The sequence below is a fragment of the Pinus tabuliformis genome, chromosome 7 (assembly GCF_031772625.1).
Source record: "Pinus tabuliformis cultivar Carrire ecotype Pingquan chromosome 7, CPIR1, whole genome shotgun sequence".
Taxonomy (NCBI): Eukaryota; Viridiplantae; Streptophyta; class Pinopsida; order Pinales; family Pinaceae; genus Pinus; species Pinus tabuliformis.
The window spans coordinates 1559805400-1559877488 of NC_142293.1; the positions used below are offsets into that span (position 1 = coordinate 1559805400).

General features: G+C 34.4%; 1 protein-coding gene and 4 pseudogenes across 1 annotated transcript; 2 read left to right on the top strand and 3 right to left on the bottom strand.

Annotated features, from left to right (window-relative positions):
- Window positions 1-14721: 14721 nt before the first annotated feature.
- Window positions 14722-17213, top strand: LOC149253965 (glucan endo-1,3-beta-glucosidase 14 pseudogene; annotated as a pseudogene).
- Window positions 17214-25389: 8176 nt separating this feature from the next.
- LOC149253966 (13-hydroxylupanine O-tigloyltransferase pseudogene) lies at window positions 25390-25812 on the bottom strand (annotated as a pseudogene).
- Window positions 25813-25835: 23 nt separating this feature from the next.
- LOC149253967 (uncharacterized) lies at window positions 25836-31815 on the top strand. Its single transcript, XM_089454643.1, has 5 exons — window positions 25836-25944; window positions 30327-30375; window positions 30778-30919; window positions 31010-31090; window positions 31186-31815. The coding sequence occupies exons 1-5, from the start codon at window positions 25836-25838 to the stop codon at window positions 31813-31815; spliced, it is 1011 nt and encodes a 336-aa protein (XP_089310769.1).
- A 2909-nt stretch (window positions 31816-34724) lies between these two features.
- LOC149253968 (13-hydroxylupanine O-tigloyltransferase pseudogene) lies at window positions 34725-35096 on the bottom strand (annotated as a pseudogene).
- Window positions 35097-47298: 12202 nt separating this feature from the next.
- LOC149253969 (benzyl alcohol O-benzoyltransferase pseudogene) lies at window positions 47299-48373 on the bottom strand (annotated as a pseudogene).
- Window positions 48374-72089: the final 23716 nt, after the last annotated feature.

Here is a 72089-nt window from a genome sequence, read left to right on the forward strand (position 1 = left end):
ATATAACATATGTTGATTTTTTTTTGTTATATATATATGAAATATTTATTCAACATGCATAACATTAGTATTGAGATATTTTTATTTATTATTGATACTAAAATATTTTTTTGTTATTAATATGATTTTTAAATATCACATATCAATTGAAGACAAAATGTATTAAGTTATTTAATTTTGAGTTTGGGTGTCCCAAAGTTTTTCACGGGCCCAATTTATTTATGCATTCAAAGCATTTTAAATGACAAGAAATCACAATGTTGCTTGAAATTAAAACTACAAGTTTAAATATGCAAAGTTTGAGTGAGGGCATTGAATTTATGTATGCATTCAAAACACAGTTTAATCAACAAGAAATCACAATCTCTCGAGAAATTGTGTGACTGAATTCTAACTAAAAAGGTCATTTCTTCTATATTAATGTATCAACTCTATATTAAATAGTAAAGAAATTACACATCTCTTTCTACTAAAAAAACCAGACTTAAAAAAGTTGTGGTGAAAATGTCAATTGTTCAAAATTTTTTGGGCAAAATTCCAGCAATTCCTAAGTGATTTTGATGACTTAAATGTCTTTAGATAAGTGTGTCACTCATCCGGTAATTCACATTACATAGTGAAAATAAGTGTGAATGACAAATACATGCGATCCGTGATAGATTTGAGGATCGCATAGATTTGAGGGAGTTGAGAGGTCACCCTCTCTTCACAGTGATCGGCACCTATCTCATTTCGGACTGTACTAATAACTTCTTGTTACTGTAAGTATGACTTTTAATGCTTCAGCATTGTACTAGATGGTTGGTCCGACTCTATTGTGCTGTCAAATATTACAGTGGAGAAGACTATGCAAGTATCAAAAAATTTATGTACAGAAACTGTTTTAAAAATAAATAATTCAACGTATGCTTCCTTTTAGTTTATCAGTTCGTTGATTCCTTACTGTGTGTTGCAGAAGGACTCCACATTCATTCATATAACTCAGTGACAATTGAATTGAACGAACCACACAATTATTTAATAACCCTATTTATGAAATTTCAGTATTTATAATCGTTGAAGTATTCTCTTGTAACCCACTGACTTTATAATTGAAAGGACAACACAGTTAGCTAGTGATCATTATGAAGTATCATTGTCTCTGTAAATATCCATGGATTTACTCCATTGTCAATGGATTTACTCCATATGGATAGAAAACTGTGATATCCACCTCTATTCAAAAGGATTCTTTATTGTCAAATTCGACACAATCAATGACAAGGAATATGCATTGAACGAGGGACCATGGTTCTGGGGTAATGCTGGCCTTTTTATGACATCTTGGTTTCCATAATTTGACCCAAACACCATGGTGGTTTCCAAAATGCTCGTGTGGGTAAAGTTATACAACCTACCTCTGCACTTTTGGCACATCAAAGTATTAGCAGGCATTAGCAACGCTTTGGGGAAATTCTTAAAAGTAGACAGTGAATGCCTTTGCAAGGATATCTATACCTTTTCTAGGATCTGTGTGGAGGTTGATCTCAGTCAAGGATTACTAGACCACATCCTCTTACTCCACAACGAAAAGCAATGGGCCCAGCCACTTTATTATGAAAACACTGCCTTTAGATGTCGCATTTGTCATCAAACTGGTCATCTACAAAGTGCGTGCCCACAAAACAAAAAAGACAGGAAAAGAAGACAACCACCAAAGCCGAAAGGATGGCAGTTTTCAGCCACATCGGCAGATGACATAGAAGAGGAAGAAAACACAGAAACTACCACAAACAACATTTTCCAAGAAGCAAAATATCCAGGAAATAATCCAAAACCCAACGAAAAAAGCACCCTACACAGCGCACAGAATGATGAAAATAAGATTTTCTCTGCATTAGTTCCAAAGACAACCAATCCACTGCAGCAAAGTGAGCAACTCATCCCAGGGAAAGAAATTGGTGGCAGCAAGCGAGCACACTCTACAGAAAGCTCAAATTCTGAAAAAGAAACCCCAGCTGCCACAAATGAAGCACAAATGTCTATTGTAATAGCCATGCCCAACAATGAAGGTTGGCAGAAAGTGGAAAAAAAGAAAGGTAGGAAAGCATAGATAGCCATTAAATTATTATTTTTAGATCCTGTTACATCAGGACAATTTTTGATAAAGCATATGTTGGTTCACCATCTACAACATGTAATTTTGCTCAATATGAATAAAATTACGATTTTTCCATTGGAAAAAAAACTTCTATTATATTCTATTTTATTGATAAATTCAATTTTGACAATTTAAGATCCAAATCTTTTGAAAATCATTTGAAGCTTCATATAATTGTTTTTAAGGTCAAAACTTTGTTATTGTCTTGTTATTTGAACTCATAATGATATATATATTAGTAAAAAGATTAAATATTAAGAAATTTTTAATTAAAAGACTAAATATAATTTTTTAATGTGTAAGTAAGAAATTTAAAAATAAAAATTCGAAATGAAATGTAAAAATACTAAACAAAATAACTAAGATATATATATATATATATATATATATATATATATATATATATATATATATATATATATATATATATATATATATATATATATATATATAGTACAACCATATAAATTAAATTGTTCTCGAGTGATATTTGACATCACATGTACATTCTCTTCCTCACCTGATGAAGAGAGAATGACTAAGGATTGGATAAGCATGTGGAGTTTCCTTAAAGATATAACATCCAAGAAAGGAAAAGTAATTATCCACTTAACACACAATGCATATCATCTTTCACACACACACAAAAAAACCAACCTCAACTCTTCAAAACGTTCTCCTATAAGTATTTTTCTAGAGTGATTAAAGTAGTAATTACATAGAGAGTAATAGGGAGCTAAGAATTTATGTTCATATGTTATAGATTTGGTCTTGCTCATAGAATTTTCCTCCTTAACTCAATCTACCACTATCTTCATTGAATGAGAAATATTTTTTCACTTTGATCATCCTTCTAGATGAAAAGCGAACTTCCTCGAATTATTTCACCATTTACCAAGTACAAAAAACATAGGACATACCCATGGAAATAACCTAAGGAAAATTCCACTAGTTGGCAGTAACACACATTTTACTCATAAAACCTACAGTATAACGTTGGTAATAGCTTAGAGAAGTGTGTTATAACGCTTTGTCTTCCACTATTCACCTATGTTACCTCATATAAATATGCCTTCTTCAACCATATTTACGGCTCAACTTCACGTATAAGCTAAGACATAATAACAACCATCTAAAAACAATTAGACATTATAATAACCAACCAAAAACATAAATAAAACCTATTACAATACATAAAACTCTTATGCAAAACATACCCTAAATAACATCAATATAAAAACTACAATGCCAACCCATATACATGGCTTGCTCTAAAACCTCCTTAAATAATATCCTCACAATCCACATGCTTTTATGATAACCAACTAAAAACATAAATAAAACCATTACCATACATAAAACTCTTATACAAAACATACCCTAGATAACATCAATATAAAAACTACAATGCTAACCCATATACATTGGTTACTCTAAAACCTCCTTAAATAATATCCTCAGCAACCCACTAAAAGAGTGTGTATATGCATATGGCGGGTGATAGATGGTAAGTGTTATACGTAGATTTTCTTATATTTTTTTGGGTGGTGTTCTTTCAATCTGACGTCATTCATCTTTACAATCGTCATTCTAACTCTATGACGCTTATAAAATAGATAAATGTGTTTATTTTGGAAGAAATTTCACAATTTTAATTTGATTTTCAATAATTATTGGATAGATAATAAGAATTTAATTTTTATAAAATATTTTAAAATATTTTTAGTAATATATACAAATTAAAGATTAAGATTCATTTCTGAAGTAGTTATGTTTTTTCTCCTTCTAATTAAATTCATTAATTGAAAAAAATGTATGGTTTTTTGAGCATGTGGCCTTGATAAGTCATTATATTGACCCATAGTATTTTAACAAAGCCTATGTTTTGTCCATAATAAAGTGGGGCTAAATCTTTGTGGTTAATAAATTGTTACATTTTTTTTAGGTAAATATGTTTAATTTATATATTAATTCTTTTTATCAATATAATAAAGTTATAATAATTTAGTTAACTTTTATTATTATTATTATTATTTAATTTAGCAACTTGAGACGTATGATGAAATAAGTGTTTTGAAGTTTATTATGAAGTTTATTATGAATAGAATCTACTTATGGACGTTTACCAAGTGTTTAAATATATGGTTGTGCTAATTAACTTCTATTTTATTGATAAATTCAATTTTGACAATTTAAGATCCAAAATCTTTTGAAAATCATTTGAAGTTTCACAAAATTGTTTTTAATGTCAAAACTTTGTTAACAAATTTCACAATCTCTTTAAAGTGTCAAAAGCTTTGAGAGCTTTCCAAATGAAAAATCCCCTCAATAGGAGTTTGTCTTTTGAAAATCATTTGAAGCTTCACATAATTGTTTTTAAGGTCAAAACTTTGTTAACAAATTTCACAATCTCTTTAAAGTGTCAAAAGCATTGAGAGCTTTCCAAATGAAAAATCCCCTCAATAGGAGTTTGTCTAAGTTAACCTATATCGTTGACCATTGTGATAATAAATAGATGTCAAGTCAACTGACAATACTCACAATGTGCAACTATTGACATGTTGACCACCATGATACTAAATAAAATGTATGTCTACTAACATTATTGAAAATGTAGAGTTACTTACATGTGAAATTTCAAGAATATTTTAGAAGATCCAAAGCTCTAACATTAATTGAGGGTTGAAACATGTAAAAACTTTAAGCTTAACCTTAAATGATTGCAATGTCATGATAAATATTGAGTTAAATTGGACTAAACACTAGTCTCCTAGGAAATGAACTTTGATGCATAAGAAGGAAGTAGAAGATCATGCTAATGTAATGTAACAATCATTTAGAATACACATTGCCCATGGAAACTCCATAATAGATGCATTTTATTTGTATTTTCACTTGCACAAGAGTAGAGCATGTGTCTCTCCTCCAACCTTACACATTTTAAAGTACACTTTATGTTTGTGTTCATCAATGCAATTTTTGTTCAAACATCAAAACACACACACATAGATCAACTGGATGTATTTTGGGTGGTTGGCAAAAATGATGTTGTCCTCCAGTCTTCAACATCTTACATGTGACATAGTGGGCTCATAATGAGTAATATTGTCTTGTTGTTTAATATAGAATATAAAGATATTTCTTCATTATTATATATATATATATATATATATATAGATATAAGTAAAAAGATAAAGATGTTGTCCTCCACGTCTTCAACATCTTACATGTGACATAGTGGACTCATAATGAGTAATATTGTCTTGTTGTTTAATATAGAATATAAGGATATTTCTTCCTCATATATATATATATATATATATATATATATATATATATATATATATATATATATTAATAAAAATATTAAATATTAAGTTTTAATTTTCACCTATTAAAATTGGAAAATTAAATATTAAGAAATTTTTAATTAAAAGACTAAATATTATTTTTTAACGTGTAAGTAAGAAATTTAAAAATAAAAATTGGAAATGAAATATAAAAATACTAAACAAAATAATTAAGATAATTTAAGTTATGGAAATATTTTTTTTCTTTTATATATTTTATTATAACTAGCACAGTGTGGAGTGATATTTGACATCACATGTACATTCTCTTCCTCATGAGATGAAGAGAGAATGACGGAGGATTGGATAAGCATATGCAATTTCCTTGAGGATATAACATCCAAGAAAGGAAAGGTAGTGACACTCTTTGAGAATGGGATAGGAAACCAAGAGAAGAGTGATTGAAGAGGAATGATATTCTTTAAGGACACAGGTATGGAGATCCAAGATAAAAATAGTCCTAAAAGGAGGACCGATATTCTTTGAGGACTCATTTATGGAGATCCAAGATAAGAATAGTCCTAAAAGGACATCCCTTGTGGACATCCAGATGGGGTATGTACCTTAGAGAGGTAGTGCGGTATCACACGTAACCTCTCCTATATATATGCATTTTTTTTTCTTATAACTAGCACACTCATATAAATTAAATCGCTAGTAAATGTCAATATGCATCAAAACACTAACATTCACATTTCCAAGAAAAAAATAATCATAAATTATTATTATTATTATTATTATTATTATTATTAAATAATATATTAGTTAAACATATATACAGTTAAAAAATAAACAGGTAAAAACATTATTAACCATGGATATTCACCCCATTTTATCATGGAGATTTGTTGACCTATAATGATTGATAATTAAATTAAAATTCTAGAATACTATTTCAAAATAGACATGCCTATGGGTGTAAAAAATTATTGTTATGTGAATACAATAACAACATCATCATTATTTTGGATAATTAATTAAAATTTTGGAAGTCTATTCCAAAATAAGCATGCCTATTGGTGTAAAAATTTATTGTCATGTGAATACATCATCATCATCATTATAGTATCAATGTGTTATTTCACATTTTGAGCAATGTATATAAAAATACATAAAGTGATAGGAAGGACTTACCACCCACAAAATCAAACCATGCCTTAAAGGTTTTTTTTTCATAAATTGATCAGTAAGTTTCTATTAATATGGGAGCAAAAAATTTTACATTGCAACCACTTTCTATTAATATGGGAGAAGAAAAATTTACATTGTAACCACTTCCTGAGTGCTTTCCAAAACATTCATCTAAGTAGACATGCTGTGAACCGTGGAAAAAAAAAAGGATAGAAGATTGAAAGGCTAGCATTGATGCCTATACAGTCTTGTTATTAGAAACTTAAACAAGTTTGTTACTGTAAACTAAAAAAACATGCAAAAGTAAATTATCTACCACATACATATATATGTCAAAAGAAAAAAATATGACTACATCCCCAAAGTAACCAACCTCTTTTTTCCCTTTAATAGACCAGCATACCAATTTCTTGGTGGACTTTTTATTCTAGGATTATGACTGTCAATGTGGCTGTAGAGTTATCCTGAGTAGAGGCTTCAACTAGAGAATTGATGACAACAGGCCCTTCCAAATGCTCGTTCAACTCAGTGTCTAAGACGAAGACGACATAACGTTCTATGTGAGACAACTGAACAACTATATCATCCAATTTGTATCTAATATCTCTTAGAATACACTTTATATTCTCTTTATTTAAGGAGACGGGTCAACCTCGACAAGACAATAACCAAGCATTTCATTGACACTTTGAAAAAGGAAGGTTGAGAGATTACCCTAATACCCAATGAGCACACAACAACGATGAAGCTAGCGCATCACCAAACTTCAATTCTATAGGTAAAGAGAACATAACAAATACCTCTGTTGGAACATTACTTGACAACTTCAGTGAGGGCCTAGTAGAAAATACCTTTGTATCTGCGTGTAACATGAGAATTTTTCCAACATACAAAGAGCTTTGCCATGACCCAAAACCTCCACCACCCTGAGACCAAAGCCATGCAGATATAAGGCATCTAAGACGTGAGTGTATGAGCGTGTGGAATAAGGAGAGGCACTGATACTCGTTACATTGCTAGCCAGGTGTATAGTATGAAACCCTAGGATTTCCTTGCAAGACGAAGAACCATAATTTTCTCATAAATGAGCATACCTCAGTTGTTAGAAGAGAGTGTAGACACATCCAATCTGCCATGAGAGAAGCAACCCGTCTCCAAACTGGAGAAAGGGATTGTATAGTCGGGCATTTCACCACACACAGGGATTAACAATCCCATATGCGTGCATTTAAGTTGCTTCAACTTACACATTTGCAAACATTGATGATATATGAAACCCTGCCATGCTAGTGTCTTCCTCCTCGAGGTGTAAGGTGCATCACTACCACCGGGGGCCACCACCTTGGTGACCACCCAAATTTTGTGCATGCCCATTATGACGAGGTTGCCAGGAAAATACCTTCAGGGGGTCTTCATACCAGAGAACAACATTTTGCGTTTGAATTCCAAATGTCTCATGGTGATCTGAAATCACTTGTGAATGATCTCAGTTAATTAATGAAGGCATTACAGACTTATGTGTTGGGGTGTGCCTATGTTATTTTATGCAACAGATCGATAAGATTGTGAAATACACAGACACTGAAGCAGTAAGAGAAACACAATAAGCAAACACATAAACACAACAAGTTTAATAAGGAATTCACCCAATCCTCCTGGGCTACGTCTCCTAGTCTAGCCTTTAGTGGTGGCCTTTCTATTATGTCTTGAAAATCAAAGTTTTTACAACAGTGAGCTCAAATTGAGTCTCACTCAACAGATGACGATCAGTAGGACTGTACTTGGATTCCCCAAGTCTCTAGAGTACATAGACTCTCTTTACTGAATCTCGACCTCAACTAGTCACAGTGGTCTGAGTCCAATCTGAGACTCAAATCCTGACAGGTTTACTCATAGGAGTTCGCTTGAACCTCTCAAGCCTTCTCTAGAGTTCACAGACTCTCGCACTCTCTCTGTCTCTATCTGGCTTGATGTTGCTTTTGCTCTACAGGTCAGCTCAGCTTTTATCTATTCTCTGCAATTCACTTCTCTCTCTTGGCCTCTCGGTTTTCTACTTCCTCTCCCCTTTCTGCTCTCTGTCTGTTCGTGGCTTAAAGCAAATTTTCTTCCTGACTATTCGCTTCCGCTTCCTGGCTCTCTGGATCTCCTACCTCTGTCCACTGGAATTCCCCTTCTCTCCATCATCATCAATGTAATGCTTCACAGAGAGGTGGCCACCTGTTTCCTCACGAACTGAGTGTCAATTCTCTTTGAACAGTCATTATTTCCATTTCTCCAAGATTGCCCGTGAAACTGATTCCTCTGCCAACTCATCGGTCATGCCAGATCTCAAATCTTATCCACCTCAGCATATTTCCCTGTCGAATCCAATCATCCATCGGATTGTTTCTCCGTCATTGATCTGGGGCCTCCAGATCCTACGGTCTTCATCCATATCGGGCGGATAAGTAGCATGACTTTTACCTGTCCGATGTGTGCAGTTTTCTCTCTCATCTGCTGGACGTGTGTCACCCGTTGTATGGCATCGGGAGGGACTCGGTCAAACCTGCTTATTGCTTGAAGTCCTTCCGATATCCTATCGATTTTAGCGTGGGACCCGCCTTCTGATGGAATTGGTGATTTTCGTACGGTTTTATGCTTTCCTCGTGAGCGAGTGCTTGGGGGCTTTCCTTCACTGAGGGGGACGCCCTGTGATACACGATTAGCACTAATCACGTATCAGAAACTGCCTCTGTTTTTGGATTTGACCTCCCGTTTGTCAATTTGCACTAGCGCACGGTTACCATGGGCCAACGGTCTGCGCGCTTTGACCAAGGGTCCTCGTTGCTCCATGCTGATCACAAATTGCCATTGTTCAGAGGTTATTTCTAATAAGCTCGACATCCTTAAGACTTTGAAACTTCGGTATGAGTTTTACAGAGTTCAGGAAACTTTAAGAGTGTTTTAAGGATCCAATTCGGATCACGGCCTTCTCACTAAAAAAGCTTTTGGACCACCAAAAGTTGGTTTTCAAGCATCGACTAAGTGAGGGTATAGTTGTCTCACTTTCCAATCTTGATTTTTACAGAGTTCATGAAACTTTAAGAGTGTTTTAAGGATCCAATTCAGATCACGACCTTCCCACTGAAAAAGCTTTTGGACCACCAAAAGTTGGTTTTCAAGCATCGACTAAGTGAGGGTATAGTTGTCTCACTTGTCCGATCTCTATCCATTTTGCACTGCTTGGATTTGAACCCTTGTGTCCAATCCTGAGGTACTCAACATCTCCCCTGCGCGTCATCCTCACCTTCCTATCCAGAACTATGTCTTCCTGCAATTCATTAAGATATTCAAGTAACAGATCATCAATAGAAGGAAATTGAATTTTCTCTTCGGGATCTTCAATTAATGAAGGTTCAAATAGTCTCAAGTTGTTTGCATTAATGACTGAGTAGATGTGCATGTAAGCTAGTAAATCAAGGTGAAAAGCATTCTCACCAATTTTCTCAAGTATCTTGAAAGGTCCATACCTTATTGGCTTTAACTTTTTACCTTCACCTTGCATTATGTCCTTGTTGATATACAGCCAGACTTGATCACCAACTTGGAAACTATGCTCCATCTGATGCTTGTCATGCCTTGCCTTGTACTTGGCTTGGCTCTTTTTCAATTGTTCCTGTACTGCCTGGTGAATCTCTTGGATTTGTTCAATGAACTTGGTTGCCTTGTCCACATCACTATGTCCATAAACTGCTATGTCTTTACCAAAGACAAAATCCAAGGTATACCTTGGTGTGAAACCAAAACAGGTCTCAAAAGGAGATCTCTGTGTAGAATAATGTTTAGCTCGGTTGTAATCATGCTGCACATAACATAAATGTTCATCCCAAAGTTTGGGATGCTTTCTGCAATAGCCTTTGAGCAACTGGATCACTGTCCTATTGACCACTTATGTTTGGCCATCTGTTTGGGGATGAAAAGCTGTAATCTTCTTCAGTCTGGTGTCCATCAATTCCCACAAACTCGACCAAAATTTCCCAACAAATCGGGTATCTCGATCAGATATAATGGAAGTGGGTATTCCAAAATGAACCCATACATGCTGAAAGAACAACTTTGCAGTTTTTTCATCCATAATATGTTTGTTACAAGGTTTCAAAATACACATTTTTTTGAGCCTATCCACAACAACATATAAATAGTCATGACCTTTTCTGGATTTAGGCAGTCCTCCAACAAATTCCATGGAAACACTTTCCCAAGGATGAGAATGAACTGATAGTGGAGTGTACAGGCCTAGTTTTCTATTGTTGGGCTTGCTTTTAGCACACATGGTACACTCTCTCACATATCTAGAAACTGTCTCACTCATTTTTGGCCAATAACAAAATCTTTACAACCGTGAAACTGTTTTACTTGCACCAAAGTGACCTGATATTAGAGAAGTGTGTGCTTCTCGAATTATCTTTACTCTTTCAGTTTGTGGAATGCATAACTTTCCCAAATGATACAAGAGTCGGTCCTTAACATGATAATCCAATTCTTCTATTCATTTGCCTTGACTTAAAGTTGCATATACATCTTTAAAATCTATATCTTGAGCATACTGTTCAATGTAGCTCGCATGCAGTACTGAGTTATGCTTAAGTATAGTGGATGCATTTATAATTGGTCTAGATAACGTATCTGCAACTTTATTGTGTATGCCCCTTTTATATCTGTTGGTATTTAAAGACAAAAGAAATGTCTTACGCGAAGCAAATTGTATGGTGGCTATATATGTACTAGCCACCACATGCATGGGTAATATGAAGTATTAGTTTTTAACATGCATGCTTTGTGTAAGGTTTTCTAGGATAGAAGGTTTCTCTCAAGGATAAATTTTGTTGCATGTCGAGTAATGATTACCATGTTTCTTTACCAGGCATCTACGTTAAGAATGGATACCATATGAAGCTTGCACCTAGATGCTTGGATGTGATTCTTTATGGATTGAGTAGGTGTGGGTGCAATAGGGTTGATCTATCCTAGTGTGCAATTTGCAATGTGCATGTGAAATCATTTTTCTAATATGCATATGTCTTGAAGTGTAAGGGAGCAATGTAGGGTAGTTATACACCTAGGAGTAAGGGTAAAGGGAAATGCTTGGGTTTGCTCTGGTAGAGGAATGTTTATAGATTCATTGAATTTTGATTGCCTTTTTACTTGTATAGTGGAGAAGGCCTTGTAGAAATATGATGTAGAATTGCAAATGCTCAAGAAATTTTATCTAAAATCAAGAGACCCAATCCTACTCTACTAATTTTTGGAATTCAATTCACAATTTAGAATAACAATCACACACATGCAATATGAAATAACACACATGCACAATATTTTTCCAAAGGAAAACAACTTGTAAAAACCACTTATGCCTACTTGCATTAATCAGATGAATAGAGATGTATTACAAGTGAATAATCTCTCTCTGCTAAATGAGAAGCTCTGACCCAAACTTAGTCAAATTATGCCTCAACTTCAACCCCTATTTCCTTGTGCAATTCATGAGGAATTAGGCCCCTATTATTTAGGATTTTTCCTCCAATTTAGTGCATAATTCCCAAGGTTGATAATTTGGTTGCATGCAACACTTGTACACTCAAGACTAGTCTACAATTGATGTTACACTGCCTTGGAATCTCCACTAGAGCTCCGGAACTCGAATTCTTTGCATGCACTAGCTATTTTGGGCTGAGTGACACTGTTGTCTGACTACACAACTGACCTTCCACTAGTTCTATCAACTTTGAGAATTAGCTTAACTGAAAACAACTTGAAATAACTGACCATATCTTCATTAATATAACAATTTTTCATTTCTTTGTGAGTAAATAGAAATAAAAGAAAACACTTCCTTGTAAGTAAATAGAAATGCAAGAATCACAACACCAATATATCCTCTGCTTATCCTTTTTCACATTAGAAATTCGAATCGATTAACCACTCATGTGAATACGCTCACAGGTACCGTTAATCCAAATAATGACTTCAAAGTAAGTGGGTTTGCTTTTGTCTTTGTTTTCAATGCTAGAAAATAAGAAACTCTAAGTTCCTGTCCTCTTCTCTTAATTTCATCAATTGTTTCATTACTTGATAATTATCGATAGTTTTCATTTACAGCGACACATTTTTGGAGTGGTTATCACGTAACCCTACTCAAGTTCCTCAGAAGTCCCTATCAAAATGCAGATGAGAAGAAGAGAAAGGATTATTTGAAGGATGGTATGAATTCAATTCAGCTTCCCACTTATTTATATGCTTGGTTTGTTGAAGTCACGTTCAATGATTTTTGTAATATTGATTCGTTCTCTTATTTAATGGATTTGTAGCTTTACTGCTTTGTGGTGTTGTAGGTTGTGCGAGAAATGTTGTTGATGGCAAGGATTATGTTTCTCCTGGCCTAAAATGAATGGGATTCTATGGATGTACAATATTTAATAAATTAATCATATTCTATGGTTACTGTAATATATGATTTTACTTGATATTGGAGAGAGATATGTGTTTTCATATTCATTATAATTTTTTTAGGAGTTTACCATTGAAAAAGTTTTATGTATATAACTTGGTTTTAAAATAATATATTAATGTATGAATTTTGTATGGTTTCTTCTATTTGATTCTCAATATGAGTTTTGTCTAGTTTCAAGTTAATTTACTTTACCGATCATACGTTTTGTTATGTGTCTTATACGTTACACGTATTTTGGGAAAAATCTTCTATGAGTTCACAGCTAACTCTGATATTTAGTTTTGATTTCCCTTGAGATGAAATATAAGTCTAACCTTAAATCTTGATTGTTAGGTGTCTCCATGGACTATTTAATTTTACTCTCATTTAAGTTTTCAAACAAATAATTCTCAGTGTTATGTAGGTTCATGTTCATGTATACACGTCTTATTAAAAATTTATGCTCTATGAACCTTCTAGAATTAATTCTCAGTGTTATGTAGGTTCATGTTCATTTATACACATCTTATTAAAAATTTATGCTCTATGAACCTTCTAGTGTTTAGGGGCTTAGCTTCTTCCGGATCTTTTTTATATTGAGAATTTATTTACACTCTGAATTATTTCTATTACTTAATGTTCCTTAAAAACAAAAGTTAATTTCATTTGGATGAATGAGATTTGAACTTGGACGTTGGACCTTTATTTGAATTAGTTAATTTCATTTGGATGAATGAGATTTAAACTTGGAATTTTCTCTGAATTAGTTAATTTCATTTGGATAAATGAGATTTGAACTTGGACCTTTCTCTCATAATTATTAACGTAATTTTTTATTATTAAATGGTGTTGTTAGTGAAACAACAATTGTGTTCAGTGGGTTATATTTGATTGAAATTTACTTATTTATTTTTCAAAAAAATCGATTTTGGAAATGTTTGAATTATTTTTTAATGATCAAAATAAATTCAACACCATCAAAAATTCTTAAAAAACTAAAATTCTAAAATTTAACAATTATAACCTAATTTCCAAAAACTAAACGAGGCCAAGAGCTTTCAAGAACTAAACGAGGCCCAGCGCGTCGCTCATGGTGTGAATCAAACGAAGGGCGAAAATGAACCCTCCGCATCTCAACCGCGTTACATAATTTCGATTGGAATATGAATTGAGTTCATCAAAGCATGAGTGAATTAACCTGAATGAGAAGGAGGGGAGAATTGGTAATAGTTTCTGAGCCCGGCACATCATGCAGCAGATCAGCCAAGTAGGGGAGGGCAGGTGCAGGTCTCTGAATTCCTCCATGGAAACATCGGCATCAGCTTCTACAAACAACACGCCTTCGCTGGTGCAGTTCACGAGGAGCTTATCGAAGGGCGCTTCTCTCAATCTTCACCAAAACCTTCACCAGCGCTTCTCTGATAACTTTGGCGGTATCGTTATTTTTTTCGACGGATTGAAGCGATAGAATTGGACGACGGGAATATGAAATCTGAAAGACAGTTGATCATCTATATTGGAAAGGTATAGCAACCCTTTGGTGGTAGGTAGGGAAGGAACGACGAGGACAGATGGCTTTCTGGTGACCTTCATGTTTAGAGCAACCATGAAAACAAAGGTATCGAGAATCAATGAAAAACTATGACGCAAGCACGCAATCGAAGATCAGCAGAGCAGGATGTAGTGCGTTGCAGACTTGTTTCGAGATGGGGAAGACGACGAAGCGAGCGTTTGGTGAGATATATATAAATTGAAGCCTTTTCTCAGGTGATGTGACCAGTACAACGTGGTCTCATATGTTTATTATTTTGGAACAGGGTTTTTAAAATTGTAATTTAATTATTAATAATTTTATTGATAGGATTGTTTTTAATTTTAGAATAGAGTTTTTAAAATTTCAATTTAAATATTAATATTTATTAAGTAGGGATTTTATTTTTATTAAAGGTTTTAGAATATTTGTAATAATATGGGGTGGATTAGACAATATCTTGGTCTCCGATTTAAAAGCAAATTTCAGAAAAAGAAGTTGGTATGGTGTAATGTACAAATATATCAAGAATGGATCATTCTAAGCCAATAAGGGTAGTAGTCTAAAGGTGCATTGAAGGTATCACAATTGTATCTTTGTTCAAGATGGATTGTTAGAGACTGCATTCATATAAAACTCTACTAGTTGTTGCCTATATTTCGATTTTTTTGATTTCAACAGGTAATAAATCGATCTAAGAACTTCATTATCCATTGAATATATATACAGACTCTGTCTTTTGAAGCATCAATGGCTGCATGTTGTGTTAATGTGGGTTTTTGAAATTTGAAGGGTTCCTGCATCCATTAAGGCCAAAAATTGGGTTAATGTGGGTTATGGTTGTATGTTTTTTGGTATTTCACATTGCAGGGGAAAATGAGTCGGAGGAATCGTCACAACCAAACAATGGAATTGGTGTAAACTATGGAACAAAAAGGAATAAATTTCCATCACCGAAGCAGGTAGCCAAGATGCTCGGAAACATCATTGTCAATAGAGTCAAGATCTACAACTCATATTCCTCTATACTGTAAGCATTTTCCAACATAGGCATTGCAATTGTTGTGGGTCTTGAGAATGAGAAAGTCCATAGGATAAGTGAAAGTCCAACTACAAGCTAAGCTTGGGTGGCTTAGAGGATTTCTCCTTATTACCCTTCAACCTTAATATTTATGATAACTGTAGGGAATGAGGCCCTTACAAATAGTTATGGGTCATTAGACTCTGAACTAGTGCTTGCAATACAAAACATTCATTCTAGTTTGGTTTCTTTACGCTTGGATGACGATATTAAGGTATCTACTCCACACCATATGGCTATCCTTTAAAGTTCCTTTCCTCCTTCGGCCTCCACATTTGCTACTAGTTTGCTACCAATTATGAATCCTCCCCTCCAATTCTTGGATGATATAGGTGTTCTATTCATGTTGAATTCATATCCTTATTTTGCAAACAAAGACAATCCCAAAGAAGTTTCAATGGACTATGTGATGTTTGGGTAGTCTTTAGGGGTTTCAGATCCAAAAGAGTTCACCTATAACAATATGCTAGATGAGCAAATTCATTCCATTTAATCTATTATGGTTGCTTTGGTTCACAATGACACTATCCCTATAACTGTCTCTGAGACTGGTTGGCCTTCCAAAGGAGACCCAGATGATATAGGATTGAATCCTAAGGATGGTAGAAATTATAACACGAGAGTCATCAAACATGTTACTTCCAATGAAGGAACTCCAATGAGGCCTATAGAGTCATAGATACCTTTATTTTTGCACTTTTTAATGAAAACCATAAACTAGGGCCAACCATTGAGAGGAACTTTGGGCTGCTAAACCCGGATGGTTCAAAATTATATGATGTAGATTTGAGTTGTGGTTGGTGTGCATCTCCTCCTCCACCATATTTTCCTCCTGCAAGCCCACCACCTATAATGATTTATTTATTCTCAAGACCACCAAAAGGTTCAAGGGGAGGCCTTGGCATTGTTTTTTATTGCATTGCCAAACCAAGTTCTGATCCATCTGTTCTTCAAGAGTCTTTTGATTTTTCTTGTGGGATGGGTAGTGAAAATTGTGCTTCAATTCGTCAAGGTGGACCTTACTATAATCCAAATATTGTTCATGCCTGTGCTTCATATACAATGAATACTTACTATCAGATTCACAGTAGAAACTACTAGAATTGTGATTTCAAAGGCACCAGTATGGTCACATTTCGGGATCCAAGTAGGGATTATTCCACTCATTTTATCTTCTAGGGAATGTCTTCCTTTAATTTTTCCTTTTTTTTGGCTACTTGAAAAGTATGATGCATTATTTGTTTTTGTGCCTCATACTTAATATGATTCCATACATTAAATTTCCATATATTGGGAATTGGACATGGAAGTATTCTTCTATATTCCAATTTATGCACTATAATCACCCTCATAATGTATAATTCAAATTTTTAAACCAAAATCGCCATGAAGATACCAGTGTGCAGGTCACTAAAATTTTCAATATAAACTATTAAAATGAGGGTCTGACTAGTTAAATCATGTGTTGTTTTGGTTCAGGCTATGGATCTTGTCACTATCCTCAAGAATGAGCATCCAATAAAATTGGCAAGGTGCTTTCAGTAACTCAATCTCATCCATTCCTCTTGGATATCAAAGATTGTAAAAGCCAATCCTTTTTCTAGAACATTGGACTGATTGTAATACTCATTATCTGAATCAATTGCTCGTTGTGATGGTGTACTTACAAATGATTTTGGAACCCTGAGGAATTTTAGCAGGTTATCCAAAATGTGATTTAAACTTAATCGTCACATGTACTAATAGAACCATTGGGAGCTTATTCAACATATTTATTTATAGTACCACTTCCTAGATATGAAATTCAGACAACTTATTCTGCTTCTCTAGTGAAGCTTTGTGTTTATGTTTTTCATGCGCTATAGGCTAAGCACAGGCTATCGAAACCCAGTGGATTGGATAATTTTGTATTGTTTTGAACGTATGGAGTAGAATGCTTATATTCAGTGAGGAATGAGAAGGAAATTTTGATGTGGTGTCAACTTTGTATATTTTAGAGGATACATAAATTGATATATATGTGATGTCTGTAATTGCAAGATATATTTATTGTACTGGCTAATGTTTGACACATTCTCCAAATGGGTAGTACTGCCTATATAGAATTGTAACCTTAATACAAATTAGGAATTCCATTTTTCTGGGAAACTAACTATTTAGTTTCACTTGTTAAACATGGCTTATAATTGAACTTCTTGTGTATTATCCATGTTTTTTATCAAATGAGTGGATTTACCCTGAAAGAGTGCTTGAATTATTCATTGTATTTGTTTGTGGAGATTCTCTTTTATGTAAATTCCAAATGGTTAGTTAAATTTGTTATCAATTTAAACCATCCAATAAAAGTTATTTCATACTAACATGACTTGACTAATATGAAGATATTGAATCAAAACTAGGTTTTTGTGATATGACTTAATTGATATGAATCCAATTCAATGATGGGTGACTTGTTGTGTTGATGAAATCTATTAGGGATGTCAAATTTAATGGGCCATTGTTGAATCACTGAACAAAACATTATTTCATCAACTTTCTAACTAATGCACAATGATGTAATAATCTGCTTCTTCAATGGGTGGTGGCTTCAAAAATCTTGCTTTGAGTTTTCAATTTGGTTCCTTTGTTGGGGTTTTTCTCTTCAATTTAAGAAGACCATAGTGGAAATTTTTAGGGAACCTATGGGTTTTATGCCATTCCCTTACATCCACAAGAACATATGTTTTAGTTATGCTTTATGTGTTCTACATGCGATTTTGGTTATGAGGTATGCTACCCATGATATTGTAATGAAATTGGTTCATGTCATTGATTGACAAAGATCGTTGTAACATTCAACAAAGTTTTAGGGATAGATGACTAGAATTGGACACGACAAATCTTTATATGTATCTAAATTGGGTCATAGTAAAGCATTAATTATATGTTATTATGGAGTTGCTAACTTCCACTTTTTGGTTCATCTTTATTCCTCATGGATGCAAAAGGTACATCCCAAAAATGTTCTAACTACCTGTAAGCTACTGGTAGGGCAACAATGGATTTGTTTTTTTAACTTTACAAAGTGTTCAAACTATATTTGATCATAAATAATGATTGATACTAAGATGGAGTATGGAATGTGATATTTGCATGTATCATGTGAATGTTAAGCTACTATCTATTTTGGTACTGGTATAAGACATTAGGATTTTGTTTTGTATCGGATGGGCATTTGTACATATCATGTGAATGATTGTAACATATTATCAATATTAAGGCAGAGTAATAATCATGATTGAATTATTTTTTCCTTGTTGGGCAAAGGCATTTGTACTATTTAGCAAGATACATGCTAATATTGATAGCTTATTCTATAGCATCACATATATACAAATGTTGGGATTTATTTACTGAATAATCTTTTGAATAGGAATTTTGATGTACGTAGCAGCCATGAACATTGAAAAGTCTAAGTATGGTTGTGGGTGGCCTGTGATCAGAAAGTGAGGTAGCGAAACATTCATATGGAAAAGCATAAGTACAATAGTATGGATCAACAAAGACATCATATAGTGCAACATATAGTTTCAACGCAAAGGCAATAAGTGCACAATAGTCAAATAACTAGATAACTATTTTATGAAAAGGATTGTTCATCACATAGAAGACATGTGTGCTCTATTTTTTCCATTTGTTTTCACCGTATCTCTTCAATTTTTCATTGTGCATTAGTCTGCATTTATCTCTACACCTAGTTTTTCTTGAGTTGGGAAAAAAAATTGTTGAGGGTTACCTTGGAAATATTGTCTAGAATGCAGTCATTACTATGCCTCTCTATTTTAGTGATGCTTAGTGCTAAGCAACGAAATATGTTGGTAAAATTACAAGATTGGATGTAATTAGCAATAAGCCTACTCTAACAATCCTTTCTTATGGCATGAATGAGAAGGAGGGCCTAGTTGCTGTGTTTAATCTTAGTGGGGGTACTTTCGATGTAACAATGCTTGAAATATCCAATGGTGTATTCGAGGCATGTTCCTTCCCTTGAGATGTTAGGTTATTTTACATTGATTATTTATTTCTTCTCCTTCTCTACTTTTTCACACAAATTATTGTAACCTTGTTAGCTTTTTTTTGCAAGTCAAGGCCACAAATGGTGATACTTTTTTGGCGAGTGAGGATTTTGATAATGCTCTCCTTGAGTAATTAGTTGTTGAGTTCAAAAAGACAAAAAATTACTTATTCTAGGATAAGATAGCCTTACAAAGGCTTCAAGAGGCTGCATAGAAACCGAAGGTGGAGTTGTCATATTCTTCTTAGATAGATTAATCTACCATTTATCATGGAAGATGCATCTAGTATAGAGAATTTGAATGTTACATTAACTCATTTGAAGTTTGAAATCTTAGCAAATCACTAAATCGAGAGAACAAGAATCCCTTCCAAGAGTTGTAAAAAAAAAGCAGGGATTACGACATTGGAATTGGATGAAGTTATTCTTATGGGAGGAATGTACCGGGTGCCAAGGGTTCAAGAGATTGTTGTTCAGATTTTTGGAAATATGCCAAGTAAATGTGTTAATCCAGATGAGGCTATAACAACGGGTGCTACCATCCAAAGTGGAATTTGCAGGCTAATGTAAGGGAACTTCTTATACTGGATGTGACTCCACTTTCTCTTAGATTAGAAACACGACGGGGTTTTCGCAAGGTTAATAAGTAGAAATATAACAATCCCAATGAATAAGAGTCATATATTATCAACTGATGCAGATGGTCAAACTCAGTAGATAGACCATGATGTTACAAGAATTAAAGCCATTCAAGGAGGAGAGTCTTCATCCTTGGGAGGAGGCCCCAAACCTTTAGTTGTGGGCTTAGTATCAGCTATCCATAATTGTCATGTGTGGGTTCATCATGATGGACAGAGAAATAGTAGGAAATTTGTGGAAGTGAGAGACCACTTTAGGGCTCTTGTTGCGGGTCAATGCCTTTGCTTCTCTTGACACTCTCTTACAACTTGACTTCCTTATGTTAATGTTGTTGCTTGAAGGTTGAGAGTGTGTAGTGTGCTAGAGAATATCCTTGAGGCGACACTTTGTTTATTGTGCATTATCTAGTAGTCCATTAACTCATGTAAGTGGATTATTTCCATCCTCCCCTCCACATTTTTGCTTGGATATGCAAACTCAAATGTGCACAAATGAGAGACCCTTCTTGTTAAGTACATAAACAATATGCTAAAATCACTTGATACACATGTTTGTTGTGTTCCAAAGATATAAGATACCAATTCTGATCTAATGTTGTGTTGTGTGAAAATATATGGCCCAGGGGAGAGAATCTCCCAACACGGAAATATTTTAGGGAATATTAGATGAGAGGATGGAGGGGCTAACCTTAAAATGAGCATATTTTCAAAACTAAAACAAGTGCTTCAAGGTTTCATTCTTGCAACATAGTGGGCATTTAAGGTGTAGAATTAGTAGGTGTTCAAGCTCATGTTATTCTTCTCGAATTTATTCCTTACGGTGTTTCATTTGTAACATCTGGTGCAATTGTTAGTAATAATATATTTGATTTTAATGTCATGTCCAGAGACCAAATTGGTGTATGAGAGTCCCTTGTTTGTGGGACAAGGGATGACCCTCCCTTAATTGCTAAAGTCTTTGAAGGCATACATACTCTACCCCCCTCTGGTTGTGACCTCTTACTAGGAAACACATGCTCTTAACCATTAGGCCACTCAAGTTGTATAATAATAAAGCTATAATTTAATTAGTTTTATGATTTTTTAATTTTAGCAATGTGAGATGTGTCATGTAATAAGTTTTTTGTTACCTATTATAGATTAATGTCTATGGGAATTTACCAACAGCTTAATTTATATGGTTGTGTCAAGTGGAAGGACTTAACCTCCAAGGAATATTCTAGAATATTAATAACAATATACACAAATCAAATCTTGAGATTTATCTCCAAAATAATTATGTGTTATTTTTTTCCCTTTTAATTAAATTGATTAATTAAAAAATGACATATAAACAAGTGAGTTATGGGTTTTTTGGGGCATTAGTATTAATAAGCCATGGTATTAGCCCATGGCATTGTAACAAATCCTATTTAAAATTTAAGAATCTCCATTGCAAACATCAACAACGGAGGAGGTAACTCTAGATATTGCTCTTGAGCAAAAATCATCTTCGACTAGTCTCTATTCTTTTTGTTAGTTGTATTTTTTTCTATCTTGTTATTTTCTATTGATGAAATGTGTTTGGATTATAGACTATAAATTGTTACAGTATTATTTTCTACCTTGAGTTTTATATCTCTTAAATAATTTATTAATAATAATCTAATTTTAATTTTAAATTAAAAGAAAAAGATTTGATTTTTCATATGGTAAGCCCCTTGTTACTATGTATATTTTATATACAGTTTAAAATACAAAATAAAAATTAATAATAATGTAGTAGTATTAATTGATTTTTTTTAAATAAAAATACTATAAATTTATTTTGTTTCCCTAATTTAAATTATCTTAATTATTTTCTTCAATATTTTAATATTTAATTTCCATTTTTTGTATTTAAATTTCTCACCTACCATTCAGGTTAAGGAAAAATAATTTTTAATATTTTAATTTTCTATTTTTCATTCCCTTAAAACCAAAAAATAATATTTAGTTTTTCTAGTTATATATATATATATATATATATATATATATATATATATATATATATATATATATATATATATATATATATATATTATTTTTTATTTTTTTTATATAAGGAATTTAGGACTTTTAGGAGAATATTGAGTATCACAACAAAGACAAAAGCTAAAAAGAGAATAATAAAATTTATCCCAACTACCCAAAATATATCCAATTCAAATGTTGAATGGAGTATGACAACTAAGATAAAATCTAGGAAGAGAATAATAACATTTATCCCAACTACCCAAAATACATCTAATTCCAATGTTGAATGGAAAAACGATCTACCCATAGCATCATAACATTCCACTAGTAGGGAGATCGTTTTTTTCCATCCAACATTGGGGCTTGCCCTTGCCTAGGCTTAGACTAAAATAAAAAGATAATATTTAGTCTTTATAGTAATATTAAACACACACGCATATATATTCTTTGTGAAGACATATTTTTATAATTTATATGAGGAATTTAGGACTTCAAAGAAACTATTGAATATGACAAGAAAGTTAAAAGTTGGGGAGAGAATAACAACATATCATAGCATCATAGCATCCCACAAGTAGAGAGATCACTCTTCCATCCAACATTGGGGCTAACACCTAGTTCGAATATATGTGTGTGTGTGTGTGTGTGTGTGTGTGAGAGAGAGAGAGAGAGAGAGAGAGAAAGAGAGATGAAGTGTTTATTTCATTCACATATTTAATGTTGCATAAATTATCATACGTATAAAGAACACGAACATAAGATGTACTTTGAAAAAAATCGAAAAAATCCAAGTTGGGGGAGAGGCATATGATCTACTCTTTTCACACATGTATAAGTGAAAAAATAAAGAAAACGTTGCCACTATGGAGTTTCCATGGATAATGTATGTTTTAAATGGTTGTTACATTAAGATGATCTTCTACTTCCTTCTTATTCTTCAAAGTTGTTTCCTATAAACATAGTATTTAACCCAATTTAACTCAATTTTTAACATGATATGATAATAATTTAGGGTTAAGCTAAAAGTTTTTACATGTCTTAATACCTAATCAATGTGAAGGTTTTAATCTCTTTAATACCTTTTTAAACTTCTACATGTGAGTAACTCCACATTCTCAGTGATGCTAGTTAGCATGGCATCTACTTAGTATCAGGGTAGTCAAGGTGTGACTAGCTCCACATTGTAAGTAATGAAAATTGACCTAACATCTATTTAATATCACTTTGGTCAACAATATAAATTAACTTTCTCAAAAAACTCCTATTAAGATGATTTTTTAATTGGAAAGCTCTTAGTGTATTATGAACTTTGTTGACAAATTTTTGACTAAAAAACAATCATTTAAAGCTTTAAATGAGTTTCAAAACGTTTTGGACCCCAAAACATCAAAATTAAATTTAATAACAATACAATTTAGTATCTCTGATTGTTTTCCCAAAAAAAAAAACAATTAAATTATAATTGACTCAAAATCTATATTTAAATATTTTGATTTTATAAAAAATAATTTATTTTTTCTAAAAACCATGAATTATAATTAAAATCTATGTATTCATTTAAATATATTTGTTAATTTTTTAGAAAATAAAAGAGGATTTTGTTTTGTATTGGATAGGCGTGAAAGATTGTAACAGATTATCAATATTAAGACATAGTAATAATCCTGATTGAATTATTTTTTCCGTGTTGGGCAAAGGCATTTGTACTATTTAACGAGTTACATGCTAATCTTGATAGCTTATTCTAGAGCATCACATATATACAAATGTTTGCATTTGTACTATTTAACGAGATACATGCTAATTTTGATATATACAAATATTGAGATTTATTACATGCTAATTTTGATAGCTTATTCTATAGCATCACATATATACAAATGTTGGGATTTATTTACCGAATAATCTTTGGATAAGAATTTTGACGTACGTAAAAAGTCTAAGTATGGTTGTGGGTGGCCTGTGATCGGAAAGTGAAGTAGCGAAACGTTGATATGGAAAAGCATAAGTACTATAGTATGGATCAACACGAACATCATATAGCGCAACATACAGTTTCAACGCAAAGGCAATAAGTACACAATAATCAAATAACTAGATAAGTATTTTATGAAAAGGATGGTTCATCACATAGAGACACTTATGGAAAAGCATAAGTACAATAGTATGGATCAACACGAACATCATATAGTGCAGGATACAGTTTCAATGCCTAGTCAAATAATCATATAACTATTTTAGGAAAAGGATTGTTCATCACATAGAAGACACGTATGGATCAACACAAACATCATATAGTGCACCATACAGTTTCAATGCAAAGGCAATAAGTGCACAATAGTCAAATAACTAAAATAACTATTTTAGAAAAAAGATTGTTCATCACATAGAAGACACGTGTGCTCTAATTTTTTCCAAAACACGTGCTCTAATTTTTTCCATTTGTTTTCACTGTAGCTCTTCAATTTTGCATTGTGCATTAGTCTACATTCATCCCTACACGTAGTCTACATTCATTGTCTAGAATGTAATCATTACTATGCCTTTCTATTTTAGTGATTCTTAGTGCTAAGCAACGAAATATCTTGGTAAAATTATAAGATTGGATGTAAAAAGAATTAGCAATAAGCTTATTCTAACAACCCTTTCTCATGGCATGAATGAGGAGGGCCTAGTTGTTGTGTTGAATCCTAGTGGGAGTACTTTCGATGTACCCATGCTTGAAATATCCAATGGTGTATTCGAGGCATGTTCCTTCTCTTGAGATGTTAGGTTATTTTACATTCATTATTTATTTCTTCTCATTCTCTACTTTATCACGCAAAAAACTTTATCATGCAAAAATTATTGTAACCTTGTTAGCTTTTTATTATAGGTAAAGGCCACAAATGGTGATAATTTTTTGGGGTGAGGATTTTGATTTTGTTGAGTTCAAAAAAAATATCATACGATAAGCTAGCCTTACAACCTTGTTAGCTACAACCTTGTTAACCTTGTTAGCTACAACCTTGTTAGCTTTTTATTATAGGTAAAGGCCACGTCATGCAGCAGATCATCCAAGCAGGGGAAAGGTGGGTGCAGGGCTCCGAATTCCTCCATGGAAACGTCGGCATCAGCTTCCACAAACAGCACGCCTTCGCTGGTGCAGTCCACGAGGAGCTTACCGAAGGGCGCTTCTCTCAATCTTCCGGCAAAAGGATAGTAAAACACCAAAACCTTCGCCAGCGCCTCTCTGATAACTTTGGCGGGATCCTCACCTTTTTTCGACGGATCGAACCGATAGAATTGAAGGACGGGAATATGAAATCTGAGAGACGGTTGATCATCTAGATTGGAAAGGAATAGCAACCCTTTGGGAGTAGGCAGGAGAGGAGCGACAAGGATAGCCGGCTTTCTGGTGATTTTCATTTGCAGAGGTGCCATGAAAACAAAGAGGTGGAGAATCAATGAAAGGCTATGAAGCGAGCACGCAATCGAAGATGAGCAGAGCAGGATGCAGTGCGTTGCAGAGGCGAAGATCTTTCGAGATGGAGGAGACGCCGAAGCCTGCGTTTGGTGAGATATATATAAATTGAAGCCGGCCTTTCTCAAGTGATGTGACCAGTATAACGAATACCATCAGCAATGAAAGATTAACCATGAAAGGCCACTTCATATTGGATTTTTAAATTTTAAATTTAATTATTAATAAGTATGTTGAATAAGTTGGTTTAATAAGTTGGTTTACTTTTACAATAGCTTTTTAAAATTTAAAGTGAGTGGTATGGATTTAATTCCTATTATATATGTCAAATTTCTTACCAAATTTTCTAAAATATTAATATATATGTGAAATTTTCTATAGAACATTGAGGAAATGTAGTCCTGATGGATAACCCCGAATATAACAAGTCAAAGAATGAAAGAAATAACACACTTATCTAGCTGTCATCACGAAATATTAGTATTTCTTTAAATGTTTTGAAATTCTTTAACGTACAACCCATCATCATAAATCTGATAGCTTTGATTTTATGTTTATCGAGACGTACCAGCGAACATCATAAATCTTCATCATAAATCCTACCGCTTTCATTTTTAAAAGAATTAACAAATATATTATATTTAAATGAATCCATCGATTTCAATTATAATTCATAAATAATTTTCTATAAAATCAAAATATTTAAATTTGGATTTTGAGTAAATTGTGATATAATTTTTTATTTATTTTAAAACATTTTGACGTTAAATATGGTTCTTAAATTTGATTTTGATGTTTTGGGGTCCAATTTTTTTTTTTAATTTATTTAAAGTTAGTTAACAAAATTCATAATACATTAAGAGAGTTTTTAACTAAAAATTATTTTAATAAAAATTTGTATGAAAAAGTTAACTTATATTATTGACCAAAAGTGATACTAAATAAATATTAGGTCAATTCTCATTATTCACAATATAGAGCTAAGAATCGATATAGACTCTCAAGCAAATTTTCATGTACTAAGAACCGATCTTGTCTTTTACCAATGTGATTAACACCCGCTGTGCAAGGTAAGAGTTAGAGTAAGATGTCTAATATCCAATAAATGATTGGACTCAGAGCATTGACAAAGATGGTCAATGAAGGGATCTGCCCATAAAACTACATTCATCTCAAGATAAAACTAGTACCATAGTGAGAGTGATCCATACGCTTCTGGAATGTATATTTTTCATGAAGGAAATGTAGTCCTGATGGATAACAATGGAAAGAAATGACATACTTATCTAGTGGGGAAATGTAGACTTATGGATGACCCCGAATATAACAAGTCAAATAATGACACTCGTTGAAGGACTTTAATCGAAAGAAATAACACACTTATCTAGCTGTGACTAGAAATGGTGATATTTTTTTGGGGGTGAGGATTTTGATAATGCTCTGCTCTAGTATTTACTTGTTGAGTTCAAAAAGACAAAAAAAGACTTATACTAAAATAAGCTAGCCTTACAAAGGCTTCAAGAGGCTGTAGAGAAACCGAAGGTGGAGTTGTCATCTTACTAAAATAAGCTAGCCTTATTGTTAAGTACATCGGCAGTATGCTAAAAAACACTTGATATACATATCTTTGTTATGTTCCAAAGATATAAGATACTAATTCTAATCTAGTACTATGTTGTGCAAGAATCCATGGCTCGAGGAAGAGAATCTCCCAATACTTAAATCTTTGAGGGAATATTAGATGAGAGCAAGGAAGGGCTAACCTTAAAATGAGCATATTCTCAAAACTAGAACAAGTGCTTCAATGTTTCATTCTTGCCACATAGTAGGCATTTAAGGTATAGAATCAGTAGACGTTCAAGATTTTGTTATTCTTCTCTAATTTATGCCTTACAGTGTTTCCTTTCCAACATCTGGTGCAATTGCTAGAAATAATATATTTGATTTTAAGGTCTCAAACATAGGCCAAATTGGTGTATGAGAGCCCCTTGTTTCTGGGACAAGGGACCCACCTCCCTTAACTGCTAAAGTCTACAAAGGAATACATAATATACCCCCCTCTGAATGTGACCTCTTACCAGGAAATGCATGCTCTTAACCATTAGGCCAGTCAAGTTGTATAATAATAAAGTTATAATTTAATTAGTTTATGAGATGTGTCATGTAATAAGTTTTTTGTTACCTATTATGGATTAATTTCTATGAGAATCTACCAACCATTTAATTTATATGGTTGCGTTAAGTGGAAGGATTTAACCTCCAAGGAATATTCTAGAATATTTATAACAATATACACAAATCAAATCTTAAGATTTATCTCCAAAATAGTTTTGTGTTATTTTTTTCCCTTTTAATTAAATTGATTAATTAAAAAAGGGCATATAAACAAGTGAGTTATGATTTTTTTGGGCATGTGGTACTAATAAGCCATGGTATTATCCCATAATATTGTAACAAAACCTATTTACAGGTTAAGAATCTCCATTGCAAACATCAACAACAAAGGAGGTAACTCTAGATATTGTTCTCGACCAAAAATCCTCTTCCACTGGTCTTTATTATTTTCGTTAGTTGTATTTTTTTTTATCTTATTATGTTCTGTTGAGGAAGTGTGCTTGGATTATAAATTATAAAGTATTATAATATTATCTTTTACTAATGAGTTTTACCTCTCCTAAATAATTTATTAATAATAATCTAATTTTAATTTGGAATTAAAAGAAAAATATTTGATTTCGTTAAGCCCCTTGTTACTATGTATATATGTATATTTTATATACGGTTCAAAATACAAAATATAAAATAAAATTAACAATAATGCGGTAGTATTAATTGATTTTTTATATAAAAATATTATAAATTTATTTTGTTTCCCTAATTTAAATTATCTTAATTATTTTATTCAATATTTTTATATTTCGTTTCCATTAGTTATATTTAAATTTCTCACCTACCATTAATGTTAAGGAAAAAAAATATATATTTTAATTTGCTATTTTTCATTCCTTTAAAATTAAAAAATAATATTTAGTTTTTCTATATATATATAATATAATTTTTTTATATTTTGTATACGGAATTTAAGTCTTCCAGAGAATTAAAAAATAATATTTAGTTTATATATATATATATATATATATATATATATATTATATGAGAAAATGGAAACATATATATATATATATATTATGAGAAAATTAGGGTTTCCATGAGAATATTGAGTGTGACAAAAAAGACAAAACCTAAGAAAAGAATAATAATATTTATCCCAACTATCCAAAATACATCCAATTCTAATGTTGAATGGAGTATGATAACAAAGATAAAAACTAGGAAGAGTATAATAACATTTATCCCAACTACCCAAAATACATCCAATTCCAATGTTGATTGGAAGAACAATCTACTCATAGCATCATAGCATCCCACTAGTAGAGAGATTGTTCTTCCATCCAACATTCGGGATAACTTTGGCCTAGGCTCAACCTAGTTCAAATATATATATATATATATATATATATATATATATATATATATATATATATATATATATATATATATATATATATATGTTGTGTTTATTGCATTCACATATTTAATGTTGCATAACTTATCATACATAATATGTACTTTGGAAAAAATCCAATATAAAAAATCCAGGTTCGAGGAGAGGCATATGCTCTACCCTTTTCACATATGTATAAGTGCAAATATAAAGAAAATGCACTCACTATGGAGTTTCTATGGACAATGTATGTTTTGAATTGTTGTTACATTAAGATGATCTTCTACTTCTTTCTTATCGTTCAAAGTTGTTTCCTATAAACCTAGTGTTTAACCCAATTTAACTCAATTTTTATCATGATATGATAATAATTTAAGGTTAAGCTTAGAGTTTTTACACGTCTCAATCCCTAATTAATGTTAAGGTTTTGGAATCTTTGATATCTTTTTGAAATTCTACATGTGAGTAACTCCACATTCTCTGTGATGTTAGTTAGCATGGCATCTACTTAGTATCATGGTGGTCAAGGTGTGACTAGCTTCACACTGTGAGTAATGAGAATTGACCTAACATCTATTTAGTATCACTTTGCTCAATAAAATAAGTTAACTTTCTCATACAAATTTCTATTAAGATTATTTTTCAATTACAAAGATTTTAGTGTATTATAAACTTTTCTGACAAAATTTTGATTAAAACATAATTATTTGAAGCTTTCAATAAGTTTAAAAAATTTTGGGCTCCAAAAAATCAAAATCAAATTTAAGAACTATACAACTTAATAACTAATTTTTAAGCCAAAAACAATTAAAATAAATAATAAATTATATCATAATTTACTCAAAATCCATATTTAAATATTTTGATTTTATAAAAAATAAATTATTTTTTTCCCAAAACAATGAATTATAATTGAAATCGATGTATTCATTTAAATATATTTGTTAATTCTTTTAAAAATGAAAGCAGGCAGATTTACGATGAAAATTGAAAGCTGTTGGATTTATGATGTTCGCTTGTACGTTTTGATAAACATAAAATCAAAGCTGTCGGATTTATGATGATGGGTTGTACATTTTCATTCACAACACAAACTCTCTAGATACACTGCCACTCAAATCAAGTCGTGAATTTCAAAACATTTAAAGAAATACTAATATTTCGCGATGACCGCTATATTAGTGTGTTATTTCTTTCAATTGTATTATTTCTTTCGATTAAAGTCCTTCAATGAGTGTCATTTTTTGACTTGTTATATTCGGGGTCATCCATCAAGACTACATTTCCAAAATGAAAAATATATATTCTTCAAGTGCATGGATGACTGTAAGTGTGACATATTTAAAATTGGGTCTTTAATTATGGTAGGTGATTTCAATGTAGTTTTATCTGGATATGAATGTCGGGGTGTCATATGTAGGGCGGATTCTTTCGCTGACTATCTTTGCCAACGCTTTGAGTCCAATCATTTACTGGATATTAGACTCCTCACTCTAACTCCTACCTGGCACAATGGTCGTGTGGGTGTCGATCACATTGGTAAAAGGCTGGATCGGTTCTTAGTACATGAAATCCTGTTGGAGAGTCTGGGATGTATGCGATCATGGGTAGAAAAATCTATGATCTTTGACCACATGCATATTGTATTACAGTGGAGACTGGAGCACCCTCATTTGGGCATTCCATTCAAATTCAATAGAATCTGGTTGGAGAACGTGGACTTCATTTCACTGGTCTGCAATTTTTGGAGGGCACACACCCGAGAGGTTGGGAAATCCCTGATGTTGTTCCTATCTGGTTTACTACACGCATTAAAAATTCGTGTTAGGATGTGGGAAAGAGAGAAGAAAAAACAATGTCTCAGGAGCTGAAGGATATAACGGTCGAAATTGAGAAACTTTACAATTTGGTGGAGAGGGGTAATTCATTTGGAAACATTTGGGATGCACTCAAAACACTAGAGTGCAAGAAGCGACAGGTCATTCACATACAAGAAGCGACCTCGCGGCTTAAGAGCAGAGCCCTTTGGTTGCAGGAAGGTGACAAAGACACTAAGTATTTTCATAGATATGCAAATTTGAGAAAAAATCAGAATACCATTTGGAAAATTCAGAGACTAGAAGGATTTGTAGCATATATTACCGAGGAGATTCAATGTGAAGTTGTACACCACTTCCAGACTTTCTTTCAGAAACGGCCTAGAAATTATACTGAGGATCAGATTTGGGGTTCGAATGGTTACCCACATATGTTCAATGAGGAGTTGAACGAGGAAATATACAGACCGATCACATTAGATGAAATTCTAAAGATACTGAAAACTTTTGTGAAGGACAAGAGTTCAGTTCTGGATGGGTGGGTAGTCGAATTCTTCCTTCATTTCATTGATTTGGTTAGGGAGGACTTGTTAAACATGGTAGAAGAATCATGGTCTCTCGGGCGTGTACTGGAGCTATAAACTCCACTTTCCTAGCACTGATTCCTAAAGCATCTGCCACTTCTACATTTCTTGACTACAAGCCCATTTCTCTATGCAACATTACTTACAAGCTCATCTCCAAAATAATTGTGGAACGCATCAAAGGAACCCTCTCAATCCACATTTCAAGGGAACAATCAGGTTTCCTCCATAACAGATTGATACATGATGTTTCCACCACTCACAGGAGGTAATCCATTTGATTCATACCAGAAAGATGAAGCCAATTTTGATATATGTGGATCTTTAGAAAGTGTATGATTGTGTTGATTGGGCCTTCCTTCACCTTATTCTTACTAAGATTGGCATATCTTCTGTTATAGTAGAGTGGATCATGGCTTGTATCTCATCGACACATTTCGCGGTACTGATCCATGGCTACCCCTCTAATTTCTTCACTGATGGCAGGGGACTTCGGCAGGGTTGTTCGCTTTCAACTTTATTATTCATATTGATGATGGACTGCCTTAGCCTTAAGATAAAGATGGCGATTTCGGGGGGTCTTTTTAATGGCATAAGACTGACGATAGGTATTAAGGTCTCTCATAATTTCTTTGTGGACGACATACTAGCTTTTGGAATGATTTCCCGCCCACAATGGAGGTTTCTTTGTAACATTTTGCAGTGATTTAGGGATGCCTCTAGTATAAAGGCAAATGAAGGAAAATTGTTTATATTATATTCAGTAGGAGACCCCGGGGAGATTAATGAGATTGGGAGCATGTTCAACTTCCAAACACAACCATTATGTATCAAGCCAAACAAGTATAAATTATCATATTGGTTGTGGATAATAGACAAATAGAAGAGGTATATTAGTGGTTGGGCACATACGAGTTTGTCTGTGGGGGGCAGATACATCTTGGTTCAAGTTGTACTATAACAAATCGATGTACATTGGGCACACTTGCACATTCTTCCTGCAACTGTCATCAACAAGATCAAACAAATTATGGCACAATTTCTCTGGTATGGAAGGCATGACATCCACAAATACCACCTAACCAAATGGGATAATATAACTATTCCTAAGGATCATGGTGGCTGGGGCATCTTAGACATCAAGTTATTCAGGTGGGCTCTCATCATTAAATCAATGTGGTGTGGGTTCTTCAAGGAAGGTATATGGAGAGAAATTGTTGCAACAAAGTACTTACAGAACATGAGGATAGAAGATTGGATCAGATTGGGACTAATTCAAAGCAACACGGGTTCCTATATATGGAGATGTTTCCAAAAGGTGAGAGATATGTTTTTGTAGAGAGTTTGTTGAACTTTCGGAAGAGGGAACCATATTTTGATCGAGATGGATAGCATCAAGGAAGTGGAGGCTACTCAAAATATGGCAGGCGATTTGATTCAACGCCTTCACCTAAGAGGCATCTTCATGTTGGAACGGGTCATAGCTAAATGGAACAGATCCAATCTGGAAATGTGCGGATATGTTGGGACTAACTGGCATTTATGTTACTGAGTGGGAGGAATATATCCTAAATCTAAGGCTTGCGGGACTTTGCAGATCCGATGTTAGGGACTCTCTCGCTTGGGCGGGAAAGCTACACTCAAATTTGGTTGAGGTGGCAGAAAATTACAAGTATCTCATTCACTCTCACAATAATCTACACCAACCTTGCTAGTTTTCTCTGGTCCTATTAAAATCATACTTTTTAACCGGATGACATGGATAAATAAGAACCTTACATGGGAGAATTTATGTAAGCGGGGATTGATGGGACTGGGGAGATGCCCCCTGTGTTTTCCCATGTAAGTAGGGATTGATGGGACTAGGGAGATGCCCCTTGTGTAGGACATCTATTGAAAATAACTTTCATTTTTTCTTAGAGTGTTTGATTGCATCCTGTGTCTGCAATGGCATATGTACTTCTCTAAACCTTCCTTACAGGAACTTTGGAAACATTGTCGATTGTTTTCTATGGTGGTTGCAGCGTTGCACAAAGGTAAAGGTTGTTCCTTTTCTCACCACCTGGGAAATATGGTGTGCTAGAAATCGACTTATTTTTTAAGGGATTCTAGCTAAAACATGTTTCATTATCCACAAAGTCCTTCTTAGTTTCCTTGATGTCAGAGTTCCCATTCACATAATAAAGGATCGATCTCACAGATTTGCTCCAAATGCATTTTCCGATGGGTTTCTTTGATGGTGTCGCCTAGAATTCCAAATGTGGCTGCGGTGTTTGGCTTCGTGTGGATCAAGTATGCCGTTACAGGTTTCATTGGAATGCTGGAGCAGGTACCAACATGAGGGCGAAAACATTGGCTCTCTAGGGCGAAATTGTGTATCGATACTTTATTTGTATATGGGGACTCACAAGTCCTCATCAATGGTCTATTGTCGAACTTGGATTTCCCCATACATCTTTTTGCTTGTATCACCCAGATCAAATTTCTATGAGATACCTTCACAATCATTACCTTCCAGCACATATTCCGGGAGAAGAATGAGGGTGCAAACTCATTATCAAAGCTTGGGATTGCTGATTATTATGGTATCATACATTATACATCTTTGGAGGGGGAGACAATATGGGTGGATGGCTCTTTTCTCCTCCCATAGTTTGTGGTTATTGACTTTTCATATTTGATCCATGCTAGTATATATGGTTATGTTTTTTTCATTTTGTCACAAACTATTAAAATAGAATGGCACTATTTCAATTGTGACAATTTGACAATGTAAATAGTACTCCTTTTGAATATGGAAGGATATGTATAGATCATTTTTCTTGATCCGCTGGTAAAATATATGAAATATGAAAACTAGATGTACTTATGACTCATTGAATATATACATTGGTACATAATACAAATAAACGTCCTTCAACCCGTATAAATAATAAAATTTCAATTATTATGTTAATAAATGTGGTTTATTTCAAAATAGGGGAGGGCGGGTGCAGGTCTCTGAATTCATCCATGGAAACATCGGTATCAGCTTCTACAAACAACACGCCTTCGCTGGTGCAGTTCACGAGGAGCTTATCGAAGGGCGCTTCTCTCAATCTTCCGGCAAAAGGATAGTAAAATACCAAAACCTTCACCAGCGCTTCTCTGATAACTTTGGCGGTATCCTCACTTTTTTTCGACGGATTGAAGCGATAGAATTGGATGACGGGAATATGAAATCTGAAAGACAGTTGATCATCTAGATTGGAAAGGTATAGCAACCCTTTAGGAGTAGGTAGGGAAGGAGCGACGACGACAGTCGGCTTTCTGGTGACCTTCATATTCAGAGCAGCCATGAAAACAAAGGTATCGAGAATCAATGAAAAACTATGACGCAAGCACGCAATCGAAGATGGTGAAGACGACGAAGCGAGTATAAATTGAAGCCTTTTATCAGGTGATGTGACCAGTACAACGTGGTCTTATATGTTTATTATTTTGGAAAGGGGTTTTTAAAATTGTAATTTAATTATTAATAATTTTATTGATAGGATTGTGTTTTATTTTATGATAGAGATTTTAAAATTTCAATTTAAATATTAATATTTATTAAGTAGGGATATAATTTTTATTAAAGGTTTTAGAATATTTGTAATACTATATAAGTTAAATTTTTCAGAATATTTAAAGTGATATAAGTTAAAAATTGAGATTTATGTCTAAAGTAATTATTATTTTTTGTCATTTTAATTAAATTGATAAATTAATTTTTTTTTATATAAATACCTTTTGTAGTTTTTTTGGCATGTGGTATTGATAACTCATGGTAGTAGGTCATGGTATTATAACAAGCTTATTTAGAAATTATGAATTTCTATGGTAAAGTGAGATAAGTATTTTGATGTTTACTATGGATTGATCCTTATCATATTTACCAACCATTTAATTTATATAGTTGTGCAAGTGATTAAGTGGGTGATAGAGATTTAGTTTACAAAATATATTTTTTTAATAGTGTTAATGCTAGTTACAAAATCTAGTGACATAAATAACCACTCTCTCCCCGACCACTATCAAAGCTAAGCTTGAAATTCCCCCAAAACAAAATTATTTTACCTGCCTCCCTCTCTCATGAGCTAATAAATAAACCATGCTTAATATCAATATATTTTTATTAATTATCTATAATGGCTAGGTTCTACTGTTACATGCTTTCATGGTAGATAGTTGTGGTGTGTATGGTGTTGTACCATCATTGTAGAGACTTATTAGGGTTCATGTTATTAGATAGTATACACTTGATTAATTCAAACCAGAGGCTTGTTATAGAAGAAGGTTTATGGGACTTTACTCATACATGTGGGGGATTAGACAATATCTTAGTCTCGGTTTTAAAAGAAAATTTCAGAAAAAGAAGTTGGTATGGGTGTAATGCACAAATAATTCAAAATTTGATCATTCTAAGCCAATAAGGGTAGTAGTCTAAAGGTACATTGAAGGTATCAAGATTGTATCTTTGTTCAAGATGGATTGTCAAAGACTACATTCATATAAAACTCTACTAGTTGTTGCCTATATTTCGATTCTTTTGATTTCAACACGTAATAAATCGATCTAAGAACTTAATTATCCATTGAATATATATACAGACTCTGTTTTTTGAAGCATCAGTGGCTGCATGTTGTGTTAATGTGGGTTTTTGAAATTTGAAGGGTTCTTGCAGCCATTAAGGCCAAAAATTGGGTTAATGTGGGTTATGGTTGTATGTTTTTTGGTATTTCACATTGCAGGGGAAAATGAGTCGGAGGAATCATCACAACCAAACCCTAGAATTGGTGTAAAATATGGAACAAAAAGGAATAAATTTCCATCACCGAAGCAAGTAGCTAAGATGATTGGAAACATCATTGTCAATAGAGTCAAGATCTACAACTCATATTCCTCTATACTGTAAGCATTTTCCAACACAGACATTGCAGTTGTTGTGGGTCTTGAGAATGAGAAAGTCCATAGGATAAGTGAAAGTCCAACTACAAGCCAAGCTTGGGTGGCTTAGAGGACTTCTCCTTACTACCCTTCAACCTTAATATTTATGATAACCGTAGGGAATGAGGTCCTTACAAATAGTTATGGGTCATTAGACTCTGAACTAGTGCTTGCAATACAGTACATTCATTCTAGTTTGGTTTCTTTAGGCTTGGATGACAATATTAAGGTTTCTACTCCACACCATATGGCTATCCTTTCAAGTTCCTTTCCTCATTCGGCCTCCACATTTGCTACTAGTTTGCTACCAATTTTGAATCCTCCCCTCCAATTCTTGGATGATACAGGTGTTCTATTCATGTTGAATTCATATCCTTATTTTGAAAACAAAGACAAGCCCAAAGAAGTTTCAATGGACTATGTGATGTTTGGGTAGTCTCTAGGGGTTTCAAATCCAAAAGGGTTCACCTATAACAATATGCTAGATGCTAAAATTCATTCCATTTACTCTGTTATGGTTGCTTTGGTTCACAATGACACTATCCCTGTAACTGTCTCTGAGACTGGTTGGCCTTCCAAAGGAGACCCAGATGATATAGGATTGAATCTTAAGAATGCTAGAAATTACAACACTAGAGTCGTCAAACATGTTATTTCCACTGAAGGAACTCCAATGAGCCCTATAGAATCATAGATACCTTTATTTTTGCACTTTTTAATGAGAAACATAAACTAGGGCCAACCACTAAGAGGAACTTTGCGCTACTAAACCCAGATGGTTCAAAATTATATGATGTAGATTTGAGTCGTGGTTGGTGTGCATCTCCTCCTCCACCATATTTTCCTCCTGCAAGCCCACCACCTAACATGATTTATTTATTCTCAAGACCACCAAAAGGTTCAAGGGGAGGCCTTGGCAGTGTTTTTTATTGCATTGCCAAACCAAGTTTTGATCCGTTTGTTCTTCAAGTGTCTTTTGATTTTTCTTGTGGGATGGGTAGTGAAAATCGTGCTTCAATTCGTCAAGGTGGGCCTTACTATAATCCAAATATTTTTCATGCCCATGCTTCATATACAATGAATAGTTACTATCAGATTCACAGTAGAAACTACTAGAATTGTGATTTCAAAGGCACTAGTATGGTCACATTTATTAATCCAAGTAACGATTATTCCACTCATTTTATCTTCTAGGGAATGTATTCCTTTAATTTTTCCTTTTTTTTGGCTACTTGAAAAGTATGATGCATTATTTGTTTTTGTGCCTCATATTTAATATGATTCCATACATTAAATTTCCATATATTGGGAATTGGACATGGAAGTATTCTTCTATATTCCAATTTATGCACTATAATCACTCTCATAATGTATAGTTCAAATTTTTAAACCAAAATCGCCATGAAGATACCAACGTGCAGGTCACTAAAATTTTCAATATAAACTATTAAAATGAGGGTCTGACTGGTTAGATCATGGGTTGTTTTGGTTCGGGCTATGGATCTTGTCACTATCCTCAAGAATGAACATCCAATAAAATTGGCAAGGTGCTTTCAGTAACTCAATCTCATCCCTTCCTCTTGGATATCAAAGATTGTAAAAGCCAATCCTTTTTCCAGAACATTGGACCGATTGTAATACTAATTATCTGAATCAGTTGCTTCTTGTGATGGTGTACTTACAAATGATTTTGGCAGCCTGAGGAATTTTAGCAGGTTATCCAAAATGTGATTTAAACTTAATCGTCACATGTACTAATAGAACCATTGGGAGCTTATTCGACATATTTATTTATAGTACCACTTCCTAGATATGAAATTCAGACAACTTATTCTGCTTCTCTAGTGAAGCTTTGTGTTTATGTTTTTCATGCGCTATAGGCTATCGCAACCCAGTGGATTGGATAATTTTGTATTGTTTTGAACGTATGGAGTAGAATGCTTATATTCAATGAGGAATGAGAAGGAAATTTTGATGTGGTGTCAACTTTGTATATTTTAGAGGATACATGAATTGATATATATGTGATGTCTGTAATTGCAAGATATATTTATTGTACTGGCTAATGTTTGACACATTCTCCAAATGGGTAGTACTGCCTATATTGAATTGTAACCTTAATACAGATTAGGACTTCCATTTTTCTGGGAAACTAACTATTTAGTTTCACTTTGTTAAACATGGCTTATACTTGAACTTCTTGTGTATTATCCATGTTTTTTATCAAATGAGTGGATCTACCCTGAAAGAGTGCTTGAATTCTTCATTGTATTTGTTTTAGGCATGTTGATTAGCTGGTTCATTTTTTTTATTGTCACCCTATCCACAATAATAAGGTCCCATGAAGAATATTGTTTAGTATGTTTGATTGAAATTTGTGGAGATTCTCTTTTATGTAAATTCCAAATGGTTAGTTAAATTTGTTATCAATTTAAACCATCCAATAAAAATTAGTTCATACTAACATGACTTGACTAATATGAAGATATTGAATCAAAACTAGGTTTTTGTGATATGACTTAATTGATATGAATCCAATTCAATGATGGGTGACTTGTTGTGTTGATGAAATCTAGTAGGGATGTCAAATTTAATGGGCCATTGTTGAATCACTGAACAAAACATTATTTCATCAACTTTCTAACTAATGCACAATGATGTAATAATCTGCTTCTTCAATGGGTGGTAGCTTTAGAAGTCTTGCTTTGAGTTTTCAATTTGGTTCCTTTGTTGGGGTTTTTCTCTTCAATTTAAGAAGACTATAGTGGAAATTTTTAGGAATCCTATGGGTTTTATGCCATTCCCTTACATCCACAAGAACATATGTTTTACTTATGCTTTATGTGTTCTACATGCGATTTTGGTTCTGAGGTATGCTACCCATGATATTGTAATGAAATTAGTTCATGTCATTGACTGACAAAGATCATTGTAACATTCAACAAAGTTTTAGGGATAGATTACTAGAATTGGACACGACAAATCTTTATATGTATCTAAATTGGGTCATAGTAAAGCATTAATTATATGTTATTATGTAGTTGCGAACTTCCCCTTTTTGGTTCATCTTTATTCCTAATGGATGCAACAGGTACATCCCAAAAATGTGCTAACTACCTGTAAGCTACTCGTAGGGCAACAATGGATTTGTTTTTTTAACTTTACAAAGTATTCAAACTATATTTGATCGTAAATAATGATTGATACTAAGATGGAGTATGGAATCAGATATTTGCATGTATCATGTGAATGTTAAGCTACTAGAGATTTGGTACTGGTATAAGACATTAGGATTTTGTTTTGTATCGGATGGGCATTTGTACATATCATGTGAATGATTGTAACAGATTATCAATATTAAGACAGAGTAATAATCATGACTGAATTATTTTTTTCCTGTTGGGCAAAGGCATTTCTACTATTTAGCGCGATACATGCTAATATTGATAGTTTATTCTATAGCATCATATATATACAAATGTTGGGATTTATTTACCGAATAATATTTTGAATAGGAATTTTGATGTACGTAGCAGCCATGAAAATTGAAATGTCTAAGTATGGTCATGGGTGGCCTATGATCAGAAAGTGAGGTAGAAAAACATTCATATGGAAAAGCATAAGTACAATAGTATGGATCAACACAGACATCATATAGTGCAACATACAGTTTCAACGCAAAGGGAATAAGTGCACAATAATCAAATAACTAGATAACTATTTTATGAAAAGGATTGTTCATCACATAGAAGACACGTGTGCTCTATTTTTTCCATTTGTTTTCATCATAGCTCTTCAATTTTGCATTGTGCATTAGTCTACATTCATCTCTACACCTAGTTTTTCTTGACCTAGGAAAAAAATTATCGAGGGTTACCTTGGAAATATTGTCTAGAATGCAGTCATTACTATGCCTTTCTATTTTAGTGATACTTAGTGCTAAGAAACGAAATATGTTGGTAAAATTACAAGATTGGATGTAAAAATAATTAGCAATAAGCCTACTCTAACAACCCTTTCTTATGGCATGAATGAGAAGGAGGGCCTAGTTGCTGTGTTTAATCTTAGTGGGGGTACTTTCGATGTAACAATGCTTGAAATATCCAATGGTGTATTCGAGGCATGTTCCTTCCCTTGAGATGTTAGGTTATTTTACATTGATTATTTATTTCTTCTCCTCTGCTTTTTCACACAAATTATTGTAGCCTTGTTAGCTTTTTTTTGCAAGTCAAGGCCACAAATGGTGATACTTTTTTGGCGGGTGACGATTTTGATAATGCTCTCCTTGAGTATTTAGTTGTTTAGTTCAAAAAGACAAAAGATGACTTATCCTAGGATAATCTAGCCTTACAAAGGCTTCAAGGGTCTACAGAGAAACCGAAGGTGGAGTTGTCATATTCTTCTTAGATAGATTTATCTACCATTTATCATCGAAGATGCATCTAGTATAAAGCATTTGAATGTTACATTAACTCATTTGAAGTTTGAAATCTTAGCAAATCACTTAATCGAGAGAACAAGAATCCCTTCCAAGTGTTGTAAAAAAAAAGCAGGGATTACGAAATTGGAATTGGATGAAGTTATTCTTATGGGAGGAATGTACCGGGTGCCTGTTAGGCCCCTATACTACTAGTGTAACCCCTTATTGTTATTATTACAACCCACTTATTATATTGATGTACCCATGTAGTGCCCATATTGTTAGTATTTTGCCCCATAGAAGCCCACTATTGTTATTATTGTGCCCTTACATTATTATTGTTATGTCGGCTCTGATTATGTTATGACTCCTTCGACTCCTATATATAGAAAGGAGGTCTTTTCATTTGTGTCATCCAAGAATTGCTCATTTGTGTAATGTAAAGGAGGTTGCCCCCTCGAAGAGGATGAATTCTAAGGCGTTGATCTCTCTTTTCTATCTTTTTGTGAGCTCGTTTCATAACATTTGGTATCAGAGCTTTGGATTCTAGGGTTTCACTGCTCCAAACATGTCATCATGGCATTTTCGCTATAACATTTTTTCTACGATGTTTCAGAAGCAAAAAAAAAACGTTTGAGAAAACATCGCACTGAACCTCGGGTCATAATTTCAAAGCTTTTCCCGCTATATTTACGGGGATATGATCTGATGACGTTGGTCTTTTTGCAGACTCTTGAATTACATTCCAAACAGGTGACCTAGGGAAAATCGTCATAACTTTCTCTCTGAGCATCGGATTGAAATTTCGTAAAAAGTTACATAAAGAGGACAGACTGTAGTTTCTTGTCTATATTTTTCAGAACCAGAGGTCGAAACAAGGACACGTGGCATGTTGTACAAGTTCGCTCTACTGAACTAGTCTATAATCAGGTCACTGTGGGAGATTTGGCATAACTCTTCTTTGGAGAATCCAATTTGGATCAGACTGGTGGAATTGGAAAGAGGACGCTACTACAGGTCACAATTTTAGAACTTAAAGATCCGAGAGTACAGAGTTACAATCGTTTCAAGATCGAGCTCCTAAAATCAAGAAAAAGCAAGATGAGGAAGTTTGATTGCAAGGATCCGGTAAATTGGATACTTCAGATGGAGCAATATTTTGATCTACATGGTGTACCACTGTTACAAAAGGTATGTATTGCATCTTCATATTTAGAACCGAATCAATTTTTATGGTATGAAGGGCTTTGTTCTCATAAACAACTTGTTACATGGTCAATGTTCACTTAGGAAATGATAGCACATTATGAAGATAGAAAGGGAAACACCTTCTTTAGAGCAACATCACAATAATTAGAAAGAGTAAAAGGGCTTTGTGACATAATGGAAAGCAAAATTATGGAAACCAGGAAGCATACCCTTCACAACTATAAAGATGGAAGTGTTGTTTCTCCTAGCCTTCCACAACCTACAAGGGTTACACCACAACAATTGGAAGAAAAAAGAGAAAAAGGGCTTTGTTACAATTGTGATAGCAAATGCACTAAAGGTCATAAGTGTGCTGAGAAGAAATTATTTTACATAGAATATGAAGAGGAGGAAGAAAAGGATCAAGAAACATCAAAAGAAGAAGATATATGCCAAGACCCCACCCCAGAGAAAGAAGAAATGAATTAGACCATATCTTGTAAAGCATTGGCAAGAATTACCACTCCTCAAACTCTCAAGATAGAAGGACATATCAAGAAGAAAAAGGTGCAAGAAGTGAAAGATCACATCGAGAAAGAAGAAATGAATTCAACCATATCTTGTAGTTCATTGGTCGAAATTACCACTCCTCAAACTATCAAGATAGAAGGACATATCAAAGAAGAAAAATGTTCAAGAAGTGAAAGATCACATCGAGCATCAAGAAATGAATCCAACCATATCTTGTAAAGAATTGGAAGAATTTACAACTCCCCAAACTCTAGAGATAGAAGGACATATCAAGAATAAAATGGTTCAAGCAGTGAAGGATCACATCGAGCATCAACAACAATTTCTCCAACTTTTAAAGAATAACTCCACTTCGGTGCAAAATCAAACGAAACAATAGGTGGATCAACATCGTAGTGAAAAATGTTTTGATGTAGGTGATTGGGTATTTTTACTGCTACATCTCAAGCGAGCTATTTATGAGAAGGAAAGGTTGGCAATACTACATGCACTTAAAAAATGGTGACCTTACCGAATGGGAAGGCTCTTCAAGGATGAGGATGTGGAAACATTGTTTTGTGCTATTTCTATTATCCAACCAGGTTGGATAAACGAAGAAAGGGATGAATGGAAGAAGGACGAAGAAGTATGGCCACTTATTGAAAAGTTGCAAAATATCCCAATTCAAACAATATTGCCAGAAATTGAAGAGGAAGGAAAAATCATATTAGAACCTGGAGAAGTCACAGAAACAAGAACCCGACAGCTACGAAATCGATCAATTTCAGAGTATCTCATCAAGTGGAAGAACTTACCCGCTGAAGATTCCACATGGGAGGACAATAATTTTATACAAAAGCATCAAGAACTACTCAAGCATTGAGGACAATGCTTTTTGAAGGAGAGGAACATTGTTTTGTGCTATTTCTATTATCCAACCAGGTTGGATAAACGAAGAAAGGGATGAATGGAAGAAGGACGAAGAAGTATGGCCACTTATTGAAAAGTTGCAAAATATCCCAATTCAAACAATATTGCCAGAAATTGAAGAGGAAGGAAAAATCATATTAGAACCTGGAGAAGTCACAGAAACAAGAACCCGACAGCTACGAAATCGATCAATTTCAGAGTATCTCATCAAGTGGAAGAACTTACCCGCTGAAGATTCCACATGGGAGGACAATAATTTTATACAAAAGCATCAAGAACTACTCAAGCATTGAGGACAATGCTTTTTGAATAAGAGTCATATATTCTCAACTGATGCAGATGGTCAAACTCAGCAGATAGACCATGATGTTACAAGAATTAAACTCATTCAAGGAGGAGAGTCTTCATCCTTGGGAGGAGGCCCCAAACCTTCATTTGTGGGCTTAGTATCAGCGATCCATAATTGTCATGTGCGGGTTCATCATGATGGATAGAGGAATAGTAGGAAATTTGTCGCACTGAGAGACCACTTTAGGGTTCTTATTGTGGGTCAATTCCTTTGCTTCTCTTGACACTCTCTTATAACTTGACTTCCTTATGTTAATGTTGTTGCTTGAAGGTTGAGAGTGTGTAATGTGCTAGAGAATATCCTTGAGATGGCACTTTGTTTATTGTGCATTATCTAGTAGTCCATTAACTCATGTAAGTGGATTATTTCCATCCCCCCCTCCACATGTTTGCTTGGATATGCAGACTCAAATCTGCACAAATGAGAGACCCTTCTTGTTAAGTACATCAACAATATGCTAAAAATCACTCGATACACATATGTTTGTTGTGTTCCAAAGATATAAGATACTAATTCTAATCTAGTGGTGTTGTGTGAAAATATATGGCCTAGGGGAGAGAATCTCCCAATACGGAAATATTTGAGGGAATATTAGATATGAGCACGGAGGGGCTAACCTTAAAATGAGCATATTTTCAAAACTAAAACAAGTGCTTCAAGGTTTCATTCTTGCAACATAGTGGGCATTTAAGGTGTAGAATTAGTAGGTGTTCAAGCTCATGTTATTCTTCTCGAATTTATTCCTTACGATGTTTCATTTGCAACATCTGGTGTAATTGTTGGTAATAATATATTTGATTTTAACATCACGTCTAGAGACCAAATTGGTGTATGAGAGTCCCTTGTTTGTGGGACGAGGGATGCACCTCCCTTAACTGCTAAAGTCTTCGAAGGCAGACATACTCTACCCCGTTTGGTCGTGGCCTCTTAATAGGAAACACATTCTCTTAACCATTAGGCCACTAATAAAGTTATAATTTAATTAGTTTTATGATTTTTTAATTTTAGCAATGTCAAATGTGTCATGTAATAAGTTTTTTGTTACCTATTATAGATTAATGTCTATGGAAATTTACCAATCGCTTAATTTATATGGTTGTGTTAGGTGGAAGGATTTAACCTCCAAGGAATATTATAGAATATTATAACAATATACACAAATCAAATCTTGAGATTTATCTCCAAAATAATTATGTGTTATTTTTTTTCCTTTTAATCAAATTGATTAATTAAAATATGACATATAAACAAGTGAGTTATGGGTTTTTTGGGCATCTAGTATTAATAAGCCATGGTATTAGCCCATGACATTGTAACAAATCCTATTTAAAATTTAAGAATCTCCATTGCAAACATCAACAATGGAGGAGGTAACTCTAGATATTGCTCTCCAGCGAAAATCATCTTCCACTAGTCTCTATTCTTTTTGTTAGTTGTATTTTTTTCTATCTTGTTATTTTCTATTGATGAAATGTGTTTGGATTATAGACTATAAATTGTTATAGTATTATTTTCTACCTTGAGTTTTATATCTCCTAAATAATTTATTAATAATAATCTAATTCTAATTTTAAATTAAAAGAAAAAGATTTGATTTTTCATATGGTAAGCCCCTTGTTACTATGTATAGTTTTATATAAAGTTTAAAATACAAAATACAAAATTAATAATAATGTAGTAGTATTAATTGATTTTTTAAAAATAAAAATACTATAAATTTATTTTGTTTCCCTAATTTAAATTATCTTAATTATTTTCTTCAATATGTTAATATTTAATTTCCTTTTTTTGTATTTAAATTTCTCACCTACCATTTAGATTAAGGAAAAATAATTTTTAATATTTTAATTTTGTATTTTTCATTCCCTTAAAACTAAAAAATAATATTTAGTTTTTCTAGTTATATATATATATATATATATATATATATATATAATTAATGATTATTTTTTATTTTATTTTTAATATAAGGAATTTAGGACTTTTAGGAGAATATTGAGTATGACAACAAAGACAAAAGCTAAGAATAAAATAATAAAATTTATCCCAACTACCCAAAATATATCCAATTCTAATGTTGAATGGAGTATGACAACAAAGATAAAATCTAGGAAGAGAATAATAACATTTATCCAAAATACATCTAATTCCAATGTTGAATGGAAAAACGATCTACCCATAGCATCATAACATCCCACTAGTAGGGAGATGGTTTTTTTCATCCAGCATTGGGGCTAGCCTTTGCCTAGGCTTAGACTAAAATAAAAAGATAATATTTAGCCTTTCTAGTAATATTAAGCACACACACATACACATAAACACACACGCACATATATTTTTTTTGTGAAGACATATTTTTATAATTTATATGAGGAATTTACGACTTCAAAGAGACTATTGAATATGACAAGAAAGTTAAAAGTTGGGGAGAGAATAACAACATATCATAGCATCATAGCATCCCACAAGTAGAGAGATTGCTCTTCCATCCAACATTGGGCTAACATTGGGGCTAACACCTAGTTCGAATGTGTGTGTGTGTGTGTGTGTGTGTGAGAGAGAGAGAGAGAGAGAGATGACGTGTTTATTTCATTCACATATTTAATGTTGCATAACTTATCATACTTATAAAGAACACAAACATAAGATGTACTATGAAAAAAATCCAATATAAAAAATCCAAGTTGGGGGAGAGGCATATGATCTACTCTTTTCACATGTTTATAAGTGAAGATATAAAGAAAACACTGCCACTATGGAGTTTCCATGGATAATGTATGTTTTAAATGGTTGTTACATTAAGATGATCTTCTACTTCTTTCTTATCCTTTAAAGTTGCTTCCTATAAACTTAGTATTTAACCCAATTTAACTCAATTTTTAACATGATATGATAATAATTTAAGGTTAAGCTAAGAGTTTTTGCATGTCTCGATACCTAATAAATGTGAAGGTTTTAGACTCTTTAATACCTTTTTGAAATTCCACATGTGAGTAATTCCACGTTCTCAGTAATATTAGTTAGCATGGCATCTGCTTAGTATCAGGGTGGTCAAGGTAAAAATCTAAGAGAAGGACACTCTTGCTCAATGTGGCAATTTTATTCACGTAAGAGCAACTTAATATTAGATTTTATTCAATTAATAGCAATTTAATATAATTAAGCTTAGAAATTGCTATTTTATAGGGAGGATCGTGTTCTCGATAGCTTCATTGATTTCTACTTCAAATATATGCATAGCAGCCTGCGGCAAACATACTGGAACCACTATGCCCTCCACCCCACTTCTGTTATGATAAGGGACTAGGAAGCTTGTCAAGCCCGCCACTGCCGCTGGTCCCACTCCACCTTGTGCTAGCCCGCCGTAGGTTGCTCTTCCCCACCCCAAATCCACATCTCCAAACCTGATCTTAGTACAGTCCGAGACCGCATAGGTGCTTGCCACTGTGAAGAGAGGGTGCCCTCTCAACTCCATCAAATCTATCACTGATCGCATGTACTCGCCATTCACACTCATTTTCGCTTGGCGGATCAACTTCACAGCGAAGGACAACGGTTTGGTTGCCAGCTCTCCTGCGGTTGTCTTCGCGCATGGCAAAATGATCGCATTGCCGTAGAAGTTTTCGGGAATCGGCGGGTCGAATCTCGCTCGGCCATCCAAAGGGAATATGAACCAAAATTCCTGCTCAGCGGGCAGTTGGAGAGCCCTCGTTCTAGAACGCCACAAATAGGCCGATAGAACTTCAAAGGCCGGGCACTTGCCTTGCCCTACTGGTTGTCTCTTCAGCGACTCGATCTCCTTCGACCCGAAAAAGAATGAACTCTACCTCATCTCCTTCACGTTCGCCATCTGCCCATCTTTGTCTTCGATTTGATCATATTTGTAGTGGGGGAATTTAATTGTGGGATTCATCCGGGGTCGGAGGATTTCTCTTTCCCAAACTGGATGAACGGAAGGCCTCCGCCCCCCTCGCCATTTGGCCAAGAGATGTTAAGAATTGAAGGAGGCCAAGCCCGTCGTTCATGGTTTGATTCAAAATAAGGGTGAAAATGAACCCTCTATTCACTGAGTGTCGTTTGTTAACTGAGCTTGCTCCCAGCCTCTGCAATGTCCAGGAATTGTTCCAACGTTATTCTCACCTCTTAAATTGAAGTAAATTCGTTTGAGGTGGTTTGCTCATGGGTGCGCAGGAAGGAGCGAGGAGCGCTGCTGCTGCACTTTGATGGGTTATGCCTGCTCTATCCGCCATCAGACTGTCCTAAATTGATTCTGGTATGGTCCTACCTCTTCCTTATGGTTTTTATCTCCTCGTCTTTATCCCTTTTTGTGAACCCCGGTCCACTTCACTTTCTCTCCTATTTACATATTTTGGATGTTTGCATATTCTGGATATTTCCTACCATAATCCCTATAAGGGTGAGTTTTTCCCTTACACTGCTAACTTCATTGCTTCTCATATCATGACATTTTCGCCTCTCCATTCACTTTTTTCATTCCTCCACTCACAAGTCCTCCACATTGTGGTGTTCCTCTGTATCGCTTCATACCTTCTTATCTGCATATTTCATTCTCACATACTTACTCCCCCAGACGTCCATATGCCCCACTAGACTAAGCTCCTTAATCTCTTTTGTCCATAGTTTTCACTGGGGCAGGGATCTTGTTTTCGCATTACAAATTATAAAATTCTCTATACCCGGTGGTATAGCTCTTTTATCATTTCACATCCCTGTAATTCTTTCGGTATCCGGATTTGTAATCGATGGGGTGGACATGCTCGGGATGCTATTGTTGTTGCTGTTGTGAAGGCTTATAACACTTTTTATTTCTTACATGTTCTTGTTTGGAATCTCTCTCCATGAATTCTGCTCGGCTCTGGTTCAATTTCGGACTGGCTTGATTTTTCGGCGCCAACATCTACATCATTTTCCGGCACAATTTGAATTTTCGGTTGGGGTTGTTTGGTTACTTTTGTTGTGAGGTGAATGGGGTCTGCATCACACATACCACTCTGTTATTCGCCATCTAACAATCTGGATTAGGATCCCCACCCCACCGTCCTTTATCATATCCTTATTCTCTCTTTTCCTAACCCTCATTACTTAACTCTTTTGGATTTATTTTCAGCGGCGTCCCTCCATATTTGGCATTATGTGGGTGACATCCCCCGTGGCCTCAGTTCATCGTGATTAAAACTTTGCTGATTTCAAGAAATTCTCGTTAGTGATCCTCTGCTGCTTCACTTTATTTTTCGACCTACCATCTCATCGACCATTAAAATCACATTCCTTTCCCACACTTTCTCCCAGTTGTATTTGCGTCTTTTTTCCTCAATATGTGGCTATGGACATTCTGGAATCGAAGACCTCAACACAGGAGGCATTCATCCATGCCATGATGGATACAGAGTCTAAATTCGGGAGGAGGGTCCCATCTATCCACGACACTTGGCACTCGTCTCAACCATCGATGCATCCTCTAGATGGCCAACATGCGAACGCTATTTTGCATGGGCTTTCCCATGCAGTTCATGAACGTCAATCCCGCCACCCCAATAGATATATTAAAATCACTACTTCGGCTCCTACTCTGGTTTTCGACCATGACGTGCTGATCGATCGAGTGACCAGTCTTCAGAAGAACGCTCTCATGGGTAAGTGGCATTTTGCATAATTGAGTGTAGTTGATATGCGTGTTTGCGTAGACACCATATGGAAGACACTGTTAGGCTACATGCCTACAGTGGTTTGCCTCCTAAACAAGTGGTATAGTTTCCACTTCCTTTGCTAGGAAGACCTCATGAAAATCAAATCCATTCCTTGGATTAATGGGCAGAGTTTTATGGAATTGCACTCATGGTACATTGGCTTCAACCCTCTGAAGGAGACTCCCCAAAACAAGATAATATGAGTTAAGCTCCCTGGCTTACCCATCGAATTATGGACGTGGCAAGTTTTCGAGGATATTGGCAGCGACATTGGAAAATTCGTGTATGTAGATCCTCAATTCTTGGGTGCACCTGATAAGCGGGTGGCCTAGATTCTTATTGAGAAGAAGTACAAGGGAGGGTTTCTGGATCATATTGAATTGAGCTGGGGCAACACACATTTGGTCCAAAGACTGGATTTCTGGGGGGTTCCATTTCGATGTCTAAACTGTCACCACACTAGACATCTGCTAGCTCATTGTCCACAGAGGTTGGGTGGCAGATCCATGGCATCCCGTCGACATCGACATGGCAATTGGTATAAAAACAAAGAGGCACCAACTAATGCTTCTCCATGTAGTTGTCTTGAAACTCCATCTTTCGAACATGGCTCTCCTCAGCATGCAGGTAATTCAAATCTTGCTGCGTCTAGACATCACTATTCTCAATTATCTGCTAATCCTTTTGATTTTTCCCGGAGGACCAAATCTGGGGGGTCGAGCATTTTCTTACCATGTTTAGTGAGGATGCTAATCGGGAGCTCTATCATCCTATTTTGGTTGAGGATCCTGCGGGTACTGAAATCATTCAAGGGGGATAAGAGTATTGGCCCCGACGGATGGACAGTGGAGCTCTTCACACATTTTTTTGATCTCATTAAATAGGACCTTGTTGATATGGTCGGGGAATCAAGGGTGCATGACTTTATACATCCTCACATAAACTCCAGTTACATCGCACTAATCCCGAAGAAGACACATTCTCTCACCTTTTTATATTTCCATCCTATATCTCTTTCTAATCTAGTTTACAAGATTATCTCTAAATCTATTGCAAATCGGATGAGGCACACCCTCTCCATGTATATTTCCCCACAACAGTTTGGGTTTCTGCAAAATAGACAGATTCATGATGCTGCGGCGATTTCCTAGGAATGTATGCACTCAATTCACATAAAAAAAATAAATGCGGCTATCATGAAGGTGGATTTAGAAAACGCATTTGACTGTTTGGATTGGGGCTATCTGAGGTTGGTTCTATACAAAATTGGTATACAAGCTAGTGTTGTAGAGTGGATTATGGCATGTGTTTCAAATGTACAATATGTTTTGGTTATTAATGGATACCCTACGACATTCTTCAAGGCTGGGAGGGGTCTTCGACAGGACTACTCTCTATCCCCACTTTTATTCATTCTGGCTATGGACGGGTTGAGTCTCCACATTAAAAATTCTATGGCCGAGGGACATTTCCTTGCCCTTCACCTTGGTAGGAACATCCATATCTCGCACAACTTCTTCGTGGATGACGTGCTCATCACATGGATCCTTAACAGGTTTTCTTGGCTTCAACTTTTTCATATTTTCACTAAGTGTGGGAATGCATTTGGTTTAATAATGAATCATTTGAAATCTACTATTGTACGTAACCAAAGTGATATGGAGGTTATTGCTTACATTCGAAGGCTATTAAGAGTGGCTTCTGAGATATTGTCAGGGGGTATGAAATAGCATGGATTCCATATCAAACCATGCAGTTACAAGGTCAATGACTGGATGTGGCTTGTGGACAGATTCTACAAAAAATATCTGGCTGGGAATACAGATGCCTATCCATGGGGGGTCACATCACATTGACACAAGCAGTGACCATGCAGATGGGAGTGTACTGGGCACACTTATTCCATCTGCCACTCACCATCATCAAAAAACTCAATGGGATCATAGCTAAATTCATCTGGTCTGGTATGAAGAACAAGAACAAATTCCATCTTACCAAACTGGATCATATTACCATGCCGAAGCGTCTGGGTGGCTGGGGCATATTGAATTTGAGGATATTTGGTTGTGCATTACTACTTAAATCATTATGGAGAGGGATATTTGGGGTAGGCACCTGGGGTATGATCATTAGACACAAATACTTAAAGGACCTTGATTTTCCTGTTTAGCTGCATAGGGGAAGTATTGGTAACAAATCAAGCTCAAATATATGGCTTAGTTTTACAAAAGTTCGTCACTACTTTCTTATGCTACTCACTTGGAAATTGGGCACTGGTCATCGCATTGTCATCAATCAAGACAAAATTCTGGGTATTGAAGTTGTTGAGAAGCTATTTGATAGTCTCGTATATGGATTAAAATGTCACGGCATATTCCTCCGGCAGCAGGTTATATCAGCATGGCATGACATATGCCCCATCTGGAAGCAGGCTGGGGATTTGGGATTGAATGGACAGACAGCGCAGGAATGGGATAGGCTTCGAACACACTTGCAACTTGCTGGAATTAGTAAAGATGTGGATAGAGACAAGATCACCTAGACAAGTAAAATGAAGGGAGAGAATGTCATGGTGGTATACATATATTACACTTTGTCGTCAGGAGTCTCAACACCCAGAAGTATGTTGGTTCTTTAAATATTGGAAAACAAAAATCCCTATTGAGATCACTCTTTTCCTTTAGCTGGTCTAGAAAAATAAAAATCTAACATGGGAAAACCTCCAGAAGAAAAATTTGTATGGTCTGGGGATATGTGTGCTTTGTAGGAATGCAGAGGAAAACAATCTCCACGTATTCTTAACGTGTCTTGTGGCTACTTTGATTTGGAAAAATCTTGTTGGAGATATTGGCTTCCAATACACTCAGTTCACCTATATTTCTGACTGCCTCCAATGGTGGAGCTAACAAAATATCACTTTGCGCAATATTCCTCCTATTCTCTTTTGGGAGATCTGGAGGTGGAGGAATAACATCATCTTTAAAAATTTCAGAGAAAGTGTTGCACAGGTGCTGGAGTGCATTAGAGAAATACACTCCATTGGACTACAATATGGTATGGGATCTAAAAAAACTAAACAAAATCCATCTTGTCCGAAGATTGATTATCCAACTGGTTTCTTTGACAGAGCATCACAAAGAAGTCAATGTGGATGTGGGTTCTTGATCTTTCATTCACCAGATCAGGCTTTTTGGGTCCACTGGGCTGTTGGAAACGACACAAACATTAGGGCAGAAGCCATGGTATTATGGGGATTACTTTGGTTCTCTAAAATTTTGAACGTTCCTAAAAAGATTCCAAAATTATCATTGATTATGTCAGGGGACATGCAAAAATATACCAACCTATTCTACAAGGTTGGTTGCAACAAATCACATATCTATGGAATTCTCATATTGAATCTACGATTCAACATATTGGTAGACATTTCAATCAAGTTGCAGATGGACTTTCAAAGTGAGGGCTACTGGACAAGATGGATGGGATGCATATCGAGATCAAGATCATGGGGGACCTTTGCATGGATGTCAGGGTGCTGCCACTGCCAAGATAATTCCAATTCTTCCTGAGTCCAATTTTGCTTCTACTGCTGGAATATATCAACCTTTTGTTTGTTTATGTCTCTAAATCACTATAGTGTCTTACACATAGTATCTTGTGTTTTACAGGACTTTCATATTGAACACGGAACTATTAGACTATTTTTGCACTTTGAATATTATGTAGATATGTTTAGAACTGTGCATATACTAACATGATTACTGAAAATGATGGAAATATTTGATCTCTGAGTTGAATGGACTCATATCAGTTCTGAACTGCTGATATATGTTTTAGCATTATGATGTTTATGTACTCATTTGGAAAGAATATATCGCTTTTTTCATACTAAAAAAAAATTAACTTTCTTTTTTAAACTAACAATTGGACGTAAAAAATGCATATAAAAGAACCATGTATAATTCATTTTGGCTTCAATTAATGTGCAATATTTAAAAATATATATTAATAATAAAAAAATATTTAATATCAATCCTAAATAAAAATATTTCTAAAAAATATTCTAATATTAATCATAAATTGTGATGGAGAATTCCTAGATAAAAGACACTGAAGGTTGCATTCGCTGAAATGATTTATAAGCGTCATAGAGTTAAAACTAGCAATTGCACTGAGAGATGCAAAGGAATTCAGATAAGTGGACTCAGGGAATGTGAAAGGCAATAAACAAGTGAAATATTTTGACAATGAAATACAATCAAAATATGAGTTTCTCATATTTTTTACAATGGTATGAAATAAATTCTGGGAAAAAAAATCACATAGTAGAACTGCACCTTCTAGCTAGGTACTCCCTCTTAAGGGTTTCTTAGGAAAATTTTGTGTCTACTGTGGATGGTGTGTGTGTTTTTTTCTATTTTTAGTTTCCCTCAATTAATTAAGTAGAAAATCAAATAACTAAAGAATCTGGAATATGAAAAATTAACAATTACAGACCTTTCTTCATTTTGCAAGCAAAGTATCCATATTAGAGGTCACAAATGACTCTAAATTGGTGATAGATTGGACATGAAAAAATGTTGTGCTGGATAATGTATGTCTTTCCCCCCTGCATTAGGAAATTCAAAATATTCTTCTATAGTTTTCAATGGTACTCTTTCAAGCATAACAACAAATATTGAATCAAAAGGTAGATGAATTATTAGATGAAGCTTTGGAATAATAGCCTAGCCTTTTTGGTTTCTATGAGTATTGGGATCGCTAAGAACTCATCATTTTTTGTATGTCTTTGATGCACAATTTTTTCAGAGATTTTCTTGAAACAAGTGGTTAAGCATCAACTTTTGTTATCATTATGGAAATGTTTTTTTGTTTTGTTAATAAAAATGGTGAATTTAATGTCATAATTATAGTGGTTATTTGGACTTTTAGGAAGTGACTCTTTATATATTGAATTTTGATAAGTCATTATGATAGTAACATGTATATTATCCATATATATATTATTTGTATTCAACATTCAAGTTGAGAAAGATTAATTTCTACATTATCATCTTCCCAAGCTAAATTTTTCCATCACTCTAAATCTTCAATATTATTAACACTATTTATTGATATATGAAATTCTTATATTTGATTTAACATCCTCCACTCATTGTTATCATTATTCTCGATGACTCCAAAAAATGTTACCTCTACTGAAAATGTTGTTTCTATAATAAAATAATTTGCAAGCACGATTACTGAGTCCCATTTTTATTATCTGATGATCTCTGTGATTTGGTTGAATCTTTCATTATTCCATTTTTGCAAACAAATTTCAATGGGAATTTGGTATTTGGATTAATTAGTCATTTTTATAGGCTTGTAAACAATCTCATTAGGATAGGGTTATCATTCTCAATGACCTCTGATGAAATAAGTAAACAAGAAATGGAAGGTTGGGAGTAGTGCATGCCTGCAAAAGTGGGGAACTCGATGCTTTCGTGACATTATGACAAGGAGGGCATTGTGGCAAGAAAGAGAATTTGTATTTGTTATGAGGGGTGGTTTGGGTATATGAAATTTTGAACCCTAGACCAACTAAGGATGTAATTTTTGCTTCCAAACTAGTTATCCTATTAATAACACATAAAGACGGGGTACCCTCACAACCCGTTGACAAGTTAAAAGTTTGATGAGTTGTCTGAGATTAGAATGGTAGTTTTCAAAGTCTCAAATTATTTTAAGCGATAAGAATTTATGAAGACATTATGAAAAATGATCCATTTAATCTTTATATAATAATTATTCTATATATGGACAATTAAATACAACGGAAATTTGAGTTTCTATATATCTTCTAAAGAATGTAGCAGGAGGTTAAATTTAAGAAGAAAGTTACACTAACATAAATGTCCCAGAGCAATGAAAATCCTTGCAGGCACAAGGTACATATTAGAGGAGTTCAATTTCTTTGGGGTTTTTCAAAATGACATGAAATAAATGCTGAACACAAAAATTATGAGGTATCTAACAATTAAAGATATCGCCAACACTAGGGAGAAATGAATTTTATCATTAAGTTATTGTAAAGATGAGAAAAAATCATTTCACAAATAGAATTGTTGTATCAATGAATGCTGTGAAATTACTTGTAAAAAACTCTATGATCAGGACAACTAACTTGGACGCCACTTTTAAGAAAGCTTAGCATCTTTGTGAAAAGGTTGTTGGATGAATATGTCATTTATATACAATAGTCCTTTACAAAACGATTGAAATATGAGTTAAGATGGCTCTCCTGGCAAATAGTTCATCATTTTTGAATTTTTTTATTAACATTTTTGTTAAAATCTATTTATTTCAATATTCTTAATCATAGGGAGTGTTTGGCATGGACCAATAAAACAACACGCGATGAATTTATAAATATGAAACCAATAACTCAGGAGTTTATACTGTAACACAAAAACAAAGTGGTTAATGGTCCTTTCCATATATAATAGTCAAGATCAACATTTTGTAGAATGGATCGTTTCTTATGTTGCATTCCAATGTTGCCATAATTTAGGATCTACTCATAATACATTGATATTTATGTTGTTTAAAATTAAGGAATGTGACAATAAAAATCCCCAAGTCTTGAACATGATGAGGAAGGTATTTAAAGACAAAAGAAATGTCTTACATGAAGGAAATTGTATGGTGGCCATATATGTAGTAGCCACCACATGCATGGGTAATCTAAAGTATGAGGTTTTCACATGCATGCTCGGTGTAAGGTTTGCTAGGATAGAAGGTTTCTCTCAAGGATAAAGGTTGTTACATGTCGAGTAATGATTACCACGTTTCTTTACAAGGAATCTACGTTAAGAATGGAGACCATATGAAGCTTCACCTAGATGCTTGGATATGATTCTTTATGGATTGAGTAGGTGTGGATGCAATAGGGTTTGATCTATCCTAGTGTGAAATTTGCAATGTGCATGTGAAATTATTTTGCTAGTATGCATATGTCTTGAAGTGTAATGGAGCAATGTAGGGTAGTTATACACCTAGGAGTAAGGGTAAAGGCAATGCTTGGGTTTTCTCTGGTAGAGGAACGTTTATAGATTCATTGAATTTTGATTGCCTCTTTACTTGTATAGTGGAGAAGGCCTTGTAAAAATATGATTTAGAATTGCAAATGCTCAAAACGTTTGACATAAAATCAAGAGACATAATCCTACTCTACTGGTTTTTGGGATTCGATTCACAATTTAGAACAATAATCACACATATGAAATATGAAATAACACACATGCACACTATTTTTCCTGGGGAAAAGAACTTCTAAAATCCACTTATGTATGCTTGCATTAATCGAATGAATAGAGATGTATTACAAGTGAATAACCCATCCCTCTGCTAAATGAGAAGCTCTGACCTAGACTTAGTCACATTCTGCCTCAGCTTCAACCCCTATTTCCTTGTGCAATTCATGAGGAATTTGGTCCCTATTATCTAGGAAATTTCCTCCAACTAAGTGCAAAATTCCCAAAGTTGATCATTTGGTTACATGCAACACTTGTACACTCAAGACTAGTCTACATTTGATGTTACACTACCTTGGAATCTCCACCACAGCTGGGAAACTTGATTTCTCTGCATGCACTAACTATTTTGGGCTAATTGAACAGTTAATTAGATTATCTCTGAGTGAGACTTTTGTCCAGCTGCACAACTAACATTCCACTAGTTCTATCAACTTTGAGAACTAGTTTAACTGAAAACAACTTGAAATAACTGACAAGAGCTTAATTAATGTAACACCTTTTCAGTTCTTTGTGGGTAAATAGAGATGCAAGAAAAAACAGTTATTTGTGAGTAAAGAAAATGCAAGAATCAGAACACCAAGAATCCTCTGCTTATCCTTTTTCAATTTAGAAATTTGAATTGATTAACCACTCATGTGAAAACGTTCACCAATACTGTTGATCAAAATAATGACTTCAAAGTAAGTGGGTTTTCTTTTGTCTTTTTTTTTCAATGCTAGAAAATAAGAAACTCTAATTTCTTGTCATCTTTTCTTAATTTCTTCAATTGTTTCATTACTTGATAATTATAGATAGTTTTCATTTACAGTGGCTCACTTTTGGAGTGGTTCTCAAGAAGCCCTACCTAAGTTCCTTAGCCTCATATGTCAAAGTCCCTATCAAAATGCAGATGAGAGAAGAGAAATGATTCATTGAAGGATGGTATGAATTCAATTCAGTTTCTCACTTATTTATATGCTTGGTTTGTTGAATTCACATGTATGTTCAATGATTTTTATAATATTGATTGTTTTATTATTTAATGGATTTGCAGCCTTGTTGCTTTTTTATTTTTATAATATTGATTGTTTTCTAACATTCTATGTGAGGCACATAACCTTTATTTAACTTTCATTATGTGTGTTTCTTTAACCAATTTGTTTCTCTAACTCTGCATCTCAAACAACTACCATATAAAATTGTTGTTGTTACTAAGATGAAAATGCCACTAGTTTATGCAAGTATATTTATAATTTGGCCCAAATGGGTTTTAATTTTAGAATCTAAAACTTTGTAGAAAACAAATTATAGTGAAAATTCCACGATGACCTGTTTGAGATGGAATTATGGAGCTTGCAAAAACCCTAACTTCCTCAGGTCATATCTGCGAAAATATAGCGAGACAAGGTCTGAAATTCGGATCCAAGGTTCAAAACAACTTCGTATTAAATGGGTTTCTTTTTAATCTTCTAAAACATCACAGAACAATAATTATAGTGAAAATTCCATGAAGACCTGTTTGGAGCAGAAAAACCCTATAATCCAAAGCTCTGATACCAAATGTTATGAAACCAATTCACAAAAAGATAGAAAAGATAGATCAATGCCTTAGAAATAAGCCTCTTCAAGGGGAAAACCTCCTTTACATTACACAATTGAACATTTCTTGGATGATACAAATGACAATGCCTCCTTTCTATATATAGGAGTCTAAGGGGTCATAATATAATCAGAGCTGACATAACAATAATAATGTAAGGGCACAACAATGACAATAGTGGGCTTCTATGGGGCACAATAATAACAATATGGGGACATCGAGCAGGCAATATGATCCTCATGGATTTCATTTCTTTCACAGAAACCCATGAAGGCAACACCATGTCTAAGCAAGGCTACTCTGCCTTCACCGTCATACAAGTTACGTGAAAAGTCATTGAAGACATCCTCTGACACTTCAAAATCATGTCCGTGAGACAAACATGTCAGAGGTTGGATTGTAATGTAAGTCATGAAAGATGTTTAGAGATTTAAAATAGACTTTGAGGACCCAACTTGTCATCCGGCCCTCCTTCTAACACCAGAAATGTTGACGATGATGGACCGACCAACATGTTAGGGGATCTCCCCGGTAAGAAGTCCCAACTAAAGCTCAGATCATTTGGAGTAGGAGTCCTAGAAGTGGGTAGTAAAGTTATGCCTTGGCTGCGACAACACACAGAGGTAAGTGTGATATCTTTGTCAGAATCAAGTGTGTGACCTTGTAGCGATTCAAGTGAAATGCATGGGGGTTCTACAACATGGAGGGGGAAAAGGAAGTGTGTCCCTTAGAAGCCTGTAATAGTATGCAGCCTCAAAGGAAAACACAAGATGAATGACATCACATGCTGGAAAGCATAATAGTCCACAATCCAAAGTGGCGGGTTAAACCAACAAGACGACTTCAACAAGATTCATAAAATCGTATACAAAATAGTTCATACAGAAATGCATAAGTTACGCAACATATATTGCTAAAGTAGCTGAATAGTCAAACTACAATAACAACATATGCATGAAGACGTATTGGCTCTGTTATATATATAAAGTGAAAGTTTGATCCACACATACACCATTTATAGCCACTAGCCCCAATAGTGGAACATTACAGTCAACATCGCCTACTCCTCCAAAGCGATGTACTCGCTCTACGCTATGGAGAAGCCAAGGCCCGTCACAATACTCTCCAAGCCTTCTCTCAGCAATTCCTAGCCAAAATCTTGGCTCCCAAAAGCCTGTTCTATGAGTTATGAGGTTCTGTATATAACAAAGGGTAGGGTGACCCTTTAAATTCCCCTTTGTGACTCTTAGACTACCCGCATGACTCTTCAACTTCATTACATATAACTCTTTACATTACATATGATTGTTTGCATTCCACTAATGACACTTGGAATTTCACATTACGTTACATTTGATTACAACAGATATGGCTCATACTAGTGAGGTGGCCAAGACAACTCATAACGCAACTCGACATGACATTATTAACATGTATTAGTTGATTGTCGTGTCCATGCCAAGTTGTTGCGCTGCTAAGTGATGGATGTGTCCTTAGATGTACTTTGTCTTCACCTCTGCATAGCTCGGTTTTACCGGGTCTTTAATGATCTTGGTCTTTGCAAGATGGTTCAATGCATGTGTTTCTTTCACTTGCTTCTTGATGTGCATCATTCGTTCATCCAACTGCAAGTATGTCTTCTAGCATGTGCGCTCCTTCTTTATCTTGTTCGTCATCTCGCCATGATTCAACAATGAACCTGTTCCTGGAATTCACTCATTCTGGGATGACATCAAATCCAAAACCTCATAGTCTAGCATAATTCATTTCTTTCTGTGTTCGAGTCCAGGTGACCAGGAGGTAGGATAGGACACTGAAACTACACAGATCATAGCTCAGGTTGGGATGAGGAATTCTGGAGCTCAGTCTGCACTGTCGGGAAAAATTTCGCAGTGATCATTGGGAGGCAGAATCAAGTAGTGACAATCACTAGTGTCAGCTGCGAGACAAGAAATTGAAAGGGACAGTTTCTGCGCATTTTTAACAGCAAGCACAAAGTGAGGTTGTAGAGGCACTGTTGGGTAGTTTTGTGCACTTTTCAGGGGGAAGACAAAGCAAGGTTAATGAGCATTTCTGCACAATTTCTAAAGGGAAGACCAAACAAGCCTGCAGAGGGACTGTTATTTAGTTCTGTGCAGTTCCCGGGAGGCAGACAGGTTGCTCACTTTAGGAAGTGCATAATGCAACTAACCTGAAGGACATCTTCAAGCACTATGTAGTTCTGGGTAGCAAAGCATGGTCACTGGGGGCTGAAACTGCACAGTGTAGCTCAGTCGGGGTCTGACTGAAGGAGGTTATCTAGTCGAACATATTTTCAGGAAAATGGTTGTGTCGAAAGCAAGTGAATTTGTGCAGACTGACAATGTGAGCATACACTTAGCATATTTTGATGATAAGACAACATAGACCAATAAGACAAAACATGTGCTAAGTGAGATTGTCTTAAAGCTAAGAGCGACAAGTTCAGCACTTGAGATAAACCTTTGGATGACCGTGAGGACACTTGTGCGACTCTGATTACGACTTTTTGTGTGATTAGGGTTGATGTTCAAAGAGATAAGAAAACCCAAACACACAAAGACAAACCTTCGAAATCACCAGAACTAGATCGCAAGTACGACTCAACAATAAAGATGTCAAAAGATGACAGCTGGTCCAACAAGCGAAAAAGAAGCAAGACATGTAGAGGAAACACATAGAATGACTTTTAGTGCTTGAGAAATGCATGTTATTAAAGAAAAAATGATATGGCATTGATCAACAGTACTTCAAGCTTCACTAAGAGATGCACTTAAAAATTATGTACTTTACTTACCATACTTGCCCTCGAGATGGTTATGCATCTGACGGAGTTTGCATGCGGTCTTGATCTCTTATCATAACTTGGTTCCTTGTTCTTTCTCATCAACTCCTTGAGAGTCATCTAGCATGTCATCTTTCCTTATGATCACTGAGAGATACATCTATGCAGTTTCACCAAGAAGTGACTGTTGTCGGGATGAGGTCCAGGGAGGACACCTCTGCACAATTTTTGAATGCAAGGTAGACTAGACATCTAGGACAACACTGTGCAGTTTTAGAGGCAAGACACTATTGTGGGATGGGTCCCAGGAGGACACATCTACGCAGTTTCAGGTTGCAAGACAAAATGGGCAGTTGGAGGACAACACTGCACATATTCTAAAGACAGTGGGTTCCATATGGGGGAAGGACACTGGAGGAAACCACTGCCTAGCTTTGGATGCCAATGGAGGCTGAGGTATCTATGTATTGCACAGTTCTAGTAGGCAAGGGAAAAATCTTGAGGGTTGCAGAAGCGAAGTGTGCAGTTTCGAAAAGCTAGATGAGACTGGGTTACTAGGGAACCTAGCTAAGTATGAGATCAGTGAAACTTATGTGAACAATGATAGAACTTGACTATGATCACACACTTGAACACTTAGTGATACAACATAGACCATCCAGAACATATAAAACATACTCTGCTTGATTCAACAACCTTCACGACAAGAGTGTTTGAAGTGAGTGTGAAATGTGTCTATGTAATGAGAGCAACTCATACACACAAAGATTTCCCCTTAAAGTAGAACAAGCTTCCCTTTGGACGATAAACAGTAATCCCCATGCCCAAGGATGACACATTTTGTGTAAAGATGAGAACATGAACAACTCTTAAGATCAAGGAGGGCGTTCGAGATCATTAACTCACCAATAAGTGACCATGGAAAGATCAATCACAAGATCCATGGTAGGCTCCGAAATTTGCATCCAAGCCAAAATTTTGGAGGGTGGTTGTAGCCGCTATAATAGGTGGTAGTGAGACAAATGAAAGAAGCACTATCGGAGAATGATTTAGTTTCAGATCTGCCATGATCTCATAGATGATTATAAAGAAATATCATGTTTCTTTGAGTTTGGAGCAGAGTACTTGGCTGCATGTGAAGTAGGAAAGGCGGATGTATGGTTGAGGAAGCTTCTGACAGATTTGTTGGAGAATCCTCTAGATCCTACTATGATTAATTGTGATAATCAAAGTTGCATCAAGATGCTGGGATATCCCATTTTTCATTCCAGGACGAAGCATATCAACAAGAAGTTCCATTATATTGGGAACTTGGTGCATTATGGGATCGTGAAGCTACAGTATGTCCCGACAAGTGATCAGGTAGTTGATATACTAACAAATTATTTTCCTAATAAGAAGTTTGAATATATTATAACCATGCTTGGTTTAGTTGATATTGCTGATTTCCTTAATGATGATAAAATTTTGGAAGAGATTTGTTGAGGCCTTGTCCGTGAGACACATTGCCTGGTAGGACATCTAGCCGACACCATGTGTTGATGTGTAGTTCCTGAAGTAGGGACGGTGGCATTCTTCATGGAGCACTAACCTCGGATACACCCCTAGATCCTTGGGTTGATGGTTAGCATGTATTCTTGATAGTACCTAGAGAGGTTGAAATCTTTAGTCCATCTTAGTCCCACCTGGATAGATTTCCCTAATCAGGAATCTAGTCCGTGGCATTTCAGTGCCTAAATTGTTGAGAGACGTTGGATAGATTTCCCTGGTCAGGAATCTACTCCATGGCATTGCGGTGCATAAAATCTTCATAGCTCATATAGTTTGGGATCTTCCGTATAAATACCTCCCTAGTTAAGAGGAAGTGTTGAAAAATGTAACTGTGTTCAGTATTCATAAAATGTATTTGTCAAAGAATTTATATTATTTTTACAATGACTTATTAAAGCATGGGTTTCATGCTCGGGTCATCATTTTATTAGTTAAAGTCTCCATTGTGGACTCCTAGGATTAATAAAGAGTCATTAGAATCATTGTATATTTTATGAGACCCTTCTTGGGCTTTCAAACGATGTAAAAATAATAATTTTTTAGTCAAAAATAAATTATGTAACCTCGACACCAAGTCGGCCTCAACAATATCAAGTCAGCCTCAAGGAAGGCAATTCGACCTCATTGGAAGGCTATATATATAAGGTAGTTCAACTTCATTTGGAGCATCTCTCTCTTACACATAGTTCGAAATCTGAAAATTGAAGACGGAAGATCAAAAAAGTGCGAAGTTGAAGGAATAGTATGAAAGGAGGGAGAGTTTGGTCAAGGAGGAAGCAAAGAATAAAATTGAAGTTTTGGTGTGTGTCCCTCTCTGTCGTGTGGGCTGGTTTAGGAGATCGAAGTCTCCTAGTCAAGGTCAAAGTTGTTGCTGATGTTGGAACCTTGCAAGTCGAAGTTGCTAGGGTCGAAGTGTTGTTGTTGCTAGGTCGAAGGTTAGATCGAAGAAGGATAGGCTGGCTTTGTGTGGAGGAGGTCGTTGTCTAGGTTGAAGAGCCTCAAGGAAAACTATTGAAGGAAGAGGTTTTTGACTGGGTTTTCCCCCATATAGGGGCTTTTCCCTGGAAAAGTGCCTACATCTTGTGTCTTGTGTTTTTTTGATCTTCATGCACACATAATTTGGTAATTTCTTGATGAAAGATAATATAACAAATAAGTAAAAGAAGCCAACATAATTCATAAGTAATTATCAAGAAAGAGAAATCTAACTCTAATCCTACTACCATTGATTTCTCAACAATAAGAACATTGGGTTCTTATAGGTTTATAAAATTTTCTCTGTTAAGACTAGAATATTTCCATTTATTTTATTATATTGTAATTTCAGAGCAACAACAAAGAATTAATATCATTCTAAGTCCAAAAAAACTGAGGAGGTCTTATTTATTTTCATAGAATGAACTACTATATGTTGCAAGTTGTGGTGCTCGAGTTTAAGATCTCTATATATTTCGAATAACCAGATGAATTTGTGTACTATAAGGGTTTTTACAGGACTTGAAATCTATATTTTTGTATGGAATAAATTTAGCACAACCCTTGAAAATAATATAAAAGGCCCCGTGCAAATATTTTTTGGGTGAGGGGGAATAGTTATGTTTTTATTCCCCTCAGTCTAGTATTCAAAAACTTAATCAAACTTATGTGTGAAATGTTAGGGAGAAGTTAACCTTGATAAGGAGTTTAAAACGTGACTAGGTCATTAGAATGGTTTAAAATGGAGGATCCTCTTTGTAGTCATATGACTAAACTGAAGCATGAAACACACAAAAGAAAGAGGGATAGCAAAAATTCCTCAGACTAACAAGCAAGAAACAATTCACAAATAATTCCTCAAACAAAACTTATTGTTACTCTCTAGTGTGTCGACCTCTACTCATCTGGCTACATGCCCATTGAGTTTTAGTTGCTTCAAAATTCGACTTCGAAAAAGGTGTAGGGGTGTCGATCAAGTTGGATGTTGAAAAGGGGGATGAGAAATGGCTCCAAACATGGGAAGCTCTGCTCAAATTCCCTTTGTTTGTAATTGTAAGCTTTAATTCATGTGGCAAGTGGTAGGAAAACATTGTCTCATACTCAACATGAGGAAAATGGAGCTATAGATAGAGACATAGATGGAGATGTATAGGGCCCATGGTGAGTCAAATGAGGGCAGCCGAAGGATGGTCGTCGACAAGGGGAGGGATCAAAAAACAAAGTTAAATTGTCAACTCGTTAGACTATGCCTATGTTTTTTACTTCTAAATATAAAAGATATATATTAAAAAATATATTTAAAAAAAAATGAATGCCAATTATATATAAAAATATTTAAATGTCAATTATGTATATTTAAACATTTTATTTGTGTATTTCTCAAACAAAGGATATTCCATATATATATCTATATATAGCTAGCCTAAATTCATATTAACCCTTTATTTATCAATTGTCAAGAGGAATCAAATCTTTCAAGGTGCAGTTCAAATTTTAATTATTCTATAAACTTGATAAATCCAAATTTAACATAGATCTATGCTAATCATAAATCTTTACATTTTCAAAAAAGCAAAAGATCAAATAAAAAATTTCCTCAATGATAAGTGAATGGTTTGAGTTTCACCTTGGTAGTCATGAAGATGTAATTTGGTTACTGGGGCTCTTTATTTCAACTACATGGATGGCCCAACATTTGAACTATTAATATCCATCTAATGTCAAAACTATACAGTAGTACCAATAGCCTTCCTTACAACCATCCCCTTAAAGCAATTGTTGCTCCACTTAGGCTTATATTATACACAGATTGATTCAATGTGACATACAATTGAGAGTGTTAATCTCCCTGTTGCATCTTATTTAGGCCCTTTGCGGGAGAGTAGTAGATAGAATCACATAGATTTTGAGATTTTCTCTGAATCTAAAATTGACACTTGACAAGGAACCAATGAATAAATGAATGATTTTTAGTAGGAAATTCCTATAGACATACAAAAGCAGGAGCAGTGGTAGCATCTAGCAAGGCACATCTAGAAGCACTAGTGTCAATGTTAGTATGTTATTAGGCGACGTTTATAGACATGCAGAGGAGGGAGCATCTAGCGGCGGCATTGCCAGAAGAATTGTTATTATGTTATTAGTCAATGTTCATAGACATGCATAAGTAGGAGAAACATGAGCATCTAGCAAGGCATAGCCAGAAGCACCAGTGTTACTAAATGTGCCTCTATCAATTTTAAATATTTCAAAAAATATTTAAACTTTAATTATTTATTAAAAATTTATTTTATAAATTTTATTTTCTTAAAATTTTTTATAAACTAAACTAATAAATAAATATTGAATGGGTAGATTCTATGAATATTTATACTGTAACTTCGACATGGAGTATGCCATAAAACTTATTTTGCATGGCTAAGAGCTCGTCTTCCTTGGACTGAAGGAAACACGTTAATGGCCTAAGATCGAGAGACACTTGAGTAAAAGTTTTCCCCCTTAAATACCATTGATGGGTAGTTCCAGGTTGTGTGGTTTTCCGAGAATAATGGTGATGATGAAGTCTAAATCAATTGATAGTAGCAAGTGATGGTTGTCCCCACTACTTTTTTAACAACTAAGTTATGATGGCTTTATCCACTATGTAAGAAATCTTTCTACTGTAACCTTTTATCTTTTGAAATCATTTTTTTTATTTAAAATGTATTTTTTAATCTTTGGAAATATAGAATACTCAGATTGTATAAATAATAAATTTCAAGCCTAAAACATACTATTCCAAAAAATCCCTAAGAAAAATTCAAATAAAATCATTAAAAAAATTATGAAGTAAATAAAAACTATCTATATGACATCAAAAGGACATTATTAAGTAATAAATCTATCATTTAATAAGAAGCTCATGGATTCAAATATTACCATACAAATATGGGCCCATAAAGGTCAACAATTTCTTTTTTATGTCAACTGTGACATGGAAGTTAAATTTTTGAAGTCTTAATATTAAATAATTCAAATTTAAAACATGCCAAAATAATCTGCAACTTTATTATGAGCGATATAAATCAGGAAGGTAAGTTTTTGATGTGTAATACAATGTCCAAAATTAATAATGTTATGAATCGATATTCCAAACCTTTCAAAACGTGTAAATAAAATTGGTCAAAAATAGATACTTATGTAGCACATGATATGTGCAAGTGCATAATGAATGCTACTGAATTAAGAAATTTCTTAGCAACTTCATCTTCAATATTTCCCTATTTTTGAAGGAAATTTCATTGTTCTCGTCCTATTATATGGATCCACATTGTTAATTCTCACCAAAATGCGTCATTGATTTAACACGCATTTTTCTACTTAATTATAAATTTACATTTAAAATTATATATATATATATATATATATATATATATATATATATATATATATATATATATATACCTTTCCATGGGATATTTGGACAAGAAGATCTATCTGAAAGAATCACTTCTTGTTAGTTAAACCACAAAGCCTAACTTCGAAAGTGTCAAGACCTCTCAATAGCAAAGACACTTAAATGATGGTGACTCAACCAACTGAGCTAACCCTAAGGGTTTATGTTTGAAACCAACCTAAATCCTTCTTAACCCCAAATCTATTAAGCGTCGAGAGGGATCAAATCTCTCGAGGTGTAAACCTCTTTTTTGAGTGAAAAACTTGAGGAAAGGTTTGCACCTGGAGAGATTTGATCCCTCTCGGTACTTGATAGATATAGTGTTAAGATGGTTCTAGGTTGGTTTCAGTGGTGTGCAACCATAAAAAAAAATTTGAACATCTTATTATTTTGTCATTTTAAACATGATAATTATGCCTAATATTAATTTGGTCATTTAAATTTTAAATTTGCTCTCTTTGAGATGATAGAGGCTATTGATAAGTTGAATTATGAAATAACATTTTGAATGCAAAGTGACAATGTCACAATGTTGAATGATAGAAAATGTAAATAATAAGAATGTAATCAATTACAAATAGTCTTCATTATGATCAAACTCAAACTATTTTCTTCTATTATTCTTGTTGTCACACCTCTCAATTTTTCCATATCTTCATATGGGGCATAAGAAAATGGCGGTCGAAATCATAGGCCATTCAAATCTTTAACTCGAGCTATTGTAGTAAATGCCATGCCTTCTTTCTTTCTCTCCAACATTAATATTATATTTTTCCAATTTAATCCTTATGACTTAAGAAGTATTAAACCCCAAGTAAATTTCAATGATAGTTGTTTTCTATTACCTTGTTTGAATGCAAAGTGACTAACAATGTTGAATGATTGAAAATGAGAATAATGAGAATGTAGTCAATTCCAAATAATTTACAATTTTAAGAAGCAAACATTTCATGTAAGTGAACATTTTATTTAAGATGAAAGTTAAAGTATTTTATTTATCGTTAAATTATTGTAACACATAAATCAATGCACGTCATCAATAAAAAAAGTTGTGCTTACATTGAAACCAATGCATCTAGTGCAAGTAATCAAATAGGATTAGAAATTAATATCCACACTGGAATCAATGCATCCATTGCAAGCAATAAAATAGGACTAGAAATCAACATGTACACTAAAATCAATGCATGTGCAAACAATCATATAAGATCAGAAATCAACAACTACAATAAAATCAATGCGTCGAGTGTAATCAATCAAATAATATTAGGATTAAATATCTACATTGAAATCAATGCATCTGTTTTAGTGAATAACATTGTACGTCCCCCTCTTTGTCTCGCCCATTTCTCTCTCTCTCTCTCTCTCTCTCTCTCTCTCTCTCTCTCTCCCTCTCTATGTCTCTCTCTTCTTCCCTCTCTCTCTCCCTACCATATATACCTTTTCCTCCTTCCATCTCTCCTTTGTTTCTCTATCCCACCCCGCCAAAGACATACGTTCTCTCTATTCATATCTATCTATCTCTCCCTCCCTCCCACTTTGTCTCTCTCTTCTTCTTTCTCTCCCAACTCTATCTATATATCTACCTCCCCATGTCTCTCCTTCTTTGTCTTTCTATCTCACCCCCCAAACATACACTCTCTCTCTCTCCATCCCTCTTCCTCTCCCTCTCTCTCCCCCTTCTCTCTCTCCCCTTCTCTCTCTCCCCTTCTCTCCATTTCTCTCTCCTGTCTCCCTTCCCTCCCACTCTCCTCTCTCCCTCACTCTCTCTCTCCATATTTCCCTTGTCACTCCCTCTCTCTCTCTTTCCACTTTTCTCTCTCTATGTATTTCTTCTTCCCTCCCTCTCTCTCTCCCTCCCTCTCTACTTCTCTTTCTTCCTCTCTCTCTCTTCCTCTTTCTCTCTCTCTCTCTCTCTCTCTCTCTCTCTCTCTCTCTCTCTCTCTTGGCCCTCCAACTCTTTCACTATATTCCTCCGTCTCTCCTCTCACCCCCCATCTTTGTGTCTCCCTCTGCCTCTCCTCTCCTCTCTCAATGCTTGGTAAATACAAACTTATGATGGATCTAGGCTTGAAAACATGAGATGTAGTATTAGATAGGTGTTTTTTTGTTTATTAGGGCATTTAATTTATATAACTATGTTATTTTAATTTTAAATCCAACGATTTAGCATGAACATCTCCCTATACTAAATTGTAAAACACCTCTTAACACAACCAATTTTAAACAAAGAATTAAGACCCACTTAAAACCAGTCCCTCTTAAAAATAATAATTCCAAAGTAATTAAAATTTACATCTTAACTCTAGTCTTACATCTTAATCGTAGCTCTAATCTTAGTTCATACTCATGTAAATAACATATTTACCAATAGTTACTTCCCATAATAATTTAATTGTGTCTTTGCATTAAAAAATGGATAGAAATAAGATGTAAATAAATATACTTATCAGCAGTCACTTCCCACCATTATTTATGTTTTCCTCAGTGCTTTTGTAGGAGTAAAATTGTAACTGTGTAGACTAACTAGTCGTTACTACCCACCAAAATTTAAGCAAGTCCTTATGCCTCAATAATTAATTGATCTATCCACTTCACATCTCAATTTATTAGCTCTTTCCAAAGAAATACTATAGGATCCTATTTGCATGTTGACCACTATTAATTTAGCACCAAAATTTAAGCAAGTCCTTGTGCCTGAATAATTAATTGATTTATAAACTTCACATCTCAATTTATTAGCTCCTTCCAAAGCAAGACTACAGGATTCTATTTTCATGTTGACCATTATTAATTTAGAATTTACCAATTTCGGTTATAATTTTTTTATGTTGCTTTTCACAGAGTATATATTAATGTGATATGTATATTATGATTTTCTTTTATCTTAAAAATTATTTTTAATTTTATTTGTAAAAACAAAATTATAATATAACAAATTGAATTTTATTATTTTGATTGTTTTTAACTTTTTTACTATTAATTGAGCTTATATGTAATTATTAAATGTTAAATGTTTACAAACATTCACACCTACACATCTCCCCCTCTACTTTATATTATGTTTTAATTTTTGACTGAGCATAAATATAAATTTTTATGTTAAATGTGAAATTTTATAAACATTTATGCTTACACATCTCCCCCTATACATGTCCTCCCCATAAATTACATTTATAAGGATGTCTATTTTGAAATAGAGATTTCAAAAATTGAATTTAATTATGAATAATTATTAGGTGGATAGTAGGAATTTAACCTCTACATAATATTCTAATATTCTAGAATATTCAAGTAGTTATGTTATTTTCATCCTTTTAATTAAATTGATTAATTAAAAAAATCTCCATGTAAATAAGTGTGATATGAACCCCATGGTATCATAAAAAAGCCTATTTACAAATTATGAATCTCCATGATAAAGTGGGGAAGAATGTTGTTACATGTTTTCTTAGGATGTTTTTAAGGTTGATAGGGTATCTATTTTGAAATAGGGCTTCCAAAATTTTATATACATGTTTATTTTGGAATTATGCTTCCAGAATTTTAATTTAATTATCAATAACTATTAGGTGGACGGTAGAGATTCAATCTTCACATAACATTTTAGAATATATAGAATATTCATAGTAGTATAAAAAAAATCAAAGGTTGAGATTCATCTACAAGGTAGTTATATGAACAAGTGTCATATGAAGTGAGGTATAGTTTTTTGGGCATGTGGTTTGGATAAGCCATGGTATTGTAACAAAGGCTATTTACAAATTAAAAATCTACATGGTAAAGTGGGGTAAATATCCATCATATGAAGTGAGGTATAGTTTTTTGGGCATGTCGTTTTGATAAGCCATGGTATTGGCCCATGGTATTATAATAAAGCCTATTTACAAATTAAGAATCTACATGGTAAAGTGGGGTAAATCTCCATAGTTAAGAATGTTGTTTCATGTTTTTGAAATGTATGTACATTTAACTTATATATTACTTCTTAAAAAAAAATACAAATTATGTCTTAAGGTGTTCCCTCTGAGAAGAAATCCCTCTCATGCCATCTTTCCCTTCGTGTGCTAGTTTATTTTGGTGTTAGACGATAGAAATAGCTTGGCCCATTAGATTGATTTGACTAGTATTAGTCAGTTATGAAATTCTCCCCTACACAACCCTTCTACTCAACATACACACATCAAGTAACCAAACCCTCGGCTCCCATTTTGGGCCTGCAGAGCCTTTCTACTAGACATACAGACATCAAGGAACCAGACGATTTGTTCCTGTTTTGGGCATATCCACATGACTATCCATCCATATCCTTGGTTTGAAATTTGCAATTTGCAATTATTTGTTACTGAATCGGAAGGATGGTCACTAGGGTGAATCTGCCTAACGAAGAATTTATGGATGGGAAGAACTACTATTCAATATGACATGAAAGCGAGGTAGAGAAAAGTGTAGATGGAAAAGCATAAGGAAACAAAAAAAGGGGCAATTAATACTATTGTGTTTTTTCACTCCGCTGAGCTTGAAAGTTGTGATAGGAAAGCTAGGTAATGGAAAGTGCAGATCGAAAAACATAAAGAAACAATAAAACGGGTAAATAATAATGTTATTTTCTTTCA

Excerpts from the sequence above, each read along its gene's own strand:
- LOC149253967 (XM_089454643.1), top strand. The coding sequence starts at position 25,836 with ATGAAAGGCTATGAAGCGAGCACGCAATCGAAGATGAGCAGAGCAGGA. Across the intron at positions 25,945-30,326 it reads GACGCCGAAGCCTGCGTTTG|GCAGATTTACGATGAAAATT; the intron begins GTGAGATATATA and ends AAATGAAAGCAG. Across the intron at positions 31,091-31,185 it reads ACGTGGACTTCATTTCACTG|GATGTGGGAAAGAGAGAAGA; the intron begins GTCTGCAATTTT and ends AATTCGTGTTAG.